The sequence below is a fragment of the Lathyrus oleraceus genome, chromosome 1 (assembly GCF_024323335.1).
Source record: "Lathyrus oleraceus cultivar Zhongwan6 chromosome 1, CAAS_Psat_ZW6_1.0, whole genome shotgun sequence".
NCBI classification, from domain to species: domain Eukaryota; kingdom Viridiplantae; phylum Streptophyta; class Magnoliopsida; order Fabales; family Fabaceae; genus Lathyrus; species Lathyrus oleraceus.
In genome coordinates, this window is record NC_066579.1 from 100,072,605 (window position 1) to 100,144,693 (window position 72,089).

General features: G+C 36.5%; 1 non-coding gene across 1 annotated transcript; it reads left to right on the forward strand.

Annotated features, from left to right (window-relative positions):
• The first annotated feature begins 42,774 nt into the window (after nucleotides 1-42,774).
• On the forward strand, nucleotides 42,775-42,881 carry LOC127116226 (small nucleolar RNA R71). The gene has a single exon (XR_007801197.1). It is a non-coding gene; the product is annotated as a small nucleolar RNA R71 (small nucleolar RNA).
• Nucleotides 42,882-72,089: the final 29,208 nt, after the last annotated feature.

Genomic DNA, 72,089 nt, shown 5'->3' on the forward strand with positions numbered 1-72,089 from the left:
AGTTTATAGTGGTAATTCGAAGGAGGCAATATTAAGGTTGCGTTCGACAAAGATGTTTGAATTTGAATAAAAGAAGGATAACTCTATTTTATCCTTATCCAGTTTCAAGAAAAGACGTGTGGAACATTATGATGGATTGAAGACATGCCGAGCGCGACGTATCATCGTCTGGGAGAAAAGCCGTTGGTAGCGGTTATTTCAACTTAGTATATATAAGGGTCTTAATGTTAGGATTTATGTGTGTTCAATTGTTATACAAATACTCAAAATTACTCAAAGTATCTAGTGTATTGAGAAAATAATGTCATTGAGAATGTACGTTTGATAACACCAGTTTTTTACATTTCAATTAAAGTTTATTTATACTTTTCCAGAATTTATCTTCCATTGCAAGTTATTTTCAAGCGTCTTTATTGTACTTTCCTTTACATTATACAATTTATCTCTTTAAAAACATTTTAAATGAACAATTTTCAAACATGAATGTTGTCGAAGTGTTCATCATTTTCCAAATATAATTTCAACAATAACGCATGTCCTAGGATCAATTTGGTCGATCCTGTGAGTAACCAAAGTATCTTTGATTTGGAAGACCAGCGGCTGTTTATCAATTTTCACGGTAAACACAAGGTTATCTTATAACGTTTGTAATTCAGTTCAACAGGTTTATTCTATCATAATTTAAAAATTATTTTAAAAATCAGATAAAATTGTCACATGTATAAGGTTGAGATTTATGTAAGAGATGGAGATGAAAATTATCGTTTTATGTTCTGGGATAATGATTGTGAGAATATCATAGGCAAAACAGCTGATGATATGCGCAAAGCAATGTTGGAGGTATAAATATTTTTATGTTTCAATTAAAATTACTAAATGATTTTCTATTCACGATTAATAAGAGTAATTATTCGACATCAATTGTCGTAGGAAGGAGAAGACGGTCCTATGGTGTATCCTAATGAGCTTGATTCGCTATTAAACAAGAAAATGGACTTTAGAGTTAAGGTTCAACCAAACTTTAGTCAAACTTTGATTCACAAGCTTGATACCAATGAATCAATTGTTAATCAGATAGTAAATGACTACGTCAACTATGAGGTATATCATGAAATTGTTTATTTTAGCTTTCACGAATTCATATATATTATCAGTTTGAATAAAAATTTATATTATTTCTTCATCTCTGTTCAGAATCAGTCTAAACCCCAAAGTCTAAAGGTTCTTGCATGTGAAGCAAATCCCCAATTAAATTCTGTTGTAGGTTACATCATCTTCCGTACTAAATAAAATAATGTTGTTGTTGTAAATATATTTTATATTTTCATATTTCTTTATATTTAGTCTAAATCGCATAATGCAAATGTTGTAAGCAATGAAGAGAATGTTTATTTATCTGCTATAAGTAAAAAACATTGGCATTTTCATATGGGTTGTTTCCATTTTTTTACATTTATCACCATTTATATTCTTGATTATCTGTTTATATTTTATGTAGCATTCAATGTCCGCATGTGGAGAGAATGAACTTGATTTTAACAATGATGTGACTCCAATTAAAGTGAATTCATCTGTTTCAAGGGATATCGATGTTAACTATGACATTGTTGGATATATACAATACTTGGGGACCAAACCACCAAAGAAAGTAAAGGTAGAACCAAACTATTGAAATACTGCCCTTCAGTTCAAAATTCTATTTTAAGTCTTTGTTGTTACAATTTCCAAAATTCAGAAAGCTTTGTATTAGATGTTTACAATTATTAGGCATGGTATTGTAGTTTTAAAATGTAGATTTTAGAGAATTCGTATAAAGGATTTTAACTTTGTGCTGTTTGTTTTGTAATTCTAAACAACTATTTCTGAATTATTAACTCAAATTGATTTCAACTTTTTGTTTTATTGCTGATAACAACAAAATTGTTTATTAATATTAGATTTAGATTGTTGAGAAGGTCGTCAGCTGCCTTGATATGGAGGAATATAGATGGTAACATATTAAACACAAGGTAATAAATTTGTTGAATATTCCCAAGTTGCGTTCAAGGAAGTATAATATTGACGGTTTATTTTACTAGGTAAACAATTATTACGTCATACATTTAATACCATATCCATTTTATGACATTAACTACACTCTAATTGATTTTGCATAACTAAATTTATCTCTTAACGAGGAGGCTTTTGAGTATATATTAAATATTGGAGTATAGGGGAATGGTCTTCATTATTACAAAAATGACAATTATGAAGATATCAATAATGATTTTGTAGTTCAAAAGATTATGTTGATTATTTATAATCAACCATATTCCATTTTGACAAAATATTACAGACAAACATGAAATAAACAAAATATATACATCCATATATTTTATCTTAATATATCAAATGCTAACAAATTTGCACAATACATTCAACATCTTCTTCCTCTTCAAACATGTTAGAAACCAAACATATTGTTCTTCAAATACTTTTTTTTCTCCAACAAACAATATTCTGCAAGACATTTTTTTTCTTAACCAATTTAAACATGCAGTGTTTCGTTCTATACGATGGAGGAAGAGATGGAAATAATAGGGGGTATGGAGATGCAACTCGACCATGAACAATCTCAAAACTGTGCTGAGCCATATCTTTTTCTCCCTGAAATAAATTCCAATTAGGAAAATGTAGAAGATATTACGGTACATTAGGAGAATGATAATTATGGAAATGCACATCATTCGCATCCCAAACATACAATATTATAATGCAAAGTTGTTTTGGGAGAAATAAATTACAAGAGGATCAAAGGGAAGAAAAATATCATGGTGATAATTCATATAAAATATTGAATTGCATTTACATGTTTATCTTTTTAATATATTTTGTTTGCATACATTTTGATTATTTATAAACTGACTGAACATTCAATTTTTTTAGCATTTTCAAACTAGGATTGTTAGGAACGGGCTACATGCGGACCACAATGTTCTAACCTTGATAAACCTTTATGAAATTGCGTATTATGACTGTGAGATTCTTAAAGGAAAAATACCAAATGCAGAGATGTATCTTGGAAATGGTTGATATAAGTATGCAAAATCCAAAAATTTTAAGGTTGGTGATGTCTTGATTTTTCATTACCGATTTGCTTCAGAGATGTTGTGCGTTAAATTGGTCAAAAAGCAAAGAAGGAGGATTGGTGGAAGTAATGTATGAAGGTCTATGATACTTTGTCTATGTCATTTAGGTGTTTAAATATTTGTTTTAAGATAAATTATGTTATTATTCTATTAGTAGTTTCAAATTTGATGTTGAAATTAATATTTATATTTTTCTAATCATGTAATCTAAGTAATATGAGTAATAAGTAATTTCAAAAGTTTCATAATAGAAAAATAGAATGATATACTTTTTTTAAAATTACAAATTCAAATATAAAAAATAAATAATCTAACATCTTCAAAAAAAAAAAATGAAACATAACGTGACTAATATATCATAATTATAATACTAACTTGGTGTTCAAATATGATGCTTACCCATACTATATGTCTTTTTCTTTTTATACACACCTAAAAACAAATTAGATTTTTGACAAAAACATTCCTCGTAATTTAACTCTAAAAACATATTTCCCCCATTTTTTGGGCTTTCTTAAATCCAAATAAAATGTCATAACATATCATTCAATCATCATCCTAAGTTTTTTACTTACCTTGACTAATCCCTACCTTCTAGAATTCGTTCAATTTCATTTTCAATTTTAAATATCACAAGTACATATTCGTACTATTTAACAAAACTAAGATAATAATTCCAAATTCAAAATAAATCAATCAATCCTTTTCAAACCTAGACAAAATAAATAAATCCAAAAACACATCGAATCAATGACAATGTCATTACACTATACCCATTCGACACGTATTAATATTATTGGTGACAAATACGACAACCTGTTAACTACAAAAGATGTTATGTGGTAGGGACTAAAACCCTCTATTTAAGGGTTGTATGCCTTAATTACTCTAATCTCTAATTAGTTATGTTCACATGGTTGTGAACTACTCTAATAGGTCCCCATTAAAACTAGTATTTTTAGCCACTAATCACATGTTATCTTATGCTTTAACTTTAAACATTAGAAAGTAAACTATAACATTTCTATGTAAAGAAGCTTAGTTAATGGTCTCGACTATTTAGGGTTGCTTTGCTGGACTTTGATTATTGGTGCTATCAATGGATAAAGAATCAGAATCTATATATTAAAAAGTTTAAATAAGTACTTCTTGTTAGATCTAACGCTATGTATGGACCTATAGAAAAGCAAATCCTTTTAAGAATTTTTGTAGTTAGTAAGAATTGGTAACAAACTTGATTTAATGGATAATGCATTCAATGATTCTAATGCAGTATATAGTAACATAGTATATTTTACTTTATCGTAAGAATCCACATATATAAAAAGTTCTTTTCTTTACTATGCTTTTGTGTATTGATAAATAATATTAAGCTATTAAAGAGTTATCCATTGTTTTTTAAAAGTATATATATATATATATATATATATTATATATATATATATATATATATATATATATATATATATATATATATATAATATATATATATATATAATATATATATATATATATATATATATATAATATATATATATATATATATATATATATATATATATATATATATATATATTATATATATATATATATATATATATATATATATATATATATATTGTAATCAGAAATTGGAATTGATAGAAATTAATTATTGAGTGAATTTTTTTTATTTGTTATTTGTATAAAATATTGTGTTTATTATTGATTTTTTTACTTGAATTAAAGGTTGTAATTATTATTCAATAATAAACCTATCAAAAAGACTTTTTAAAATTTGTATTTTTCAAATTCTAATATTTAATAACTAATGTGAATCGATATTTAAATTTATAATTAAAAATCAAAGTATAACATAATATCTTCAAGTGTGTAACAAAGGAAAAATATAATATATAAAAATGTACTAATTAAAATAAATAATATTATATATTTGTAAAATACTATTAATTATTTAATTTTAATTATACCTCAAATAAATATTGTATAAATCACTAGTAAATTAAGAATTTTTTGTAAAGTTGTTACATTTGTTTTTTATTTAAATTCTTTTGTTAATATAATTTCTCTCTATGCTCATCTATTGGTGATCTTCATCATATTCATTTCTATCAATGCCCTTTGTCTCACTTGGTTGTATTATAAAATATTGTCATATAATTGATAATATTACTATATTTAAATATTATATACTTACCAATACAATGTTACATATATGTGTGAAAATATTTAATAATGACAGTTCATTCATAAGTTAATGATGCAATGGACAGATAAGCTCCCACAATATGAAAGTGGAGTAGGTTGAAGAATCATGTCAAGGGGTGCACATCACTCAACACATCAAAACCCATAACATGGATTTCCAAAAGTAGTAATGCTTTTATGTAACTTTATTTAGTGTCTCAACTGAAATTTGCTTAGTTTATAGGTAAGAAAATTAAGGAAGAAGAGACATTTATTTGATAAATTATGAGTGGCTAACACTTAGTTGAAGTTAGGAATTGGTCTCTTTAACTAATTGAATGATGTGTTATCTAGTATAGACTCATTAAAGTGATATCTTTTCTCTTATTTAGGGCCACGTCTAATGTTTTTGTACTTTTATTTGTTCATTACGAATTATTGATTATTCTATATTGTGACAACTTTTTATTAATTGCTTATCAATATTCTAGTTGACTTTGAGGCTTACTTCCTTCCACACTTCTTAATTGCTTCAATTTAAGTTGTTGTACTAAGATGTTTGGCGGGTCGAATGAAGATATCATCTACTTACGACGGTTTTCATATTTGAGGAGGTGGGTTATGAACACTATTTCATTATTCATATGACACAAGATATAGGATTCTTTGAGGGAGGCCATTCACTTTCAATCATAAGATGATTTTAATCAATTTGATAAAAAATGTTTATTTGTATTATGTAAAATGTGATTTGAATCACTTAGATTGTTGGTGGTTCGAGATGTCAAATAGAATGAAGTGATATATGTCACCTTGAAATATGATTCAATGGGATAAGTAATTTTAAGTTCTAGATGCAAGTAAAAAAAATAATGATTTTATTTTGAAATTGAAGATGAAACACACAAGAAAATATGATATAATGTATAAGACAAAACAATACTAATTAGGGCAAACAAAACATAATAGCAAGGATAAGATAAAGAAACAACACATACAAATTATTTTTTCAGGTGAATTCAAAATGATCTACTACGGAGGAGAAAATAGATCTTTGATCTACTATTAATCAAGAGTCTTAAATTAAGAGATTAATAAAGAGTCATGAAAATAGTTCAAATTTATAAGAACGTATATTTTTTTACCCAATTCATAACTCAATCTCTCATCCTTGATATACATGAACCAGTGCTTATAAATCCTAACTCTTAGACAACCTCTAAAGATTACAAACTCTTAGTATAATAAACCCTAAAAAATTCTCTCTTTGTCTCTCTAAACTTCTCTTATAAGAAAATTCAATTTCTCTAAAAAAAATGGTTTAAAAAAACCTAAACCATCCCACAGGTTTCGAGACAATACGACTCACTTTTCTTCTAGATACCTTGTGGTTGAGGCATAACCAAAATTCTTCAGAAAAACAAGTTCTCAGTGTTTTAAGTATTGAGTGCATCTAGAGGGAAAGAAGGTGAATTAGATATTTTAAAAAATTATGGATTTTTGAGTGAGTGTATCTTTATTTACTGGATTGTTGTTCGGCTATGAAAGCAGTAAAGTTCAGAAAAATAAAGAACACCTGAAATTTATACTAATTCCCCTTACAATCTGAGAGTACGTCTAATCCCATTAGCACTGTAAGATATTTTACAATGGTTAGAACTTTGTACAAGCTTATACCTAACTTATATGCACAAGCTTCTAACTAAATCACCAAGACAAACCACCTTGTGACTTTGTGACTTTACAATATAGAAAAAGAAACACACTTTCTTTTTCCAACCTTCTTATTTCCAACAATCATGGACAACAAGATACATACACAAATATTGAGTTTTTGATACAGGTAAGTTTTTGTGCAGTAGAATAGAATAAATCCTAACTTGTAGAATTTCTTCCCTTTCAAAAATATCGTATACCACAATATATATTTAAGTGCTCAAGAAATTTCATATTATTTGAATATAAAAATAATGTACAAGTTCTTGAAGATTGAAAGTGAGAGATGCATTGAAATACTCAGGAAATAATTTTTTGAAAGATGTGAGTTTGATCAGATAAAATACTTTTTATTTATATGGTCACTTAAACCTTTTGAATCAATACATAGCTCTTGATAAATTTATGATAATGTGTTATTTTGATTTGAAAAGATATAATGAAGGTGCCATAAAAAGATGCTATGCACAAAAGTATTTTTTCAAAAATCAGCAGTGTCAATCGATTGAGAAGAATGATCAATCGATTGCTTCTTTAATACGTTTGAAATTTTTTGAATTTGGAACTAGTGTCAATCAATTGCTCATCCCATGCAATCGATTGATGACCTTAAAAAATTTACAAATTTGAGTGATGACAATCGATTAATGCATCCATGCAATCAATTATTTGGCTTAGAAAATGGTTTTTTCAATTTAAAAACTATGCAAAAAAAGTCTAAGTATAAAATGCAAAGACATGAATTATGAGAGATGTCATGGATTGATTTCAGATAGTTTGAGAACTTAAGGTTATATGTAACTATGAAACACCATAGTTACCATTTTATTCAATCATCCATGCTATAGTCATTTAAGTAACTTCTTCCACACTTTAGCATTTGATCATGTCTTCACACTATGGATTGTCTTCATCAAAACATATTCATTGAAGATTTGACTTTACATTATCGGAACTCCTCACGTTTGAGGAAGAATGAAAAAGTTAAAATATTAAGTTTTCTTAAGGGGCTTGTAACACCCCGATAAAAATAAGATAATTATTTAATTTAAGTTAATATTATATTTATTAATTTAATTAAAATAATTGGAATTATTGGATTATTATTATTATTATTATTGGAATAATAATTATTGGAAAATATATAAGTTGGAAATAAGGAAAAAGAGTTCCATTTTTTTTGGTAAAGAGGGTTTTACGTGAAAAGCAGAGAAGCGGCTGAAAAGAGGAAAAGGGCAAAGAGCAGAGCAAGAGGAAGAAGGTTGGAGAAGAGAAAAGCTTGAAGCTTAAAGATTCGCCGGATTAATTCAGGTAAGGGGGGTTTATCGTCGTTTAATGGGTATTATAGATTAACATGTAATGGGTAGTGATAAACCGTTGAATTGACCCTAATTGGGATGATGAGTGCTGAAAATTTGTGATGAATAAACTGTGTTTAAGCTGTGATTGAATCGGTAATTGTGTGAGTCGTGATTCCCCGAGCGTATCGCTTTTTACGAAATTGGAATCGGAGGTCCGGAAGTCCTCCAACAGCGGAAAATACGGAGAATTCTGCATTCTGCTTCGTGTTAGCGCAGGAACAACTTTCTGTCTTGCGTTAACCGGTTAACCCAGGGCGTTAACCGGTTAACACTGTTGTGAGTTGTGGAAATATTGCTGTTCTGTCTGCGTTAACCGGTTAATCCAGGGCGTTAACCGGTTAACACTGTTGAGTTTTGCCAGAAAGCATGTTCTGTCTGCGTTAACCGGTTAACCCAGGGCGTTAACCGGTTAACACTGTGGGAAAAGAGAAAAAAATTGATAATTGAATCTTGTGTACGTTTTGGAATGGAATTATATAGTACTTAGTTTATGTCAAAGTTGATTATAAGTTGATTATGTTGAAAACATTGTTGTGTTGCTATTATTATCCTGTTGTCGGAATTTAAGTCGTGTATGTCAAAGTTGATTATAAGTTGATTATGTTGAAGACATTGTTGTGTTGCTATTGTTATCATGTTGTCGGAATTCATATGCATTAAGTCGGAGCTTTGCTCACACCACGTTGGCCTGGATTGGCAAAAGTTGAAAGTTGAAGGCTTAAGCCTTGATGCCTCGTTAAATTGGCAAATTTTAAGTTGAGAGTTTTACTCCAAATGGTACCACATGCATGACGAGTCGAGTCTCATTAGAGTTGCATTTTGTTGGTTTGTTGTATGAGTATTAATTTAATTAAGCAGTGGTGCTTGTGTTGATATTGGGTATGACGTTTGAGTTGAGGTGCCGTTACTGAATGTGTGATGTGATTAGGGTGATTAATGTGTCAAATTACTTAACATGACATGATATTTTATAATGCTTTTTATATCGATTGAGGAACTCACCCTTACAACTATTTTTCAGGTAACGAGCAGTGATTGAGTAGAAGCTAGTGCTTGGAGTCTAGTGTAGTCTCCTTAGTGGGTCATGCTCTGATAGATGTAACATCGGGACGGGATGTTTTACCTTGTTGAATAATTTTACATGTAATGTGTTACATGTTTTGCATGATTGATTTGATTTCTATTCCGCTGCGTATTGTGCAAATGCTTTATGTTTTGAATTAATGATAGAGCATGACAGTTATTATGGTGAATGGTGTGAAATAATTGTGTGACACCCTTAATTGCATAATTACTCTGATTGATATATTGTTATTCTAATTAAATATTTGGGGTATTTTAGAAGGGTGTTACATTAGTGGTATCAGAGCAGGTTGGTCTGTCCGGCCAGTTGTCGTGTCGTTACTGTCTAACAATTGTGTATTGTTACTAATCTAACTTTTAAGTTGTGTTGTGGTGATAAGTTGAAATGGCTGGAAGGAATGACGCTGCAATGGCTGCCGCAATGCAAGCGATGGCACAAGCTGTGCAGAACTTGCCAAATGCTGGTGGAGATGCTGGATCACGTAGCTTGGCGACTTTTCAAAGAGAGAATCCGCCGGTGTTTAAAGGGAAGCATGATCCAGATGCAGCCTTGGGATGGTTGAAAGAGATCGAGAGAATCTTCCGTGTTATGGATTGCACTCCAGCTCAGAAGGTTCGGTATGGTACTCACATGCTAGCAGTCGAAGCTGATGACTGGTGGCTAGAGACTCACGAGAGGTTGACCGTGGCAGGTGAAGTCATTACTTGGGATGTATTCCGTAGGGAATTCATGAGAAAGTATTATCCGGAGGATGTCCGTGGTAAGAAAGAAATTGAGTTCCTTGAGCTGAAGCAAGGAAACTTGTCTGTCACTGATTATGCTGCAAAATTTGTGGAGTTGTCCAAATTCTATCCTCATTACACTGGTGCTGGTGCTGAATTTTCAAAGTGCATCAAGTTTGAGAACGGACTGCGCTCTGAAATTAAGAAGGTTGTTGGGTATCAGAAGATACGCATTTTTACTGAATTGGTGGATAGCTGCAGGATATTTGAAGAAGACAATAATGCTCATTACAAGATTGTCAGTGACCGCAGGGGCAAGCAACATCAGAATCGTGGCAAGCCGTATGATGCTCCAGTGGGAAAAGGGAAACAAGGAGCTGCTCCGGCTCAGAGGACTAGTAGGGGAGGTGCTCCTGCTGGTATAGTTTGCTTCAAATGTGGTCAGGCTGGTCATAAGAGTAATGTATGCACTGCTGAAGTAAAGAGGTGTTTTCGCTATGGTAAGACTGGCCATGCAATAGCTGATTGCAAGCACAAGGAAATGATTTGTTTTAATTGTGGCGAAGAAGGGCATATTGGAAGTCAGTGTCAGAAGCCAAAGAAATCTCAAACTGGAAAGGTGTTCGCATTGACCGGAACTCAAACCTCCAGTGAGGACAGACTTATCCGAGGTACATGTTTCATAAATGGTACTCCTTTAATTACTATTATTGATACCGGTGCTACACACTGTTTTATTTCTGCTAACTGTGCTCGAAGACTGGGTTTAAAATTGTCCGCTTTGGATGGTGAATTGATTGTTGAGACCCCAGCTAAGGGATCAACAACTACTTCCTTGGTGTGTTTAAATTGTCCTTTGTCGATCTTCGATAAAGATTTCTATGTTGATTTAGTATGTTTGCCGTTGGGTGGGATGGATGTAATTCTTGGTATGAACTGGTTGGAGTATAATTATGTTCATATAAATTGTCATCATAAGTCGGTGAGGTTTTCCACTCCTGAAGAGGAAGGAGTTGACTTATTACCTTTCAGAGAATTGCGAAAATTAATGAAAGAGGGAGCTCAGATGTTTTCTTTGATGGCGACGTTGTCGGTTGAGAGTAAAGCTAAGATAGAGGAACTGTTAGTGGTGAAAGAATTCCCTGAAGTTTTTCCTGATAAAATTCCTAGTGTGCCGCCAGAGAGGGAAGTTAAATTTACTATTGATCTGGTGCCTGGTACTAGGCCTGTTTCGATGGCACCGTATAGAATGTCGGCATCTGAATTGTGTGAATTAAAGAAGCAATTGGAAGACTTACTTGAGAAGAAGTTTATAAGACCAAGTGTGTCACCGTGGGGAGCTCCAGTGTTGCTAGTAAAGAAGAAAGATGGTAGTATGAGGCTTTGTATCGATTATAGACAATTGAATAAAGTAACGATCAAGAATAAGTATCCACTACCGAGAATAGATGATTTGATGGATCAATTAGTGGGTGCTTGTGTGTTCAGTAAAATTGATTTGAGATCGGGCTATCATCAGATCAAAGTGAAAGATGAAGACATCCAGAAGACAGCGTTCAGAACTCGGTATGGACATTATGAGTATTCTGTGATGCCTTTCGGTGTGACTAATGCGCCGGGAGTATTTATGGAATACATGAATCGTATTTTCCATACTTATCTGGATCATTTTGTGGTAGTATTTATTGATGATATTTTGATTTACTCTAAGTCCGAAGAAGAGCACAAGGAACATTTGAGATTAGTGTTGGATGTTTTGAAAGATAAGGAATTGTATGCGAAGCTGTCCAAGTGTGAATTTTGGTTAAGAGAAGTCAGTTTTCTCGGCCATGTAATTTCAGGAAAAGGTATTGCTGTAGATCCTTCCAAGGTAGAAGTTGTATTGCAATGGGAGACTCCTAAGTCGGTTACCGAGATTAGAAGCTTTTTGGGGTTAGCTGGATATTATAGAAGGTTTATTGAAGGATTTTCTAAGTTAGCACTCCCGTTGACTAAATTAACTTGTAAGGGTAAAGCTTTCGTGTGGGATGTTCAGTGCGAAGAGGGTTTTAATGAATTAAAAAGGAGATTGACGTCGGCGCCGGTTTTGACTTTGCCAAATCCGGAGGAACCGTTTATAATCTACTGTGATGCTTCATTGATGGGCTTGGGAGGTGTGCTCATGCAAAATAATAAAGTAATTGCTTATGCGTCGCGACAGTTAAGAATTCATGAAAAGAACTATCCTACGCATGATCTTGAACTTGCTGCTGTGGTGTTTGTGCTAAAAATCTGGAGGCATTACCTTTATGGTTCCAGATTTGAAGTTTTCAGCGATCATAAAAGTTTAAAGTATCTTTTTGATCAGAAAGAGCTGAACATGAGACAACGTAGGTGGCTAGAATTGCTTAAGGATTATGATTTCGGGTTGAATTATCATCCAGGAAAAGCAAATGTTGTGGCCGATGCTTTAAGTAGAAAGACCTTGCATGTGTCAGCAATGATGATTAAGGAGTTGGAATTAATTGAGCAATTTCGTGATATGAGTTTGGTTTGCGAAGTAACACCGCAGAGTGTGATGCTAGGAATGCTAAAGATTAATAATGATTTTATGGATAGTATCCGAGAGGCACAGAAATTGGATGTGAAATTAGTAGATATCCTTAATCGTTGTGGTCAATCAGAGAAGAGTGACTTTAAGATTGATGCGAGAGGTGTGCTAAAATTAGGGGAAAGAATTTGTATTCCTGATGACGCGATTTTGAAAAGAAGCATTCTAGAAGAGGGTCATAGAAGCAGTTTGAGTATTCATCCAGGAGCTACTAAAATGTATCAGGATTTGAAGAAAATATTTTGGTGGCCCGGAATGAAAGGAGATGTGGCTCGTTTTGTGTATGCGTGCTTAACTTGTCAGAAGTCGAAGATTGAGCATCAGAAGCCTGCTGGGTTGATGCAACCGTTGGAAGTTCCAGAGTGGAAATGGGATAGCATTTCTATGGACTTTGTAACGGGGTTGCCTGCTACTTTAAGAGGGCATGATTCGATTTGGGTGATCGTTGATAGGCTCACGAAGTCGGCTCACTTCATACCTATTAACATCACTTACCCAATTGCGAAGTTGGCAGAGATTTACATCCGAGTAATTGTAAAGTTGCATGGTGTTCCTCTGTGTATTGTGTCGGACAGAGATCCGAGGTTTACATCGGGATTTTGGAAAAGTCTGCAAGATTCGTTGGGCTCTAAGTTGAGGTTGAGTTCGGCATATCATCCTCAAACTGATGGCCAAACTGAGAGAACTATTCAGTCATTGGAGGACTTACTGAGAGCTTGTGTTCTTGAACAAGGAGGTTCGTGGGACACTTATCTTCCATTGATCGAGTTCACATATAATAATAGTTACCATTCTAGTATCGGAATGGCGCCTTTTGAAGCATTGTATGGTCGTAGATGTAGAACTCCGTTGTGTTGGCACGAATCTGGTGAGGGTGTAGTACTTGGACCAGAGTTAGTTCGAGAAACTACCGAGAAAGTGAAGTTTATCCGAGAGAAGATGAAAGCTTCTCAGAGTAGGCAGAAGAGTTACCATGACAAGCGGAAGAAGGAATTAGAATTTCAAGCTGGTGACCATGTGTTTTTGAGAGTCACGCCTGTGACCGGTGTTGGGAGGGCTTTGAAGTCTAAAAAGCTCACTCCTCGCTTCATTGGTCCGTATCAAATCTTAGAACGGGTTGGAAAAGTTGCTTATCGGATGGCATTACCACCTAATCTTTCGAATTTGCATGATGTATTCCATGTGTCGCAGCTTCGGAAGTATGTCTCAGATCCGTCTCATGTGGTTAGTATGGATGATGTGCAAGTGAGGGATAATTTAACAATGGAGACAAAGCCTGTACGAATTGAAGATCGTGACACAAAGACTCTTCGAGGAAAAGAGATTGTGTTGGTTAAAGTCGTTTGGTCGGGAGCTGCGGGCGAAAGCATGACATGGGAACTTGAGAGTCAGATGAAGGAGTCTTATCCGGAGCTATTCGCTTGAGGTATGTTTTCGAGGACGAAAACTCTTTTAGTGGGGGAGAGTTGTAACACCCCGATAAAAATAAGATAATTATTTAATTTAAGTTAATATTATATTTATTAATTTAATTAAAATAATTGGAATTATTGGATTATTATTATTATTATTATTGGAATAATAATTATTGGAAAATATATAAGTTGGAAATAAGGAAAAAGAGTTCCATTTTTTTTGGTAAAGAGGGTTTTACGTGAAAAGCAGAGAAGCGGCTGAAAAGAGGAAAAGGGCAAAGAGCAGAGCAAGAGGAAGAAGGTTGGAGAAGAGAAAAGCTTGAAGCTTAAAGATTCGCCGGATTAATTCAGGTAAGGGGGGTTTATCGTCGTTTAATGGGTATTATACATTAACATGTAATGGGTAGTGATAAACCGTTGAATTGACCCTAATTGGGATGATGAGTGCTGAAAATTTGTGATGAATAAACTGTGTTTAAGCTGTGATTGAATCGGTAATTGTGTGAGTCGTGATTCCCCGAGCGTATCGCTTTTTACGGAATTGGAATCGGAGGTCCGGAAGTCCTCCAACGGCGGAAAATGCGGAGAATTCTGCATTCTGCTTCGTGTTAGCGCAGGAACAACTTTCTGTCTTGCGTTAACCGGTTAACCCAGGGCGTTAACCGGTTAACACTGTTGTGAGTTGTGGAAATATTGCTGTTCTGTCTGCGTTAACCGGTTAACCCAGGGCGTTAACCGGTTAACACTGTTGAGTTTTGCCAGAAAGCGTGTTTTGTCTGCGTTAACCGGTTAACCCAGGGCGTTAACCGGTTAACACTGTGGGAAAAGAGAAAAAAATTGATAATTGAATCTTGTGTACGTTTTGGAATGGAATTATATAGTACTTAGTTTATGTCAAAGTTGATTATAAGTTGATTATGTTGAAAACATTGTTGTGTTGCTATTATTATCCTGTTGTCGGAATTTAAGTCGTGTATGTCAAAGTTGATTATAAGTTGATTATGTTGAAGACATTGTTGTGTTGCTATTGTTATCATGTTGTCGGAATTCATATGCATTAAGTCGGAGCTTTGCTCACACCACGTTGGCCTGGATTGGCAAAAGTTGAAAGTTGAAGGCTTAAGCCTTGATGCCTCGTTAAATTGGCAAATTTTAAGTTGGGAGTTTTACTCCAAATGGTACCACATGCATGACGAGTCGAGTCTCATTAGAGTTGCATTTTGTTGGTTTGTTGTATGAGTATTTAATTTAATTGAGCAGTGGTGCTTGTGTTGATATTGGGTATGACGTTTGAGTTGAGGTGCCGTTACTGAATGTGTGATGTGATTAGGGTGATTAATGTGTCAAATTACTTAACATGACATGATATTTTATAATGCTTTTTATATCGATTGAGGAACTCACCCTTACAACTATTTTTCAGGTAACGAGCAGTGATTGAGTAGAAGCTAGTGCTTGGAGTCTAGTGTAGTCTCCTTAGTGGGTCATGCTCTGATAGATGTAACATCGGGACGGGATGTTTTACCTTGTTGAATAATTTTACATGTAATGTGTTACATGTTTTGCATGATTGATTTGATTTCTATTCCGCTGCGTATTGTGCAAATGCTTTATGTTTTGAATTAATGATAGAGCATGACAGTTATTATGGTGAATGGTGTGAAATGATTGTGTGACACCCTTAATTGCATAATTACTCTGATTGATATATTGTTATTCTAATTAAATATTTGGGGTATTTTAGAAGGGTGTTACAGGGCTCTCCATAAATCTTCATCATGACTTAAAAAAATGGTGATGCGACTTTATCTATCAACCATTTTGCTTATCTTTAAGCATGAATCGCTCTTTGGCAAAATTGATCAATTATGAAAAATACTTGAACCTTGGCCTAGGTAATGACTTGGTGGACGCATTTGTTGTATTGTCTTCCCATACAATCTTCTCAACTACAATAATCTCCTTTGACTAAATGATATCTCTAATGAAGTGAAAAAGTATGTAAGTGTGCTTTATCCTCTCATGATGCACTTGATGATTAGACAAATTAATTAAATTTTGATTATAACATGTATCATAACCCATTCTTGATTGATTTCGAAGCCCCCAATCATATCTCTTATTTGAAGGGAAATCACGATATAAAACTTAGCGGATTTTCTCTCTCTCTTAGCAAATCCTTATGAATGAACATGATCAGTGATATATTGGTTACCTCTTGTGATGATTAATTGTTGATACATAATCAGAAGAACAATCACAAGCACCCAACAACAACACCTTTACTCAGTTTACACAAACATAATGCCTTCAATCTCAGTGCTGGATGTTAGGAATTGAGAGACACACACACACACAGATAAATTACAGCAAGGGTTTCACAAACTGAATTCATCAAGTGAGAAAACTTTAACACAAGGGTTCTAAGCAAGCCCACTTAAGTGCATTGTACCTTACAGTGTATAATATTCCACTTAATTGCATCGTACCTTACAGGGTTCTGTATTCCACTTAAGTGTATTGTACCTTACACAATATTCCATATTCCACTTAAGCTCATTGAATCTTACGGTGTTCTATTATTCACTTAAGTACATTGTACCTTAAGTTGTACCATGTTTCTCTAATTAATGCTAGTTCTTTACAAGACCACATAATCGAATAGGCTTCACTTATTCATTTTATGTCTAATTAATTTGTGCTTATTTTCATACCCCAAAATTTTCCCTACCCTTTCATTCAATTCATCCGACTTATGACCTTGTTCATTTGCATACATATGCCTATTGATCATGCATTTAAGATTCATTCATATCATTCAAACATCACTCGAAAGGATCATGATTTCAACTAGATTGTTTCAACATCTTAGGATATTAGTGATTTGATCAGATGACCATGATTGGTGTTCTTATTGTTATTTATGGAATAAGATGTTGTAAAATTCAAGTGTATGCTATTGGTCTCATGGACTAGGGTTTTATTGTGCTTACTTATGGATTAAGTCATTTTGGATTATTTCTTGGAAAAGAAGAAAGAGTGTGCTTCAATTAATTTTTGGTCAAAGTCGACTATGAAGCTTGACTTTTGTTGACTTATTTATTGGAAATTTATTATTCAAGTTGGATTATGACAAATTTTGGATGCAGTTTTGGAAAAGGAAGAGATTGAAGACATTCATGCAAGAGTTGGCCTTTGGTCAACAAAGTTAATCATGGAAGGTTGAATTTTGTTGACAAGTCATGTTGATTTTTTCATTGACAGTTGATCATTACATTTCGGTTCTTACATGGTTAAAGCATTGAAAGAGGATTCAAAATTAAAATTGTAAAAATGCAGGGAAGTCTTATCCATTACTTGAAAAAAAATTATCATTACAAATTAATGCCAATACAATATAATACAAGTCCAAATTCAAAGTCAAATACAAGTACAAGTACAAACAAAATGGACATTACATGAAAAAAATATAAGTTTGACCTACAATTGACTTTTGCTCAACTGTTAACTTTTGGTCAATTGTTGACTTTTGGTCAAACAGTTGACCAAGTTTGAACTTAACCCTAAGTTAATCCTAGGCCTATTTCCAAGTCATCTGCAAACATATCCATTTATCTTCAAGCTAATTCATCATGCCTTGGCCTTTATGAGTTCAAAATCTCCATGTATGGCTTGGATCTTGGCACGATAAACCACTAATATGATAAGCTCTCTAGAAAAGCCTTGAACCTTTTATTTCGATAAGACTTTATATATATTCAAGTTAGTCACCATCATGAAGAAGTAAGAATTTGGAAGATATCCCCATGACTATATTACAATGTTATTGTCATCAAAACATCAAAATAATTGTCAACATTAGGATCATCAGATTTATACCTCCAAGCACATAGATCTATAAGGTCTAGCATGGTATCTTCTATTTGTTTGGAACTAACATAGAGTTTTCAGATTATGTCTATGTTTACGTGATCTATAGAGTGAACTAAAACACTCTGACCTCTAGCATTGATTTCCTGAACAATGCTCGAATAGTCATCAGGATCTTCTAGCTCCGATATCCATTCATGAACCATTTTGTGGCCCTCAAAGTCAACATAGAATTATTCATAATGATGATTTCTAAACCAATGTTCATAAAATGGTTTAGTAGAGGATCTTATGTTAATAGCTTGCATTTTTCTTTCAATAGTGGATTTTGTTGAAGCCATCTACAATAGTCAACAATAACATATAAGCCTTGCAAAATTGTTTGGATAAAACGATTAAATGTACATAATTGCAACTTTCCCATTTCACGTGTTATTTTGACACAAATGATGGAAATTTAGGCCTTTCATGTTCTTAACTAGGTAATGAATGTATTCATTCCACTTTATAGTCAGTTTTTTTGCAGAGACATTGTATTAAGCATACTAGAAGTTCAAAGTATACAAAATACATATTGCTCAGTTTAATGTAATAGTTCAAAGCCACTTGCATGTTCTCATTTTAAATAGTAGAATTACATAGTGAATCAATTTAGATTATCCCTAATTCACTACTATGTCATCATTTAAATCATAATGTAGAAAGTGAAGTGACATGCATGGGCAATTTTGAACCGGATTAAAGAGTTTGATTTTGTGTTTTTTTCTTCCTTTGAGCATTTTCTTATCGTTTCTAGGTTTTTTCGCATGTGTGTGTAATGGAGAAAGTGTGGGAAAGTGTTTGATATGTTGATTTTAAGTTAAAACATGTTTTCCAAGTTTTTAAAGCGAATCTCTCGCTAAGTGAGTTATAGTTGGCTAAGCGAGTATTTGTGACTTTTTGAATTCTAGAGTTTTGATTCTTTGCTAGTTGAGAGAGTCATGGTTAAGCGAAGGATGTCCAAGTTTTACAACTTGGGGGCGCTAAGTGATAAATGGCATGTGCCATGGTTCACTTAGCGAGTTACCCTTTATTTTGTTTTCGCATTTTTCTTATTCCATTGTGATATTTGATAGAGTTTGAAAAACTAATTAGAAAAATTGTAAAATGGAATGGGTTTACAAGCACTTTTTTAACGTTAATAGCTTGTCTACTGTGAGTATTACGTGATACCAATGACCTTAAATCATACCTCATGGTTTCTGATTTTGACCTTTACTTGACATGTGTCCACTTCCACCAACATTCTTCTTGTTTTCATGAATGGTCTTGCCAGAATCAGAGGTATTTTAGGGCATGCCTCGATATCTAGTATAATAGAATCTGCATGAAATGAAAACTTGTCAATCTTGATCAGAACATCATTGATCGTTCCCATGGGTTTCCTGCATGTTTTGTCCACCATCAGCAAAGTGGTTATAATTGGCTATATTTTGAGGTCACCGATTTTCTTTACCACTAACAATGGTATTATGTTTACACTTGCACCCAAGTCAATGAGTGTATTTTCAACTTCCATGTCACTAATGGATACATGAAATATGACGACACCTGGATTTACTTCTTTCTGGGGTAGATTTTGTTGAGTAATCTCGCAGCTTTCCTTTTGCGATTTTTTTCTTCAATACTTTTTGTTTCATCTTCCTTGACTATAAAAACAATGATTTTATCATCAATAACAACACTACAATTATATTTTGGATTCGTCTATGTATTATCATTGAATGTTCCTTTTTGTTGGTCAGTCAAATTTTTTTCTAACTGGAGGAATTGTGTCTCAAGGTTTCTTATCAAGGCTTTTACCTTCTTGTGACTAGCAAGAGACACCTGCATAAATTGATTGGGCATTTCCTCCAAGTTTATTACTTTGTCTTGTTGTGGGGGTTCTTTTGTATAATGTTGATAATATTATCTATTTGATGGACCAACTTCAAATCTACATCCTTGATTAAAGTTGTTATTCATTAGGAAGTTGTCGTTTGAATATTGTCCAAGCCTTTATTGGTTGCCTACATAGTTAACTTCTGCACCAGTTAGGAAAAAAATCCAGTTCGATGATCACCACTTCATAATTTGAAAAATGCAATTTTCCTTTGCTATGGTGATTCATGCATTTCCTTCAATTGTTGTGGTAGATTAAATAACTCATTTTCCATCTCATCCATTATTTGTGTCAATAACTTTTTTCGTTCCAGAATAACATCATTGGTATTAAATTCCATGATACCACTCTTTCTTTGAGAGTGGTTTCTATTATGTTTTCCTTGATAATCAATGAGCACCATTCTTTCAATAGTTTCAATTGCATATTTGGGCTTTTTGACATAAGAGAACCTTCATCAATATCATATAGCAACAACTTTGGTTGTTGTTTAATCCATTTCTAAAGATATGGATCTGTGTAAGATCCTCGAAACTATTGTTTGGACATCTTCTCAGCATATAATTGTACCTCTTCCATACTTCATAAAGATTTTCAATTGCACCTTGGGAGAACATCGTTATTATTGTCTTTACTTCCATGAATATGTTATGAGGGAAGAATCTATTCAAGAACTTTACCTCGAATGCATCCCAATTTGTCATTTTCGATTTTGTTTGGTCTATATACCACTCTTTTGCTTTTCCAATCAATGAATGTGGAAACAATCTCCGAAATACTTCTTCCTCTTTAGTTTCTAGAGCTCCTAGTGAACTAGAATTTTTGTAGAACTTCAAGAGGTGTGTATATGGGTCCTCATGGTGTAATCTTGCAAAAGGTTTAGCATAAAGAATTTTTAACAATCCCATTTTCAATTCCATTTGACAGACATTCCTTTATAGTCTAGCTATGTGTACCAGACGTATAAGACTGTTATGACATGACATGCCATCAACAATGTTTCCATTGTTATCATTGTTGTTTTCATGATTGGTGTTGTTGTTGTTGTCTATATCATACATGGTTTCTTGCTTTGAAACAAATAACTCTTATATATCTTGGAACATGGCTTGCAACTTTTTCTTTCTTTTCTTACTGTTGTTTCTACATGCAGTTCTTTTGTTTTGGGGATTAAACAAAAGTTGTTCTACTAGATCCTTACCTTGTATAAACAAGTAATAGATTTAGCTAACACGATTAGTGGGTTAGTGACTATAAACAAAAATATGCTCAAATATTAAGAGATATAAATATAAAACTTAAAATGAAAAAAAAACTTTCGCAATGTTTTTTATGCAATGCAGATAAAAACTGCATTTTTATCGTCTCTATAAGGGTAGGTTGTGTTTCAAAGACCATTCTACTACTTTAAGTTTGGTTTATCAGAAGACTGATTGTTGGGGGAATACTTGAAAAGTTAAATAACTGAAAATAAACGTTTGGTGTTTCAATAGTGAGAAAACATTGTTGGGGTTAGACTTCATTGGCATGTTCTTATTTAGCATTTGTGACCAATAATATGAAATTCTAATAAGTTATTAATATTTCAGCTTGTTGCTTTCATTGCAACTAAAGTTTGAGTCAACTAGATGAGATCAATCATATTACCTAATAGAAGATTTCTCATCCTACTAACTAATATGTCAACATTAAGTTTCAACACTGATTGTAAATATTAATGTTTCACCAATATCTTTATTCGTAGGATATCAAACTTAAATCTATGTCTAGACTTTAGCATCCTATAGATGATAGACTTTGATCTAGTAATGACCAGTACCATTCGAATATCAAGTCATACCATGAAAACATGTTTTAGGTAGCTAATCTAAAACAAGCATTAAGAATGAAGAATCCATTAATATTAAAACTTAAGAAGAATTACATGCAACACCATGCTCAGGATCAAAACACAAGTAACATGACAACTACATCTAACCCAACAAAAGAGAAAATTAGCCATGTTTACTCATCGTAGCTTTACAATTAAGCCTTTGAAGAATGAAGTTGAAAAGAATTTGTTGATGATTTCTCAGACAACGTTTCTTCCCTTGATCTTCCTATCATATTCTCTCCTCTTGTAATTTGTGTTGAGAATCTAGCTTCGCTAAGGAACCTGCTTGAATTCCACAAAATATGATCCAATATTTTTGAATTGAACTTAATTGAAATTTTCAAATGAAGGTCTGACGCCCCTATTTATAGACTTGAGAAAGATAGGTTCGCTAAGAGTACTTCCCAGGCTCTCTTAGCACGCCTACTTTCTTCTAGGTTAAGTAATTCTAGCTACCATATGCTTAAATTTTTATCGCCTACGCTAACTAAGCGAACCACCCAAACTCCATGAGCCACCAAAGCCTAGCTTCACCTTGAAGTAACTTAACCCTGAACTTTTGAACCGCCATTTCTCGTTAAGTGCGACCGTGTTTCATGGCTTAGCAAATATGCACATATTCTCTCTAAGCACGCTTGTATTCTTGGCTTAGCGAGCGTTGATTTGTCGGGAAAAGTCCTTGGTTTGGTCTCTTGTGTTGTTTTTGTTGATTTCTTGATCCTTTTGTCTATATTTCATAAATGCATAGTTAAAATGTTCAGAGAAGAGTTTAATCATTTTTCAATTATAAATAAGGGGGTTTCATTAGATTTGTTATAAAAACAAATTAATAAGTTCCTATGTATCTAACATAAATTTTGAACTTATAAATCTTTCATATTAAAATTAAGGACAAAATGACTGAAGCTCTCCAACAATGATTACAAGATCAAATCACTCACACGCTCTTTCTCAAGGGGAAACCACAACCTTTCAAGGTTATCCACATAACCAATCATCTTGAGTACATGGGGATCTACAGGGGTTCCTTTAACTAGCTTACCCTGAAAAGGGCTTTGGAAACTTAAATTCTATCACATTCATAGCCTTCTCTTGATAGAACATCTTTAGGTTTTTCATCATATCAAACTTTGCAATGTTCTCTTGTTATTTTTGCAATTTAGAGTTCATGGTAGCCAACATAAGGAAGGTAGTTTCTAAGGCGTTATCAACATGATTCTTATAAGCATTTGTATCTTCCTTAGAAGAAGAACTTTGAGGTTTCTCTTCTGGAACACGTGTCTTTAAGACATATAACTTTTTTCTCATGTTTGAGGACATCCTCAATTTTCTATGTCAATCTAGAAAATTTTTCCTTGTCAATGATTTATCGCAAAATGTTATTTATGTGTTTGTTGACATGTTAATCTAAATTTAAAAACAATGAATATATAAGCATCATTAAAACAAATTCAATTAGGCCTTTAACTAACTATGCTCCCACTATTTTACTCAAAGCAAATGACCCTCAACATTTGATTCGAAAAATCCCGTTGGAAGATTTTCAAGTGGATTGAGATCCATATTTCACTTTGTTTTAAGTTAGTGGTATGCTAATTACACAAAACTAAATTATTTAGGTAGGAACTCCTTTCAATTTTATCTAATACAACTCTCGAATATTATTATTTGGGCGAATAACTCCTTATTTTAATCCATCATATGAATTGTTTCCAACTTTTGCTTCTTAACATATATAATCTTATTATAATAAGTTTAGTTAAGTTAAACCTAAAGTTTTAGACATTTAATTTTACATTTATCACATCATATCTTCTAATATAGAACATGTACCTTGTAGTGGGCGAAACCTACATTATTCGATACTAGTCATGATGAGTTCTAAATTTTGGAAAGTTTAAACTGAATATTTATTTTAAAGGAGTTTGCAATTAAATTGATTTCACCTTCTTATTTATCATATAAATTATCTCGCACATGCATCAGGATGCATATGATAAAATGATATGGTTATGGGTGTAACATAATTATTTCCTCGAGCCAATTAGAGAATCTAAGCTAAATCCAAGAACAAATTATACTTCTCAAAATCAGACCTCCATGATTTTTCTCCTTTGATCTTGTTTATTCTATTTATCAATTAAATTAAACAAAAGAATAATTGTTTTACATACGAGGGAATGAGAAGATAAAATAAGTTGCATATAGAGATTAGAGAAAAAAGTACGACACTCATGTCATATTTAAAATTTCAAAACAAAATAAGAGAAAACTAAGGTCATAATTCCTCTCACAAGAGAATAATAATAAACTTGGTTAATTAAATAAATTAAATTAAACTTTGGCAATTGATCACACTTTTACTAAACATTTCACTTCGAATCAACATCGTTTTTCACATTGACACTTGATATTTTTTGTAAACCCTAAAGACACAACTCTTACATCGTCATAAACCTTAATTATATAACTCTTTAACACAAAACTCTTGCACCATCATAAACCCTAATGCAACTACTTCATACCATAAAAACATAACGATCGATTATTCAATATGATTATTCAAAATGTCATTGTTTCACCGTAGTAGGATTATGAAAAAGAAGAAACATTGATCAATCAAAGGAATGACAATTATTACACTAATCTAATGGAATAAAAAAAAGTATATCAAATACACTTACGTTGCACAAGAATTATTTATATCATATATAAATTGATCAATCATATTTGTATCATTTATGGGTGATCGAAATATCGTTGTTTGACCAAACAAATGTTGGATTCTGAGGCATAGTCAACATCAAACATCCATATTATACAAAACATGATGTAAATATTTTATTTATTTATTATTATTATTGTTTAAATAATTATGTTTTTTAATAGAATAAAGAAAAAATTACAAAAATAAACAATTATCCTATACATGATTTTGTTAGTGACTTTGATACAACTGAAGAGGAATCACAATATAAAATGAAGCAAATTTCCCCTTAGTTGATCCTTAAAAATGGAAATAATTAATAAATTGGTTACTTCTTATGGTGATTAATGATTTATGTAGAATTAGAAGCGCGATCACGAGCACTGAAAAACAATGTCTCTACTCAGTATACACGAACAAAATGCCATCGATCTCAGTGCAAACGTCTATGAACGAAGACTTTGAGAGAGAGAGAGAGAGAGAGAGAGAGATTACAACTAAGGTCTCACAAATTGAATTTAATCAAGTGAGAAAACTTCATCATAATGGTTATATTTATGGTACCCCTTGTATGGATTGCAAGCTAAACAAACTTAATTAAGTGCATCATACCTTGCATTGTATTGTATTTCACTTAAGTGTATTGTATCTTACCGTGTTTCTTATTCCATATAAGTGCATCGTACCTTACGATGTTTTGTATTCCTCTTAAGCTCATTGTACCTTACGTTGTTTCGTAATTCACTTAAATACATCTTACTTTATGGTGTATAGGGGTGTACATGGGTAGGATTAACCTCTAGCCAAACTCACCCAGAAAAATACAAAAAAATGGGTTGGGTTGGGTTGTTTAGGCAATTAGGTGGATATGGATTTAAAAACTAAAAAATCCATTAAAAATGAGTTCTAGATAAAACCGGACCCACGCCTAAAAAACCTCATTGACCCACTAATCAAACATTTTTTTGTTACAATTTTAATGATTTTTGACTTAGTTGTTACAATTTTAGTCTCCTGAACACTTAATATTTAAATGAGTTATGACTTTAACTAATTTTGAATGTTTAACTTTTTTGTTACTTTGATGCTAATATGATTTTACATCATGCAACTTTAGTTTGTTTCAAGTATTTATTATGATTTATATTATTTGATAATATCATTTATTATTTTATTATGTTTTTTTATAAATTAAAATGTTGAGTTATTTTTATGAAAAAAAAAATAACTCATCATTTAGTCATGAAATACTTAAAAATAAAAAAGTTATTTGGGTAACCCACTACTAAACTCAATCAAATCCATAAATTAGTGGGTTTGTCCAAACCAGACAAATGGTGTAATAAGTGGTTATTTTACATCCTCCAAACTAGAGTAGCCTGTGTGATTTGAGTATTGGGTTTGGCCAAATCTATTCCAAACTGGTTGACGTACACCTCTAACGGTGTATCATATTTCTCCAATTAATGTTAGCGCTTCGCAATACTGCACAATTGAATAAACTTCACTTATTCATTTTATCTCTCTTTAATTTATCCTTATGTGTGTGACTATAGGTTCTCATGATGTTAACAATTATATCAAATCACACATTTAATATAATAAGTAGTGATTTGTATCTAGCAACACATCATTGCTACCCAAGTCAACGAAATTTCATATGATATTATAAAAAATTTCAATGATAATGTTTATATGTTCAATTACTCATAATCCTCATGTCTATATTGAACACAAGGCATAAACTGTGTCACCTTTTTTTTGTTTAATATTGAGCCCTTAGACATATATCTTATTACATAGGATGAACAAATTCTCTTTAGGTCACTCATATCCCTCAATATGATTTGTAGAGTACTCATCAACCATCTTTATGGTCATTCTATTACATACAATATTTTATTGACAATAAAGTATTTGATTCCACATGTAAGGTCCGTAGTAGTTTCAGGTGGAATGGTGATATACACCATTATAACCTTGAGAATAACTTATAACACTTACATAACATTATATGTAGTATTCTCATGACGGGTCAATCCAGTATAAATGTTACACCTAATATTCATACATATGTGAAGACTTGATATATTTTTATCCATGATCCACGAAATGTTATCACCATTCTATCAATCTAATAGTCCCAATACTTTAACGTTATCTCACTTCACAATAAAGCTCGACTACATATATTTTAAGAATTATATCATTATGTTTAATGAGATCTCATGATTAAGTCACACTTAATGTTGTGTAAAAAAAGTCACACTTAATGTTTCGTTAAACATACTAGTTATTCTAAGGGCTTTATTATTTTTGAAAAACAAACATAACAAGTACCAAGTTCTAATAAAACTATTGGCCTCGAGAAAAATACTTAGTTCTATTCGTGTTCGAGGCATAACCAAAATCCTTCATAAAGCCATCTCCCGAACTCCAATGTTTTTCTAGAACACCTCACGTTTGAGTTTTCTTGAGGAACTATCCAAAAATCTTCATTTTACTTAAAAAACAATTTTGATGTAACTTTACCCACCAAACTATCTTACCTATCTCTCCAAGATTGAATCACTCTTTGACAAAATTAATCAAGTCTCAGCAATGCTTAAACCTTGACCTAGGTAATGAATTGGAGAACACATCATCCATATTGTCTTCCTATGAAATCTTATGAATTAAAATAATCTTCTTTCACTTAATCATATCTCTAATGAAGTGAAAAAGGATTTCAAATGAATAAATTGTGATTATAACATGTATCGTCACACATTATTGAGTGATTCTTATCTCCCTTATCATACCTCTTAACCATGTGGCTTCCTTAACCCCGTCAACTAAGGAAATGTACTCCGCTTGATTTGTAGAAAATTCTTAAAGGGATTGTTGATTTTCCTTCCAACTGACAGCATACCAAATAAAGTAAACACAAAAATAAAAAAAGTATTTTCTAGTGTCCACATTTATGCACCTAAAAAGTGTCTTTCCTCGAAGTGCATTTGTTTACTTAAAACAACCCTTCAATGAATCATTCAGAGACATCAACACCCATTTCAAAGCTTCTTAATGATTTTAGATTGAGTTCTCCATAAACTGGCTTACTATTCTAATGGCATATGGTAACTTTGGTGTACTGCAAACTATCCCATACATGATGCTCCCAACATCTCTTTCATATGAACTACTCACCATAATCTTCTTATCTTATTTGGTGCCATAACATTACATAATTGAATGTTTGGTGGGATGACCTAAAAGAATCTTGAAGGTTTTAGCATCAAGTATTCTAAACCTTTCCACCCCTTTCTTTGAGTTACTAGATTAAGATATGAAAATTTTACTTCTTTCACGGTTTCTTATGATATTTATCCATAGGATCCACTTAGCGTCACTAAGGTCTTTCATTTTAAAGTCTTCATTTAAAGTCTCCTTAAGCTTACCAGTCTTTTCCTTGTTAGATCTTTCAATCAAGATATCATAAATATATTTAAAAACAATAGAGAATAACTTTCTCAATAACTATAATAACCATTACTCAAAAAACATAATTTTGAAGAAATTCATCACATTGAAGATACCATTTCCCTAGGATTCTCTTCGACCAATACAAAGATGTATTAATCTCTAGTCTCATTAATATGTACCGCCATATAAATTTGTGCCTTATCCAACTTTAATTTTAAAATTTTCTCCTTCGGGTCTTTTTTACTTCATCTGCATACGAGTCTCATCAAAAGATACAATCCTTTCTTATGATAATATTTGACCCTCCAGGTTCCATATTTCACAACTTGTATCCCTTCAAATTTTTATGATAACCAATGAAGATACACGTAACAGACCTATTATCAAGTTTGTTTTGCTTGATTTGAAAAAATGCTAAAACTCCAGAAACCTTTAAATTAGAATAGTTTACCGGTTTTCTACTCCAAGACTCTATAGGCGTCTGGAAGTCTATTCATGTGAATAGACATTTGTTGATTTAGTAAGATGCAGTAGAACAACTTCATCCCCAATTTTTTATGGGTAAGTCATTAAAATGCTCTGAAACAAATCCTAGATATTGTCTATTTTTTAAAACTTTCAATTTAGTTCCCAATTGATTTCCTATAAGAGTACAAAATTCATTAAACTTTTCAAAGGTGTCACTTTTATGTTTCAAAATATGAACTCACACTCTTTTAGAAAAATCATCAATCATAATGTTAAAATATAAACCACCTAGTGTGTTGCCACTCTTGTCGAATTCCAAAGACCCAAGTGAACATACTCAAACGGTCTCCTAGGAATATAAATACCAATCCCAAACTCCAGTCTATGTTGTTTTCCTTGTCTAAAATGATCATAAAATTCTAGTTTGTTTAATTTCTCACTACCTAGAAAATCTTACTTAGATGTTTCAACCAAACCTCTTTTAGTAACATGCCCTAATTTTAAATGCTATACTTTGGTTTTATCATAAAATAATTTACTAGCTAATGGTGCATTACCAGTAACAATGAAACCATCCAAAACATACAAACTACACATTGTAGACCCTTTAGTAATTATCAATGTATCATACCAAATTTTCAACATTCCATGTTCGATTCAAGTGAAATAGCCTAAATCATTAAACATGCTTATAGACAACAAGTCTCAATTGAGTTTAAGAATACACCTCACATTGAATAAAAGTAACTCATGGATTTCAAACATCTTGAGAACCATCCTAATGCCATGAACTTTGAAAGTGTTATTATTACCGAGTCGAATGAATCCACTTTTTTTTAGCTTAAAAGTCTCAAAGTATTTCCTCCTTGGACACATGTGATAATAACATTCTGGATCCTTGATCCACCTTCTTATGTTAGGCTTACATGTATCAATACCTCACCTTTCAATTCTTCTACATACTCTTCTTGAATCAAAATTGCTTGCATCTTTTTTTCCATAATCCAAATTTTTTGAATCCATATTTTTTATATCCCATTTAGAACACATAGTCATAAATTGTAAACTTAGATTGTTCCCTTTAGTGGGATAATAAACACATCAAGAAATATGACGTGTGGGATAAAAAACAAAATCTAACACATTAAATTGTCTAAAGACAAATTAATCTACCAACTAGTGAAAACAAAATTGTTGTTTAAAAACGTGTGATGTCACATGCAAGTAGACATGTATGTTTTAAGTATAAAGTGATAAAGTATTAGGGATGTCGAACCCACAGGGAGTGGAAAGTAACATATAATTATTTTGTAAAAATCTATCTTTTGTAAAAAAATCCTGAGCGAGAATAAAACAATTTATGGTTGTCATAGGTTCAGTTTAGTAGCAAACGATAGTGAAATACTGTTAATACATTAAGTGAGTTAAATAATAGAGAGCATTTTAGGCAATGATCCATTAATATAATTTGGTCATTTATGTTTGCATGATGTGTTGTTTCATGCCAAGAAAGGTCGAAAAGTGATCTAAGGGTGCATCTCTACATCATCAAAATCATATACTTTACGGCAAGGGGACAAATCTATAAGCCTCACTTGTAACCCAAAAACATGTATGGTTTTATTCTTAAAGTCCTTTATGGTTGTATCCACTTATCTCTAATAAGCTAATCTCGTTAATATCTTTATCCTACTATTTTCAACCATTTTTATCATGAAATTCGCTTGCTGTTGGATATCTCACAGCATCAAAATTTTATCTTTTTCCAAGTTGATCAGTCAAGGAAGCAAATATATATATATAATAATTTAACACATGATAAAACAAATCACTAACAACACATCATTTAATATAAAAAATACATTACATTAACTTCTCATTGCTCAAAATAAAAGGTTTAGCTTATAGTGAGCTTAGTACATACAACCATATTGGTTCTTAAGCTAATCATTCTCAAACACATGATGAAAAAGAAATAACAATCTAAGAGAAACATCTTCGTCTTTTTGAAATGGTTAATCACCAAGAGACAACTTTTGTTGCGCCAAATATCAGTATCAGTTACTTGAAGGGATGAGAGTAAGAATATATATTCATGTTCAACTCACTTCTTCATTGGTTTCTTCTAAGTGTTTTTCTCTAGAAAATGTTGAACTCCTCTTCCTTCTTTGAAAGTTGCTTTTATAGTTGCTTCAACTAGGGTTTTTAAAATTGTTTTGGATCATGGGCTTGAGAATAAATCAAATTAGGCCCAAAATATAATCATAAAAGTTCCGCCCATTTCTTTTCATTCATACAACTTTGGAGTCAGGTACAAACAATAGTGAGAGACAAAGTGTAGAATGGCAGTTTACTGGTGTAGAGGAGTAGGAAACACTATCCTTTTTTTTGTGGTGCATTACATGCTTAGTGGTTGTACTACTCACTTAAATTTTGTATTCTATCTCTTTGTTCTTATCCTTTCAAATTATCTCTCCTACCAATGTAGATTGCTGCCACATTTGCCTTAGGAATGTAATTGGTGTTTCTTCTTTTCTCTTGCTGCTTATAGCCTGCTTCTTTCCTCTAGGTACCAGTTGCTATCCCAGGTTGTCATGCCTGACCACATCAAAACTAACCTTTCAAAAGCAACAAACACATGAAAACTACAAAAGAGGGCACATGTTATGCCCTTTCTAAACTACTCTAAAAATAGCAAAATTCAATGAAAATCAACTATTGAATGGTAAAACAAATGGAAATATCCAAGTATTAGGGCTTGTAATAACTCCCAAAATGTGGGTTATCACACCCCCAAACTTGAATCATTACTTGCCCTCAGGTGATGCGACATGTAACAACAGAAAAACAAATTGTTGCCCTTCTACTAATACTCTAACAACTCAACTCCAAATCAACTCAGAGGTCATCTCAGGGGATTATTTAAGAAAATTAGAACAACCCAGTCTTATTTCTATTCATCTTGTATGTGTGCGCGTGCGTGCGTGCATGTGTGTGTGTGTGTGTGTATGTGTGTTTGTATGTGTTTGTATGTGTGTGTGTGTGTGTGTGTGTGTGCTGGAAAACACTCTTCAATTAAGGTAGTTGATGCATTGGAAAACTTGATGTTCGCAAGTATACGAACGCGTCAGAGTAATATAAAAGATTATCGTATCCACAGAGACCAAGTGTCAATCTATCGTTATCTGTCGTTATGGTGTTTATCAAAGGCGGTCAAAATAAATGTTTTGTAGTGTGCAATAAAAAGTAAAGTATTGAAATAGAATATAATTAATAAAGACAGGGTCGAATGTAATTCACGTAATCAATTGATAATCCAAGTGCTTGCTAATAGAACTACTTATGGGCAATGTTTCCTACTTTGAAAAGAACTAATTTAACAGGAACTGTCGCTTTCGCGTATTCAGAACTGAGTTGTACTCCCTAATCAAACCCTCTTATTGTCACTTATAAAAAGGTGCGCATTGCGTTAGAGTAGTAGACCTATTTTTAAGAAATATAGTATCTTGACTAAGTTGAAAAGTATTATAACCTGGATTTCTTAACCAAAAGAGGTTCTCACGAACCAGACTCTAAACTTATAAACGCGTCCGAAAATAGTTTTAAAATCTCTTTTCTTCTTGATGTTAAAAACTCCTAATGAACTAAACAAAGCGCTTTCGCTATTTTTGAAATAGTTAAAAACAATTAAGTTTATAAAGACGTTGGACGGTTTTCGATCTTACCCAACGGAATTGAAGTGCGGGAAAACTTAAGTTGAAAGTTAAAATAGCCCTTTAAGTGTTTCTACGAACAATTGTACGGATTACTGGTTTAATCAGGATCCTTACATTCTAGCCTTATAAATTTAGCTAGACATGGTAAAGTAAAAGTGCATTAAAATAAATAAAAGTAGTGCGAGTGCGGAAAGTAAATAAAAGTAGTTCGAGTGCGGAAAGTAAATAATTTAAAGCGAGTGCGAGGAAATAAATAAAGTAAAAGCGAGTGCGAGGAAATAAATAAAGTAAAGCGAGTGTGGGAAATAAATAAATTAAAGCGAGTGCGGGAAATAAATAAAGTAAAGGCGAGTGCGGGAAATAAATAAAGTAAAAGCGAGTGCGGGAAATAAATAAAGTAAAGGCGAGTAATAAAAACCTGCTTCAATCGGAGGGCTGAGTAAATTGCAATGCGGAAAAGAAAATGGCGGCAGGATTAACTTCCTTCCAAAGTGCTCCAAACTCGATTACAGACTCTATCACAGACTTGATGACACAATTGTAGTAACACTCCAATGCGAAGTGATTACCACTATAAAATACTGAATATATGCCTAAGTGAAACAAAGTTGCTTCTGAGTTTGCCTCTGCTCTAAGTTTGGGTGATTGTAAAATTGAATTCGCGTTTCTATTTATAAGCAAATAAAAAAAGTGGAATTGACTTGGATGCCCTTCAACTTGAAAATAGAGGAAACCGTTTCCTTCTTGTGGCGCCCGCCACAAGGCTATGGCGCCCGCCACAAGCACAAAGTGGGGCGCCTTAGTGGATGAAGTGGGGAAACATGGGAGTTGAGGAAGTTGGACTTGGACACGTCATGGCTTGGTCTGTGGCGCCCGCCATGGGGTAGGCCATAAGCACAAAATGCTGAATTTTAGGGTTTTTAGCCCTTTTTCACTCCTTTTCTCGATCGGGGCTCCGATTAAAGTAAAAACCTGTAAACAAAGAAAAACATACCAATAACGCAATAAAATGATAATAAAACAACTAGAATGCATGTGAAATCGGAGTCAAAAATACGTAAATTTTAGTGTGATCAAACTCTCCCACACTTAAACCTTTGCTTGTCCTCAAGCAAAACATTGAAAAGCTCATAAAATAAAATTTGTGTAAACGAGTGCTTCAGGTAGAAATTCTAAGTTCAAGTCGGGATGCAGTGATAGGTACTAACTGAGTGAACTAAGGGTATCATGATGACACTAATCTGCAAATACGGACATAAACTTCATTCCTATATTAACCAACCCATATTATCCCACAATACCTAGGCCTGCCTCTTCATCTCTTTTTGTGTCCTTTTCATTCAGGCGCAATCACATTAAGCCCGTTATCCGTACATGCTTCATAGTAGAATGGCCTGTTAGTGATTATGATCAGAGCTTGGGATTTCTAGCACATAAATATGTGTAAACCCTTCTATTGGACCCAACTGTAGTTGTGGGGGATCGGATCGTAATCCGCCCTACCGAGTTCAGTGCCAGATACCTCTGAACCAACTAGCAGTGAGTACTGTTTTTCTTTTTCTTTTTCTTTTTTGTAGCAATTTTTTTTTACAATTCTTTGGTTTAAATGACTTTGTGAGGGTCACCTATACCGGAGTTGCCTTTTTGCTTTTTTTTTCTTTTTCTGGATCATTCACTTATTTGCATCGGTCCCCTACGTAGAGGATGCGTAGGCTGGAGCTGACTGCTGAGATAAACTACTAAGGACTTATACGGAAATGATGATTAAGGCCATGGTATATGGGGTTTCGGGAATGATTCCTATATTTACGAAGCTTATGGTGCTAAAACAGATACTGATGTTTCGCAAAGTTCTCCCAAGTCACCGCATCCTTACTCAAAACATGTCCTTAAAACCTGAAAACTTTCGAAATAACACTATTTTCTTTTGCAAAAAACTTTTGGTGGGGCTAAAGGTATGGGGAGGTAGGATTATACTAAGGATCTACTATATTTGGTGACTTGTCAGACTCATGCATTATACTAAAAAGCAAAATAAACAACTAAAAGGGAAATTAAACAACTAAAAGGAAATAAACAGTCTAAAAAAACAGCAAATAAAACTGAAAATAAAAGGAAAATGATAAATGCTCCTCCCACACTTAAATCGAACATTGTCCCCAATGTTTCAAAATAAGATAAGGGAAGAGTTACCTGGCAACCTATTGCTGACCACTAGTGCCCTCGCCATCCTGAAGTGGACGACAGGATCGGGTACGACGACGGTCTCTCTGATCCATCCTCGCCTGCAGGGCATCCTGAGCGGTCCTCACCTCTCGAAGGTTACCAATAATGGAACCTTGGGTGGCTTCAATTAGTGCCATGTGTCTCTGGTTGTATTATTGTTGACGGGCTTGCGTATCGGTGATCACTTGCAGGGACTGTAGGACAGTGTCGTAGGACCTGTCTGTCCTCCGCTGTGATTGTTGCATGAAGTTCATATTATCCGTCATTTGTTGCTGGATGGTAGAGAGTAGGTCATCTCGCCTCTGCTCTCTAACCATGTGGTCTCGCCACATCTCCTCTGTAATATAGAAGCCAGGAGTGGTACCTGCAGAAGAGGAAGATGGTGTGGTGTGTGGTGGTGAAGGATGATGGGGGGATACATGTGGTATGGGAGATCTCTCTCTCTGATCATATTCATCATCAGTGTCTGGTCCCGCCTCATCAGGAATGTTAGGAGGAAGAGGACCCAAAACAGGTGGAGCATCTAAATCGTAGGTCCAATTCCTCTCATCACGTATATCTGTACGTCTAGTGCAAGGTAGAATAACAGATGGGATGGCTACACCATGAACCATAAGTGTATAACCTCCTTCTCTCCTTGAGCGACACAATTTCATGTCTCTCAGAAATTTTAAGTTAATTGTGCAAGGAGGTAAGGGGTCTAGGGTAGCCATCTCATTGTTCAGGTTAAGTGCCCGAGCAATAGACGTAATCAATCCACCAAAAGAAATCGGTCCCGCCTTCTTCAGAGTTAAAATCATATGGGCGAGCATAAACGGAACCGAATTAATTTTCCTATTTGTGAGGCTTCCTTGCAAATACAGAAGCTCTCTAGCGTTAACCTTATTTGGATTCTCCCGGCCAAAAATAGTGCATGCCAACAGGTATCTAAAAACTCTGATGGTCGGGTTATGGATAGTTGAGGCAAGAACTCCTTCAAAAGAGTTAATGGAAGTGTTTGATAAACACTCCCAGAAGGAAAATACCTCAACAGACCATTCGGAATCCAAAGGGGCCTCACAAATAGCACCTTCCCCATGAGGGATCCCTAACAGACTGGCTAGTTCATCGGTACTAAATTGGTAGTCAACAGCAAACATTCTAAATTGGACAGTACCGACTGTGCTAGCAATGTTAGGGTTGACAATATAAATTAAGGAACTTAAAAATTCGATTGTCAGCCGCTCATAGGTGGGTTCTTTGTTGATAAAGAAATTATGCAAACCTAAGATGTCTAATAAATGAAAAACGCTATGGTAGATACCTAAAGTATAGAGACAATTTTCGTCAACATACCTTGTCGGGAGAATTTCCCGATTTAGCAACCGTTCAATGATATTTCTTTGTCTCTCCCCTGGTTTCCCCCCTCGAAGAATGAATCCGTTGAACTCCATTTGAATGCTCTTGAAATGTGGATGAAGAAGATGAAGTGGTTGGTGAAAAGGTTGGATTTTTACAAAATCCGGCGGATGAAATCGAAAATGGAAAGTGGATTAATGATTTGTGTGGTACGATGGTTAGGAAAGTATGAGCTTTTTGTGGGTTCAAGGGCTTTTTTCCAAGGTGAAAAAATGGGTTTTGGAGGTTGTAAGTTGCAAAAATGGTGAAGGGAAGTGGTCTGCCCCGACCATTTACAGACGTTGTGGCGGGCGCCACAGGTCCTATGGCGGGCGCCACAGGTCCTATGGCGGGCGCCACAAGGCAAAATCTGGCTGGGCCAGATTTTGGTCCTTTGGTTTGGGCTTCGCTTGTCTTTTGGCTTTGAGGGGTCTGGATAGCATTTGTCTTGTGATTCTCCTAGTTTCTTTGACTTGCATAATTTTATAAAAGTAAAAACGAAAAATAAAAAGTGAAACTGAAACAAAAAACAAAAACAGAAATTAAATATAAATAAATAAATAATTAAAATGCAAATAAAATATAAAACATATATAGATAAAAATAGAAATACTAATGTATAGTAGTAGTTTATATAATATCCAAATGCGATAATGTAAAATGAGTAATGCAAATATGATAAATATATGAAAGAGAAATAAAGTGAAATGAAATGGTGAAATCAGGTATTAGGGGTGTTGTCTGCCTGAGTGGATCCACGGAGCACGACTATCTCCTGCCTGAGCTCTGCGATCTCCTGATATAGACAATCGGCTTCAGTAGCATGGGTGAGATCAGACACTCATATCTGTAAAGTCAGGTCCGCCACTTCCTGTCTAAGCTCTGCAATCTCTCTACGGCACTCAACAATCTGGGTGCGTATGTCGGGTGTCTGCAATGAATGATTATTAGAGAGAACAGTGATTCTAGGAGATGGTGGTGCAGGTGTGTATTCAGCAACTGGGGGCGATCTCGGCTCCGCAACGGTCTCTCCCTGGCCCTCTAGAGCATAACTCCAATTCGCTGGATCATGCACACTGGTCATCATAGGGTCTGGCAATGTGAAGTAATGGATGGCCTCGTTGTCGACTAGCAGTCGGAACTGACATGGGTGGAAAGAGGCTCTCCTCATCAATCCTCTGGTCAAACAGAAATCGATGTCCATGGTAGTATATCCACAGTAGGTCCGAAGATGCAACAGCTTACGAGACAGACCCAAAGCGACTGCAATCTGTGTGATGATTCCACCAACATGGATGACTCCTTCGGTGGATCTAGAGATACCGCTGAGATTATTCAATAAAAAGTTCCCACATGCTACTGGGCGAGACTGGGATGCGCAAAATAATAGGAAGATCTCCTCTTCACTTAGTAGTGTCTCTGCATCCTGTCTTCCCAAGAAGGAATGTGCTAATATCATCTGAAAATATCTGAAGGTTGGGTTATGTATGACATAAGATAACAGTGTAGATGGATCCTGGCTTCCGCCACCTGATATATCATTCCAAAACTTCTCCACTTCCTTACCCAGGAAATATCCCAAAGGTGTCTCCGGGATAGCATCAGGAGTAGTTTGGAAACGTAATAAGTCGCCAAACTCTTTCTGGCTGAAGGAGTACTCAACTCCAAAGAGCCTGAAAGCAGCATACCCATCTGGTCCAGAATATGGGTCGTAGTCGAATGAACTCAGGAACTCCAAATTCAGGTTCCTATATGTGTTACTCAAGTCATCAGCAAATTCGTCCCAGTGGAGCTGGTGGCTAAGGAATCGGATACTAGGCTCGATACCCAGTGCCTCCATACAATGCTGATCAGGGTAACGTGTGGGTGCCATAGGGCGCTGGTATAAAGCAATGTAGCGCTCCCTCTGAGCATTGTCTCTATAGGCAACATGCATGTCATCAAAACCCTGCATCCTGTAAAAGTTAGGAAAGTGATCCTGAAAATACAAACCATTCAAACTTTAGTCTCAATGCAAAATAAGATCAAATAAAATAAAAATAAAAATAGATGCAAATAAATGCGAAAAAAGTAAAATGAAAAGAAAAACCATGGGTTGCCTCCCACGCAGCGCTTGTTTAACGTCATTAGCTTGACGGTTAGAATTTATACACTTGTAGTAGTATGAATCGGTGGATCAATCAGGGTGTGGCTCGAGTAGTATGCTGGAATGTCTCCTCCTTCATAGAGCTTCAGTCTTTGTCCATTTACAATGAATGGACTACAGGTATCGTTCTTGATTTCTACGGCTCCGAATCTCAGAATCTTGGATACTTCGAAAGGACCAGTCCATCTTGAACGTAGCTTTCCAGGGAAGAGTCGTAACCTAGTGTTGAAAAGGAGAACATAATCGCCTACATTGAAGTTTTTCTTTACTATTCTTTTGTCATGATAGGCTTTTGTCCTCTCTTTATATATTTTTGCATTCTCGTAGGCAGATTGCCTAAGTTCTTCTAATTTATGAATGTCCAGGGTACGCTTTTCTCCAGCGGCTAGGTAGTCTAAATTCAAAGTTTTAATGGCCCAATAGGCTTTATGCTCTAATTCGAATGGTAAGTGACATGATTTTCCATAAACTAGTTGGTAAGGGGTAGTTCCTATAGGGGTTTTGAAAGCGGTTCTATAGGCCCATAATGCTTCTTGAAGCTTCTGAGACCAGTCTCTCCTAGAAATAGAAACAGTTTTCTCTAGGATTTGTTTTATCTCCCTATTAGATACTTCTACTTGGCCACTAGTTTGTGGGTGGTACGGTGTTGCTACTCTATGCCTAACTCCATATTTTCTTAAAAGTTTGTCAAATATTCTCGATATAAAGTGTGATCCTCCATCGCTTATGACTAAACGTGGTGTTCCAAATCTAGGGAATATATAGTTTTTAAATAGTTTGATTACTACCCTAGTGTCGTTTGTGGGTGCAGCTATAACTTCAATCCACTTAGACACATAGTCTACAGCTACTAAGATATAGCTATTTCCTAAGGATGGTGGAAAAGGTCCCATGAAATCTATACCCCATACGTCAAAGAGTTCTACTTCCTGAATGTTTCTTAGAGGCATTTCATCACGTCTTGAAATGTTTCCAGTGCGTTGGCATCTATCACACTTGACAATGAAAGCATAGACATCATGCCACATGGTAGGCCATAATAGGCCAGCTTGAAGAATCTTGGCGTATGTCTTAGAGGTGCTCGCATGTCCACCATAAGGTGCAGAATGACAATGCTTGATAATATTATTTACCTCTTCCTCTGGAACGCAACGGCGAAAAATGCCATCTTTACCCCTTTTGAAAAGGAGTGGTTCGTCCCAATAGAAGTTTCTCACATCGTGGAAGAATTTCTTCTTGCGGTGGTAGTCAAGATCAGGGGGTACTATATCAGCAGCTAGGTAATTAACGAAATCTGCATACCAGGGTACATTATTTATTGCTAAGGAATTTTGGGGGTGCTCATAAGGATCTAGGTTATTGTCTTCAATAGTTTCTACTTTAGCGATCAGTCTATCATAGGCGAAATCATCATTTATGGGTACTAGTTCAGGTTTTAGATGTTCTAGCCTAGAAAGGTGATCGGCTACTACATTTTCAGTGCCTTTTTCATCTCTTATATCTAAATCAAACTCTTGTAGTAATAGAATCCATCGGAGTAACCTGGGCTTGGCATCTTTTTTACTTAATAGGTAACGAATGGCAGCATGATCGGTGTAAACAATAATTTTTGCTCCTACTAGATAAGATCTAAATTTGTCTATAGCGAAAACTACAGTGAGTAATTCTTTTTCGGTTGTTGCGTAATTAAGTTGGGCAGCATCTAGGGTTCTACTGGCATAATAAATGGCATGTAATTTTTTATCTTTCCTTTGTCCTAGAACGGCTCCAACTGCATAATCACTAGCATCACACATTATCTCAAAAGGTTCTGACCAATCGGGCGGTTTCATAATGGGTGCAGAGATTAATGCTTGCTTTAAGAGATTAAATGCGTCATTACATTTTTCATCGAAAATGAATTCATCATCTTTCATTAAAAGTCCGGTTAACGGTTTAGTTATTTTGGAGAAGTCCTTAATAAAACACCGATAGAATCCAGCGTGTCCAAGAAAGCTTCGGACTTCTCTGATGGTTTTTGGGGGTTTTAGGTTTTCTATAACTTCTATTTTAGCTTTATCTACCTCTATACCTTTTTCGGAAACTATATGTCCTAAAACTATTCCTTCGGTCACCATGAAATGACATTTTTCCCAATTTAGCACGAGGTTCACCTCCACGCATCTCTCCAGGATTTTCTCAAGGTTAGCAAGACAATTGTGAAAATTGAATCCGCAAACCGAGAAATCGTCCATAAACACTTCCATGATACCATCTAGGTAATCTGCGAAGATTGACATCATGCAGCGTTGGAAAGTAGCTGGGGCGTTACAGAGGCCGAAAGGCATTCGTATGTAGGCAAAGGTTCCATAGGGGCATGTAAAGGTAGTTTTTTCTTGATCTTCGGGGTGAATAGGTATTTGGAAGAATCCAGAGTATCCATCTAAATAGCAGAAGTAAGAGTGTCTGGCTAGACGCTCCAACATCTGGTCTATGAATGGTAAAGGGAAATGATCCTTCCTAGTTGTTTTATTTAATTTTCTATAATCTATACACATCCGCTATCCTCCTTCTAAACGTTTTTCTACATGTTCGCCTTTATCGTTTTGCACGACCGTGATGCCTCCCTTTTTAGGTACTACATGCACAGGGCTCACCCACTTACTATCCGAGATCTGATAGATTATACCTGCCTCAAGTAACTTAAGAACTTCCTTCTTAACAACATCACTCATTATAGGGTTTATTCTTCTCTGATGCTCCCTAGAGGGTTTTGAATCTTCTTCGAGCGAAATCTGATGCATGCATACGGATGGGCTTATACCTTTCAGGTCAGAGATATTATATCCTAAGGCTGAGGGATATCTTCGTAAAACGTCTAAAAGTTGGTTCGTTTCCTCTTGGCTCAACGTAGCTCTGACTATAACTGGGCGGTTCATCTTTTCATCGAGGAACTCGTATCTCAGGTTCTTAGGCAGTTCCTTAAGTTCTAAGGTTGGTTTCTTAGGGCATTGCATAGGATCTGGGGTAAGGGATAAACATTCGTAAAGGTTATCATTGATGTAAGGTTCTTTAAAGTCATCATCTTCCTTTATGGGGGTTGATGGTAACTTGATTGTTTTTATAATTTCTTTTTGTTCTAATTCTCTAACACATTCATCAATGATATCTAAGGCATAACACGAGTTTCCCATCACAGGTGCCATAAGAAATTTCGAAAGTATAAATTCTATTTTCTCGTTACCTACCTCAAATGTCAACTTTCCTTTCTTGACATCTATTATGGCTCCTGCAGTCGATAAGAATGGTCTACCTAGAAGGATTGGTATATCATTGTCCTCTTTGATGTCCATGACGACAAAATCAGTAGGGATAAATAACTGACCTATCCTAACAGGAACATCTTCCAAAATGCCTATCGGATATTTGACAGATCTATCGGCTAACTGAAGTGACATCTTAGTGGGTTGTAATTCTCCTAAGTTTAACCTCTCACAAACTGCTAAAGGCATTAAACTAACACTAGCTCCTAAGTCTAGAAAAGCTTTTTCGATGACATGATTACCCAAAAGGCAAGGAATGGAGAAATTTCCAGGATCTTTATCTTTCTTTGCTAATTTGTCCTCGGAAATAGCATTACATTCCAAAGGCTTTGGATCGTCAAGTCTACGTTTGTTGGTAAGGATGTCTTTGAGAAACTTTGCATAAGAAGGTATTTGGGTGATGGCTTCTGCGAAAGGGATTTCTACATGAAGTTTTTCTATAACTTTAATAAATTTTTGGTACTGTTTATTGATCTGGGTTTGTTTGAGTCTTTGGGGATATGGTATAGGTGGTTTATATGGCGGGGTGGTACGTAAATTTTATCTTTAGGTTCTTCTCCTTTATCTCGACCTTCCGGGTTTTCAGATTCCTCTGGTTCCTTTACTTCGTCCGGGGGTTTGGTACATTCCTTAGAAGTTTCGGGTTCACTTAATCTTGGGTTTGGTGGCTCATCATAAGCGTTCCCACTTCTTAGGGTAATGGCATTGGCTTGTCCTCTCGGATTTTGTTGAGGTTGTCCAGGGAATTGTCCTCCAGGTGTAGTCTGAGGGGCTTCGTTTAAAGCTACCTGAGAGATCTGGGTTTCAAGCATCTTGGTATGAGTAACTATTTGGTCAACCTTGGTTCCTAATTGAGTAATCAATTCGTTAACATGAATGTTTTGGTTCATGAACTCCTTGTTTTGTTGGGTTTGAGCGGTGATAAGATTTTCCATAATTTTCTCAAGGCTCGGCTTTGGTGGTACAGGTTGCATAGGTTGATTTGATCTAGGGGCTTGATAACTAGGTATCGAAGGTGCATTATTTTGGATAGGATTATTGTTTTTATAGGAGAAGTCCGGGTGATTCCTCCATCCAGGGTTATAGGTATTCGAATATGGGTTCCCTTGGGTGTAGTTCACTTGCTCGGAGTGGGTTTCGTTCAATAGACTGCATTCTGCGGATTGGTGTCCTTGGGTTCCACATATCTCACAATCCGACGAAACTGCGGCTACAATATTCGGGTTCGTGCACATATGCTCGACCTTAAGGGCTAATGCGTCCATTTTAGCCTGCATCATGTCTATAGAGCTTAGTTCATGCACTCCTCCTTGGGCTTCCTTTTTCTCAACTATCGCTCGTTCGACTCCCCATGATTGATGGTTTTGAGCCATGTCTTCGATGAGGGCACTAGCTTCAGGATAAGGTTTGTTCATCAGAGCACCGCCTGCGGCAGCGTCGATGGTCATCTTTGTGTTATAATGAAGTCCATTATAGAAGGTTTGAATGATTAACCAGTTTTCTAAACCATGATGTGGGCATGCTCGTAACAACTCTTTATATCTCTCCTAAACTTCGAACAACGATTCTCCATGGTTTTGGGTAAATCTAGTTATATGGTTTCGAAGAACGGCGGTCTTACTCGGGGGAAAATATCTAGCAAGAAAAACTCTTCTAAGGTTATCCCAAGTCGTAATGGAATTGGGTGGAAGGGAATCTAACCATGATAGGGCTTTATCTCTGAGGGAAAAAGGAAATAATCTTAAACGTATTGCCTTAGGAGAAGCTCCATTGGTTTTAAAAGTATCTGCTAATTGAAGAAATATTTTTAAATGTTGGTTAGCGTTCTCGGTAGCGAGACCCGCAAATTGTCTCTGTTGCACTAGTTGCAACAGGGATGGTTTAAGTTCAAAATTATTAGCTGGGATGATTGGGTTTACTATACTAGAACTAGGTTCTTCGTTAGATGGTTGAACGAAGTCCTTAAGAGGTCTTTGGTTTTGATCTTCGGCCATAGCTCTCTTAATTCTATGAAAGAATAAACGTGCGCGAGCGTAACGTTCAGGTCCGCCAGAGGGTATACTAAGCTTAAACTTCCGGTGCTGCGAGTTTTTCGCATCGACCGGCGGGAAATAACCTAAGTCTAAACGATATAACAACAGGAAAATAAAATTTGACGAAATTGGTCCCCGGCAACGGCGCCAAAAACTTGATGCGTTGGAAAACTTGATGTTTGCAAGTATACGAACGCGTCAGAGTAATATAAAAGATTATCGTATCCACAGAGATCAAGTGTCAATCTATCGTTATCTATCGTTATGGTGTTTCTCAAAGGCGCGCATTGCGTTAGAGTAGTAGACTTATTTTTAAGAAATATAGTATCTTGACTAAGTTGAAAAGTATTATAACCTGGATTTCTTAACCAAAAGAGGTTCTCACGAACCAGACTCTAAACTTATAAACGCGTCCGAAAATATTTTTAAAATCTCTTTTCTTCTTGATGTTAAAAACTCCTAATGAACTAAACAAAGCGCTTTCGCTATTTTTGAAATAGTTAAAAACAATTCAGTTTATAAAGACGTTGGACGGCTTTCGATCTTACCTAACGGAATTGAAGTGCGGGAAAACTTAAGTTGAAAGTTAAAATAGCCCTTTAAGTGTTTCTACGAACAATTGTACGGATTACTGGTTTAATCACGATCCTTACATTCTAGCCTTATAAATTTAGCTAGACATGGTAAAGTAAAAGTGCATTAAAATAAATAAAAGTAGTGCGAGTGCGGAAAGTAAATAAAAGTAGTGCGAGTGCGGAAAATAAATAATTTAAAGCGAGTGCGAGGAAATAAATAAAGTAAAAGCGAGTGCGAGGAAATAAATAAAGTAAAGCGAGTGCGGGAAATAAATAAAGTAAGGCGAGTGCGGGAAATAAATAAAGTAAAAGCGAGTGCGGGAAATAAATAAAGTAAAGCGAGTGCGGGAAATAAATAAAGTATAGGCGAGTAATAAAAATCTGCTCCAATCGGAGGGCTGAGTAAATTGCAATGCGGAAAAGAAAATGGCGGCAGGATTAACTTCCTTCCAAAGTGCTCCAAACTCGATTACAGACTCTATCACAGACTTGATTACACAATTGTAGTAACACTCCAATCCGAAGTGATTACCACTATAAAATACTGAATATATGCCTAAGTGAAACAAAGTTGCTTCTGAGTTTGCCTCTGCTCTGAGTTTGGATGATTCTAAAACTGAATTCGCGTTTCTATTTATAAGTAAATAAAAAAAGTGGAATTGACTTGGATTCCCTTCAACTTGAAAATAGAGGAAACCGTTTCCTTCTTGTGGCGCCCGCCACAAGGCTATGGTGCCCGCCACAAGCACAAAGTGGGGCGCCTTAGTGGATGAAGTGGGGAAACGTGGGAGTTGAGGAAGTTGGACTTGGACACGTCTGTTAGATGCCCAAAAGTGCTTACTTGAGCTATCATATGTGGGCATCTTTCACTCTTTTTCCTTGCTAAAACTGTCAAAACCACATTTGTTTTACATGGAATGCATTACATTGATAAACAAGCTTGGTGCCTTTGATTTGTGTGTTATTGTGCAGGAAAGACATGAACTAATTGAAAAGAAAGACACAAGAAACTTGGCAAAGGAACCAAAGAATACAAGCATTTCATCAGCCTGCTCGCTAGGCGAGGCTGTGGTTCGCTAGGCGAGTTCCAGGCGAACAGCTCCAGTAAATTGTCAAATTAATTCGCTAGGCGAGCTGAAGGCGAAGGTGGTAGCGAGTTCATTCTGTTTTGGTGAAAAACGCAGCTAGCACTCACTCGCTAGGCGAAGCTCTAGCGAGTCCCCAGCGAGCATTCCAGTAGCAAAACCTCTCAACCTCGCTGGGGCGAAGGTTGAAGCGTGTCCTTCGCTAGGCGAAGGTATGTTCATTTCTCTTCATCTTAGAACCATCTTCTACAAAAAGAAGGTGGATTCCCATCCAACTTCGATTATCCGACTTGGATGTTGATCAACCTTCTTTCCTTACTTGCCGACCAAGTTACCATGAAAATGAGTAGCTAAGTCATCCATTTGTCAAGGTTAGATGTAGGTGATTACTAGCTTTGTGTGTAAATGTAAGGATCCTCATATGTAAACTCTTTAACGGTAAATATATGATGAAAACTTTGTTTCTATTTAAAACTCTTTGTGTTGGTTTATGATCGAGAGATGTTTACCGACTCTTGACCTAGGTTTTCATCCAAACTTGTTTGTTAGCTAGAGATAGTAACGAATGATTTTGTTCACCATAAGGTTGAACCAAAAAGTTGTCATTTTGATAGATTGTGTTCGAGAGAAACAATGGATCAAAATGGCAAAACTCACAATGTGTGTTCGAGAGAAACATATTTAGAGGACTTTGTGAAATGATTTATCATCTAAAGGAGTTTATAAGATTGTTGACCGAGCAAATACCTGCAAAGTGATCATTGAAACCTAACTTTGACAATATTGCTCATTTAATCAAACCATAACTTTTACCGCAACTTATTACTTTTTATGCAAGATAACTTGATTAAAACCAAAACCCTATTGTTACATTGAGCTAAGATTAAATACAACCATCAAACGACGGTGATATCTTACAATCCCTGTGGATACGATAACAAAAACCCGACACGAAATATACATTTCAACAAAATGGCGCCGTTGCCGGGGATTGTAAATTGATATTGCGAGCATCGCAATGGTTGTTTAAGTTTTAGCTTGTGAATTTTTGACTTGTGCTTGTAATTTGTTTGGTTTAGTGTGCAGCTTACGTTTTATGCGAGGGCAAATCCCTGTGGACGAACTTCTTTTTGATCCTGAGATCGAGAGAACCGCAAGGAGGCTCAATAGCAAAACGAGACGTAGGAGGCAACAGGCTAGACAACGCCAAGAGCAAGGAGAAAGTTCTTCAACCACAAATCCACACCCATTCATACCAAACATGGAGCCACAACCACCACCACCTATTTCTACTCCATGTATCAATAGTCCAAGGAACACCGCTCAGTTTGCCAACCAAACAGGAAGGCAAGCTGAGATGAAGACGGGAACTCTGAATTTATTATATGGGAGTCCATTCACCGGAATGGACCATGAAGACCCATTTGCTTTTCTCACAAAATTTTATGAGATAGCATTGGCTACCGGAGTGGATCAGGCTCAGGAGCTTCCGTTGTTCAGACGATTATTTCCCCACGCTTTGCTCGGTAAAGCAAAGGATTGGTATCTCGATCAAACACCTGCCGTAATGACAGACTGGAACGTGTTAGAAGAGAAATTCATTGAAAGATTTTTCTCCCATAACCGATTCATGGAATCAAAGACGGCCATCTCGGTGTTTTCTCAAGGAACCAGTGAATCTTTGAATGAAGCGTGGGAGAGATTCAAGTCCATGCTTAGGAAATGTAAAGGGCATGGATTTGATGAATTAACTCAAATCCATATCTTCAGAAATGGACTTCAACCAAACTGCAAAACGTTGTTGGATGCCACCTCGGGTGGCTCGTTGATGTCAAAAAGTGCCGAAGAAGCCACCAACATTATCAATCGAATGGCTTTGAATGATCTTCAGAGTCAAAGTCGTGGAAATTCTTTGAAGAAGGCGGGAGTGCTTGAGTTAGGGACGAATGATGCCATCCTTGCCCAAAACAAGCTCATCTCACAACAAGTGGAACTCTTAACGCAACAAATCAAAGAGTTAAGGGAACCGTCAAAAGCTAAACAAATAGCTTGTTGTGAACTGTGTAAAGGTGAACATGACACCGGATTTTGTCCACCTCCCGGTTTTGACGAAGTAAACTACATGGCCAATCAACGGGACTATCAACCGAGACAACAACAACCTTATCAACCGCACCCTCAACAACAACAACAACAACAATTCCAAGGGAACCAAGGGTTCCAACCCAGAAGCAACTATTATCATAACCAAGGTTATGGGGGTGGTTCTTCTAGCCGTCAAAACCCTCCCCAAAATCCGTATCAATCTCAACAACTGCCGGTCGTCAATTCTAAATTAGAAGAGACATTGACGCAATTCATGCAAATGTCAATGGCCAATCAAAAGAGTAATGACGCGGCCATAAAAAATCTTGAAACTCAAGTTGGGCAACTTGCCAAGCAACTCGCTGAACAACAAACCGGTCCTTCTTTTTCGGCTAATACGCAAACAAATCCTAAGGAGCATTGTAAGGCGATTATGACGAGAAGTGGGAGGGAGTTGGGTAGTGAGAATGAAAAAAGAGTTGAGAGTGAACAAAGAGAGAAAGAGAAAGAAATTGAGGAGGAAATAGTGGAGGAAAATGTTGATGGTGAAATAGGAGTGTGGAGTGATGAGGAAGTAGTTGAAAAGAATAAAAATAATGGTGAAGTTGAAAAAGAAAAAGGTGTGGAGATTGAGGAAAATAAAAGTGATGAGGTAATAAGGGAGGTAGTGAAGAAGCCTAGATGGAAAAGTGCTAGAATTGCAAAGGGAAAGGAGGTAGTGAGCGCTACTCCTATCCAAAACCTTCCTTATCCTCATGCTCCTTCCAAAAGGGAGAATGAACGGCATTACGCCCGGTTCATGGATATTTTTAAACAGTTGCAAATCAACATTCCGTTTGCTGAAGCCTTGGAACAAATGCCAAAGTATGCCAAATTCATGAAGGACATACTAACCAAAAAGCGGAGGTATACGGAATCGGAGACCATCGTCCTTGATGCGAGCTGTAGTGCCATAATTCAAAGGACGCTTCCTAAGAAAGAGGTTGATCCGGGAAGAGTTACATTGCCGGTTAAAATTGGTGACGTGTATGTCGGAAAGGGACTTATTGACTTGGGGTCGAGTATTAATCTTATACCTTTGTCAATTATCAAGAGGCTTGGCAACATCGAGATTAAGTCCATCCGAATGACATTGCAATTGGCGGATAAGTCGACGACCCATCCTCATGGCGTAGCCCAAGATGTGTTGGTGAAAGTCGACAAATTCTTTTTCCCGGTGGATTTTATTGTAATTGATATGGAGGAAGATGATGATGCTCCGCTCATTTTGGGCCGACCATTCATGAAGACCGCAAGAATGATGATAGATGTTGATGACGGTTTAATGAAGGTGCGTGTTCAAAATGAGGAAGTCACATTTGATCTATTCGAGGCGATGAAGCATTCCAAGGATAGAAATGATAGCTTTCACATCGATGTGATCGAAGACGCTATTATAGAGGTTTCAAAGCATATTCATGAGATATCTCCTATGGAGTTAGCTCTTGACGACTCATTGGAGGTTTTCACTGTTGAAGAGGAGCTAGCTCTTGAGGAATGCTTAAAGGAACTTGATAGTTTGGAAGACCTACAACCGTGGGAAGTAGAGGAAGAAAACTTGAAGAAGGAGGTCATTGACGAGAAAACGCCAATTGAATTAAAAGAGTTACCTTCGACTTTGAAATATGTGTTTCTAGATGAGACCGAGGCAAAGTCGGTCATCATAAGCAACCTCTTGACAAAAGAAGAAGAAGCCCGTCTAATCATTGTGCTAAAAACCAATCAAGAAGCCATGGGTTGGACTCTTTCCGATCTAAAAGGAATTAGTCCATCCTATTGTATGCACAAGATTTTGATGGAGGAGGATTTTAAGCCGGTGGCTCAACCACAACGCCGCTTAAATCCTATGATGAAGGAGGTTGTAAGAAAGGAAGTGGTGAAGCTATTGGATGCGGGAATGATTTACCCGATCTCGGATAGTCCGTGGGTTAGTCCCGTGCACGTGGTTCCGAAGAAGGGTAGAATGACCGTAATCCGAAATGACAAAGACGAATTGATCCCGACTAAAGTTGCCACGGGGTGGAGAATGTGTATAGATTATAGACGGTTGAATACCGCGACTCGTAAGGACCATTTCCCACTCCCATTTATGGATCAAATGCTTGAAAGACTATCGGGCCAACAATACTATTGTTTTTTGGATGGCTACTCCGGGTACAACCAAATTGCGGTTGACCCGGTTGATCATGAGAAGACGGCTTTCACGTGTCCGTTTGGAGTGTTCGCATACAGAAAAATGCCCTTCGGGCTGTGCAATGCACCGGCGACCTTCCAACGATGTGTCCAAGCCATTTTTGCCGATCTGATAGAGAAAACAATGGAAGTCTTCATGGATGACTTCTCGGTATTTGGTGGGACGTTTAGTCTATGCTTGGCAAATTTGAAGACGGTGTTGGAAAGGTGTGTGAAGACCAATTTGGTGCTAAATTGGGAAAAGTGTCACTTCATGGTGACCGAGGGGATCGTGCTAGGCCACAAAGTCTCTAAAAGGGGGCTTGAAGTGGATAGAGCTAAGGTTGAAGTAATTGAAAAATTACCCCCTCCGGTGAATGTGAAGGGCATCCGTAGCTTTTTGGGGCACGCGGGGTTCTACCGGCGCTTCATCAAGGACTTCTCAAAGGTGGCTAAACCTTTGAGCAATTTGCTCGCCAAAGACCAGGTATTTCTCTTCACCGAAGATTGTTTGCAAGCTTTTGAGGTTTTAAAAGAAAAATTGGTTACCGCTCCAATAATAGTCGCTCCCGATTGGAATGAAAATTTTGAACTAATGTGTGACGCGAGTGACTATGCTGTTGGAGCGGTACTTGGCCAAAGAAAAGACAAAACTTTTCATGCGATACATTATGCGAGTAAGGTTCTTAACGAGGCTCAAATAAATTATGCCACAACGGAAAAAGAACTACTCGCAATAGTGTATGCGCTAGAAAAGTTTAGGTCTTATCTTATAGAGTCTAAAGTCGTTGTGTATACCGACCACGCGGCAATTAAGTATCTGCTAACCAAGCCGGATTCGAAGCAAAGGCTCATCCGTTGGATCCTCTTGTTACAAGAATTCGATGTCGAAATCAAAGACAAGAAGGGATCGGAAAACTTGGTAGCGGATCATTTATCCCGCTTAGTGAATGTCGAGGTTACCGCATCTGAAAAGGAAATCCGGGAAGAATTTCCTGATGAAAAACTGTTTAAGGTTCAAGTTAGGCTGTGGTTTGCAGACTTTGCAAACCACAAGGCTAGTGGTTTTGTGCCTGCCGACCTAACTTCGAACCAAAAGAGGAAGTTCCTTTCGGATGCGAAGTATTATGTTTGGGATGACCCATACTTGTTTAAGTTGGGTAGCGATAACCTGTTAAGGAGATGCGTAACTGGTGATGAAGCCCAGAGCATCCTTTGGCATTGTCACAACTCGCCTTATGACGGACATTATAATGGGGTTAGAACGGCCACTAAAATTCTTCAATCGGGATTTTATTGGCCAACTATTTTCAAAGACGCACATATCCATGCGCAAAGTTGTGACAGCTGCCAAAGAAGTGGTGGGATAGGTAAGAGAGATGAGATGCCTCTCCAAAATATCCAAGAAGTGGAAGTGTTCGATTGTTGGGGCATAGATTTCGTAGGACCTTTCCCACCCTCTTATGGGAATGAGTACATGCTTGTTGCTGTTGATTATGTCTCAAAGTGGGTTGAGGCGATTGCCTCACCTCGGGCGGATGCCAAAACGGTGATAAATTTTTTAAAGAAAAACATATTTTCCCGTTTTGGAACCCCCCGAGTGTTGATAAGTGACGGAGGGTCACACTTTTGCAATGCACCTTTGGAAACAATTCTAAAACATTATGGTGTATCGCATAGGGTGACAACTCCGTATCACCCTCAGGCTAACGGGCAAGCGGAGGTCTCTAATCGAGAGATTAAGAGAATCCTAGAAAAAACCGTGTCTAATTCTAAAAAAGAGTGGTCCCAAAAATTGGACGAAGCATTATGGGCCTACCGTACGGCCTTTAAAGCTCCAATTGGCCTAACTCCCTTTCAATTGGTATTTGGTAAAACTTGCCATTTGCCGGTTGAATTGGAGCACAAGGCCTTGTGGGCCCTAAAGTTTTTAAATTTCGAAAATGAGTCGGCCGGTGAAAAAAGGAAAGTACAACTACTTGAGTTGGAGGAGATGCGCAATGCCGCATACCACTCAAGTTGGTTGTACAAGGAAAAAGCAAAGAAGTATCACGACAAGAAGATCCGTAACAAAGAATTTGTGCCCGGACAATTGGTCCTATTGTTCAACTCCCGGTTGAAGTTGTTTCCCGGGAAGTTGAAATCAAAATGGTCCGGGCCATTTCGGGTGAAAGAAGTAAAAGAGTACGGGGCCATTGTCATTGAAGACATGGACGAGAAAGATAGTTGGACCGTGAATGGCCAACGATTGAAAGTGTATCTCGGCGGTCATGTGGATCGCGAGAGTTGTGCTCAGCCGCTCGATGCTCCTTTGTGAGCATCGCACCGTCGAGCTTAGCCGACGTTAAACAAGCGCTTGTTGGGAGGCACCCCAACATTGTAAGTATTTATTGTTTTATGCTTTATGTTGTATTGAGTACACTGTGCTAAACCCATGCAGGATGACTTGCAAGTGCTGCATTTGCCAATGCACTTGCTGTCATGCTCGCTTGCAGCTCGCTAGGCGAGGCAGCAGCAAGCGCTGCAGTACTGTTTACTATTTAAATCTCAGCAGGGCCATTTTGCCCCAAACCTTCAAAAAAATTTCTGAACGGCTCTGCTGAGGATTTTGTGCTAGGCTTCTCAAACTCTCTCATTTGCATCTTTATGACCAACACTTGTTCGTTTCGGTCGATTGCAAACTCTTCTCACTTCACATTTCCGAATCCGTGTAACTAAGGTTTGCCCTACTACATTTGTCTTTTTGTTTTAACTCTTAATTTCCAAATGTGAATGGCAAATAGGATGAGTGTGGTATGGTAACATTTAGGTTGCATATGGTATTTTGGAGTTTGCAAATTTTTGGATATTTAGGTTTTCAAATTGGGGATTTAGTGTTACTTTAGGTTTTGCATGCAATTAGGCAATCCCCAATAGCATAGAACGATTAATTTTCATGAGAAATCATTAGGTTCTGATGTGGGAACCATTAGAGTATGGGTATTGGGGGAAAAAAAACTTTGAAAATGCAGAAAACCCCAAAACCCGTAAGGTTCGCTAGCACTCGCTAGGCGAACCTGGGGCGAGCGTTCGCTGCCACTTCGCTAGGCGAAGCAGCAGCGAGCAAGGCAGTATTTTAAAATTATGCTTTGTTGGCTAATCTGTTATTTGGTGTGTGTTGTTTCTTTGTATATTTTGCAGATGGAGTCAAGGTCTGGAGCTGGTAAGAAAAGAAAGGGAGCAACTACTTCCCGGACCGTGCCTATTCAATTCGATACCGACAAGTTTGTCGGTCCAAAACAGGCTGCACGGTACATCGCTCTGGAGAAGCGGAAGATACTCCCAGAGAAGCGCTTTCTGATCAACCCACAGGGCACTTACAGAACTTTCGCCGGGTTGATAGACGCAAAGAAGTGGGATAGGTTGATAAGTCCCATAGAGCATTACGACATTGCAACAATGCGGGAGTTTTATGCTAACGCACTGCCCGACGACGACGAGCCCTTTACTTGGGTTTCTAGAGTTGCCGGGCGTGCAATTCCATTTGACCGGGATGCTATCAACCGAATCCTTGGGGAACCGCTCCAGCTGGGAGCTGACCAGAGAGACCAATACCACACCGACCTCAGGCTTCACCGAGATGTCCCTGCCATTACCGCCGACCTGCTTTTACCTGGGAAATCGGTTGAGCCGAACCCATCTGGGGTTCCAGTGAGGTATCACCGGGAGGACATGACTCCCATGGCTCAGCTGATACTGCTCTTGGTTTTGACCAACATCCAGCCTAAATCACATACCTCTACTGTGCCGATCCCAGTGGCACATTTGGTCCATTCCATCCTCACAAATGTTGAGATAGATGTGGCGAGGATAATCGCCAATGAGCTGAAGACGGTGGTCGAGAGCGGGCTTAAGTCGGGGGCTCGTGTTAATTGTCCCCTGGCCTTCCCGTGTTTGATTATGAGCTTATGTGTTCAGGCAAGGGTGAGACTTCCGTCTCGTGGGCAGGTTAGGATCCCGGCACCTATCGATGATCGGTATGTGGCTAAATATTGTAGACCAAAGACTACAGGTGGCAGTGCAGCCTCAGGAAGTACTCGGGCTGCTGATGGTCCTAGTGCTTCTACTCCCGGGCTTGATCCCTACCTACGAGCGGTGTGTGACTACAGTTTTGAGTGGATGGCGGCATCCCAGAGAGCTATGATCGATATGCACAACAGTATGCAGAGGTTGGAACTGCAAGGTAATGACCCCTCCGGTGCTCGAGCATTGTTGGCGCGTGAGCAGTTTATGCTTAACGCTAATTGGCCTGTGAACAGGCCAGTCTATGGTGAGGGGGTGAGCGCTGATGCTGATGATGATGATGAGGCTATCGGTTCTGAGGCCGGTAGCGAAGAGGAGTCCTGAGCCCTTAGTGGGTTAAGTTTTTGTATTTTTTTTTCTTCTCTTCAGTTTTTATGTTATTTCTATTTGTATCTTCGGATTTTGTATTTTGACCATGGTGTTGTACTATTGGGGTGTTTTGTCCCCCATGAACAAATTTATATTTTATGTTAATGTTATTTATTTATGTTTTTAATTTTGTGTGTTTAATAAATTTTTGGTTGATTGAGTGGCAAACCCTTCTAGATTGGTTGCTCCTCAAGAAGTACCCAATGAAGGTGCATCCGAGCTTGGATGGCAATGATAAGAATAAACAAGTGAATGAAGCTAAGGTACATGGTTACCTTCGGCTAGAATTTTAGAATGCATTAGGAACTTTACTCTTTTTGGTAAATTGAATATTGTCTTTTTGCAACATAATTGAATGAATGTTTCATCTAGAACTTAAAACCACAAATTGTGAGGAAACCTCCATTGTACACTTAAATGCTGGATTCTAATAAGTTTTGTTGATTCATGTGATTCATTATTTGTCTTTTATTATTGTGAAATTGTGGAAGCAATTAGAAATGATCAAGGCACTTGTTTTCTTTCGAGCACAACTACATCCAAAAACAACTTACCTGTGAGCAGAGAGAGTATTTGTTAACCCCTTTGAGCCTAAACAGTTGAATCTCGGCTTGAAATAAAGCGAGATCTCAAAAATCTTTTTTTTTTACAACCCGGAAAATCTTGATTATTGTTCTTTTGCCGTAAAAAGTTAAGAGCATTCACTTAGGGTGTGGAAGAAATAAGTTGGGGAGAACGAAAAAGAATTGGTAAGTACCACAACTCTTGAAAAAGAAAAGAAAAACCGAGCAAGCATAGAAAAATATATGTATAGAAAATATAGAAAAGAAACATCTGTTTTGTATATTTGATGTGAAAGAAAAGAACAAAAATAGAAAAAAATGAAAATGAATGCTTGCTTGGAAGAAAAATAGTGAAAAATAAAAATTGAGTTGTGGAATATGTGTTGTGAAGGTTTCAAATAAGAAACAAATGAAACAAAGTCGAGTAGTGTGAATAATACTGTGAATGTCTCTTTTGCATCGGCACTTTCGTTTCAATGGCCTTAGAAATGACCCTTGTTTGTTAACCTAACCAAGCTTCAACCGAAAAGCCCTTAGTGATCTTTATGCTTCCACAGTACCATTTTTAATTGTTAGACATTGTATGAATCTATTTGATTTCTTCATTATTTGTTAGAGAGTGAGATTAGCCCCGCGGTTGCAAACGCGCGAAATCTTCATTCCTTATTCGAAGAGGAGAGATAGGATGATTCATTCAGAATAGTATTGTTGTAGATAGATAAATATTTTGCATTGCTATTTAAGTTTTAGTTCTTATGTATTATTTTATTCGAACCGTTGGGAACTTGTATTTGCTGATTTCGCTTGTGTTTGAGCCGTTTATCCAACTTCGGAGAAACCAGTTTCTTAAAGCAAATCCTCTTGTCCTTCAAGAGGCATACTTTGCTTGAGGACAAGCAAGAATCTAGTTGGGGAGAGTTGTTAGATGCCCAAAAGTGCTTACTTGAGCTATCATATGTGGGCATCTTTCACTCTTTTTCCTTGCTAAAACTGTCAAAACCACATTTGTTTTACATGGAATGCATTACATTGATAAACAAGCTTGGTGCCTTTGATTTGTGTGTTATTGTGCAGGAAAGACATGAACTAATTGAAAAGAAAGACACAAGAAACTTGGCAAAGGAACCAAAGAATACAAGCATTTCATCAGCCTGCTCGCTAGGCGAGGCTGTGGCGAAGCTGTGGTTCGCTAGGCAAGTTCCAGGCGAACAGCTCCAGTAAATTGTCAAATTAATTCGCTAGGCGAGCTGAAGGCGAAGGTGGTAGCGAGTTCATTCTGTTTTGGTGAAAAACGCAGCTAGCACTCACTCGCTAGGCGAAGCTCTAGCGAGTCCCCAGCGAGCATTCCAGTAGCAAAACCTCTCAACCTCGCTGGGGCGAAGGTTGAAGCGTGTCTTTCGCTAGGCGAAGGTATGTTCGCTAGGCGAACATCACAGTTCAGCAGGCCCTGTTTTCTCTGGGCGCAGGGGCCTTTTGTGCCCATTTTAGACCCTCGCTAGGCGAGCCATTCTGCTCGCCTAGCGAACATGACAGCCCAACAGTGGTCTATAAGTAGCAGGTGCCACTTTTGAGCATCATACCTCATTTTTACCAACTTTTTCCACTTTTGTACTTTCTTCTAGATATTTTTGCAGCATTGTTCTTGGGATCTTTATGCCCTAGTTTTCATTTTCTCTTCATCTTAGAACCATCTTCTACAAAAAGAAGGTGGATTCCCATCCAACTTCGATTATCCGACTTGGATGTTGATCAACCTTCTTTCCTTACTTGCCGACCAAGCTACCATGAAAATGAGTAGCTAAGTCATCCATTTGTCAAGGTTAGATGTAGGTGATTACTAGCTTTGTGTGTAAATGTAAGGATCCTCATATGTAAACTCTTTAACGGTAAATATATGATGAAAACTTTGTTTCTATTTAAAACTCTTTGTGTTGGTTTATGATCGAGAGATGTTTACCGACTCTTGACCTAGGTTTTCATCCAAACTTGTTTGTTAGCTAGAGATAGTAACGAATGATTTTGTTCACCATAAGGTTGAACCAAAAAGTTGTCATTTTGATAGATTGTGTTCGAGAGAAACAATGGATCAAAATGGCAAAACTCACAATGTGTGTTCGAGAGAAACATATTTAGAGGACTTTGTGAAATGATTTATCATCTAAAGGAGTTTATAAGATTGTTGACCGAGCAAATACCTGCAAAGTGATCATTGAAACCTAACTTTGACAATATTGCTCATTTAATCAAACCATAACTTTTACCGCAACTTATTACTTTTTATGCAAGATAACTTGATTAAAACCAAAACCCTATTGTTACATTGAGCTAAGATTAAATACAACCATCGAACGGCGGTGATATCTTACAATCCCTGTGGATACGATAACAAAAACCCGACACGAAATATACATTTCAACAACGTCATGGCTTGGTCTATGGCGCCCGCCATGGGGTAGGCCATAAGCACAAAATGCTGAATTTTAGGGTTTTTAGCCCTTTTTCACTCCTTCTCTCGATCGGGGCTCCGATTAAAGTAAAAACCTGTAAACAAAGAAAAACATAGCAATAACACAATAAAATGATAATAAAACAACTAGAATGCATGTGAAATCGGAGTCAAAAATACGTAAATTTTAGTGTGATCAGTAGTCATCATAAATGTTGGTTTGGTTATTTTATCATATGTCTGCAGAATTCATTCTTTCAGTTTCAGAATGAGGAATTAACTGTTATGCTCAAACTTTTGGTTAATTTTGAACTTGAGGCTTACACATGAATTTTTTAGATAAGTTTTGCTAGAGGCTCCACCTTTTCACATGGAGGGATCTCACTTGTAATGAGTCCAACCTATTACTAATGGTGAAGACATCTATTGTTCCTCCTGTTTTGGGCACATGAAATGTTCCCCTAGTGTCGAGTACAAGAACTTATTTGTCATGCACATTGGCATTTTTCATTTTTTTTACACACTTTTGTATGATTATTTATACATGCAATGTATCCTTTGTGTTATCTCAAACAACAATATTATCTTCCCCTAAACTAAATCCTACAATGAATCCTCATTCTATATATTAAAACAATTCAAAAAATTTAAGAGGCTAACTACTTTCCTGACTACTAGAGGCATGATAGGGGGATATCAGAAATCATAATAAGGTGCATCGATTAGCTATCAAAACCTTGTCTTCATCACCTCCTTGGGGTTTTGCTTTTTCTTTTCCTGCCTTTAGTGCCTGACTAACAACTTTTGTCCTGACAACTGCAGTTGACTCTTTTTATTTCTCAAGGCTCTTTTTCATAGGGGTCTTAGCTTTTAATGGGATCTTCTTCTTGGTGGGTGTCTTCTTTGGGACATGGATATTGGGTTTCTAAAGTGTCATTACCTTTATTGGGGTGATGACTGGTGGCACATCAAAGCTTTTCTCCTTTACTTCACCAAATTCTTATGTAGACTCAGATTCTTATGGGTCATCAACATTCTCATTCTCCTCAGTTTCGAAAGAAACTTCTTCCCTTCCCTCAGTTTTATCCTCTTCCACCATTTTGTTTTGGTCCTCTTGCACATTCTCAACTTCCTTCTCAAGGTCATTCTGTTCATTGTCTTCCTCATTCACTTGCTCATCTTCATCATTCTGATTATCCTCTTCATCATCCTTCTCTTTGATAATTACCTTTTTCTTCAACTCGACATTATCTTTGTCAACCTTATTGAGTAAGTCGTTCAAGTTCTTCTCACCTGAATCCTCTTCTTCAGTTGGTTGATTCATGTCAAACTCCCTAGTTGGACTGTCTGGTACTGGCTGCATATTGGTCTTAAGTTTATTTGACTTTTTATCCTTCTTAGGCATCTTCTTGGGTTTTTAGCACTGTCTTTTTCTGGCATGCCAGAATTGGACTCTGGATGGAACCTAAAGGCTACATTTTTCTTGCTCTTTTTTAGCCTCTCTTCTTTCTCTTCAGATCCTTTTATTATCCTTCATAGTTTCTTCCTTATCAACTTGGTCTTCTTCATGAAGCTGTTCTCCCAAAATGTGCTACAGGAAGATAGGTGGATTCTCCAAGGTCTCATTGTGGTTCAAGGAATACATCATATCCTTCCATTCTTTTTGAACTCTTGCAAACCTGCAAAACTCCCCTGGTCCTTCTGCATTTGAAGTATAACTCCCCATAAGACTATATTAGTTTCAAAAGAGGTTTCTCCATATGTTGCCTCTTGTCTTGCCTCCGGTTTCCTTTTTCTTCCATTTGGCTTCATGAGTGTCTACATTGTAGATTTGTCAAATCCTGCTTGAGGATGGAAAATTTCATCAATTGAGCGCTCAGGGACAACTTGTTTTCTACACAGGGCTATGACCATCCAAGGAAATAGATCATTCCCTCCTTCCTTTTGGAACAAGCCTTAATTTCTTGCAAGATGATCTTGGCAACATTCGTTGAACTAAAGGAAGTAATGTAATGAAGAAGCATCAGCCTGACCTTGTTCACAATCTCATTGTTGACAGTGGGACAAATAGAATGCTTGATGAATTGATACCATACTTTTGAGTTAGGGTGGAGATCCATCCTTCTGACTGTCTTTTCTAAGCCTGAATCAATCCATCTTGTGCCTGGGTTGCACAAGGAATCCTTGAAAGTATCATAATCACTTTCATCAGAGGTCTCGAGTAAACGTTGGTAAGTGTCACCAACATTGCTTTAGCCCAACACCATGCCATAAAACTCTTTCATCAGTTGGATGTTGTACGGGTTGGGGTGCTTCATTATCGTACACAAATCCCCTCTCTGATGGACACTCATTCCAGCAAAATAATTAGTGAACCGCTGATGAGCGTCATTGTTGGTAAAAGCTTTGATCTATGAATTGTCCGAGTCTGAGTAGTCAATCACTAGTTTGGCATTCTTTCATGCACATATTTTGAATTGCTTTCATAGATTTATTTTCCATTGGGATTTTAGGGTTTGAGAGGTGAGGTGAAGGGATTATCAAATGTTGAAGGGATGATGAAATAAATTTGTGGAAAGTTAAGCGGGAGCAAGCAGTTTGGAGAAAAGAGAAAGGTTTTAGCTTTAATGGAAAATATGAGTAGTGATGAGAAGTTGGTAGGGGTTTTGTGTTTAATAGAGAGAAGTGGAAAATAAAATTCAAAAACTAAACTACCAAGAGAGAGAGAGAGAGAGAGAGAACTAATTGTTTAGAGTTACTATGGTTACTTGGTTACTTGTTGGAGTTGGAAAAATCATGAGGCGTGACAGACAACCAACTAAATGACTCTGTCTAAAAAGTGATGTCATGCATAATGCTCAAGGGTTGTCTCCATGCATGGCTTTTTCTCTCTCTCCCAACTTTCCATTTTCCATTAAATTCAATAATTTCTTTTTCAGTACATTCATTCCCTTTTCTCTTCCTTTCTTTCTCAAGCAATAAATACTTCCCGTTGTTCCTACTTCATCTCTGACAAGACACCACTCGAGAATGACATCATAAACCACTCTCAATTACTCATAATCTCCTGAAAACAAAATAAACAAAACTAAAAGCTTATTAAGTTGGGATGCCTACCACTAGTGCCATTTTAAAGTCTTGTAGCACGACTTTTAATACAACATGATTAATCATTCAAGTTTAAGGTGACTCTTATGTTATGTGAGGGATCACCAAATATGTATTAACTCTTTAACCATTGACTTTATACTCCTCCCCTATTTTCTCATTTAAGAGGTCTACAATCCCATGTGGATAAATTTTCAACAACTTAAAAGAGGCGTGTCCATATAGACTTATGCTTTCCAAGAAATAGCTTTAGTCTTGAGTTAAACAAAAGAACTCTTTGACCTTCCACCACTTCTCTTTTATGGAACTTCCTTTTGTGTAACTTATTAATTTTATTTGTATACAACTCAACATTCTCATAGGCAAACAGCCTATGATCCTCTAGCTTATTGAGTTGAAGCATTCTAGCTTGACCAGTAGATGTCAAGTTAAAGTTAAAATGCTTAATATCCCAAAAGCCTTTGTGCTGCAACTAAATTGGAAAGCGACATGCCTTGCCATAAATAATTCTATAGGGAGACAAGCCTAAGGGAGTCTTGTAGGCAGTTATGTATACCCACAAAGCATCGTTAAGATGTTTGGATCAGTCCTTTCTTGAAGAACTAACCACCTTCTCCAAGATTCTTTTAATTTTCCTATTTGATAAATTAGTTTGCCCACTACTTTGGGGATGATATCCTATAACAACTTTGTGTTTAACCCCATATTTTCCATTATATTTTCAAACAACTTATTTAAAAAATGGGTTCCTTCATCATTGATGATATCTCTAGGTGTTCCATGTCTATAAAAGATATTTTTGATTAAAAACATGGTCACAAACTTAACATCGTTGGTGGGATTTGCTACTGCCTCAATCCACTTGGAAACATAGTCAACATTAACTAAAACATACAAATTTCCAAAATTCTATGCCCTACACATCAAAAAGCTCAATTTCAAGGATGTTTGTGAGTGGAATTTCTTGCCTCATGGAGATGTTCCTAACTCTTTGGCATCTATCACAAGCTTTGACTAATCCATAAGCATCTTTAAATAAGGAGGGCCATAAATAATCTAATTGTTGAACTTTTGTAACTGTTCTAATTCTTCCAAAATGTCCTTCTTAGGGTGCGTCATGACAGACTAACAAGATTTGTCGTGCCTCTGGTTGGTCCATGCACCTTGTTAGTAGTTTGTTATCACATCACTTGTAGAGAAAGGATTCACCTAAAAATAGATTTTAGACATGTGGAAGAACCTCTTCCTCTGTTAAGAGTTGAAATCTGGTGGGACATAGCCATTGACCAAGTAGTTGACAATGTCTGCATACTAAGGTGGCACGCCAGAGATTAGTAGTAATTATTCATCAGGAAAGCTCTCTTTGATACCTGCAGTGGCATGACTCTGAACTTCATATGGTAGTCTTAAAAGGTGATCAGCGACCAAATTCTATACACCCTCTTTTCTATGATTTCCAAGTCAAATTCTTGCAACAATAGAACCCATCTTATCAACCTTGACTTGGCATCTTTATTTACAATGAGGTACTTAATTACTGCATGATCTATGTACACTATTACTTTGGTACCCACTAAATAAGATATGAACTTGTCAAATGCAAAGACAACTGCCAACAATTCCTTTTCAGTGGTGGTGTAGTTGATTTGTGCTTCAATTAATGTCTTACTAGCGTAGTAGATGGTATGGAACATCTTGTTGTACTGATGGCCCAACACATTTCCAATAACAAAATCGTTAGCATCTCATATCAACTCAAATAGCTTAGTTCAATCATGAGTGTTCACTATGGGTGCATAGACTAAGAATTGCTTTAATAAATTGAATGTATTATCACACTCCTGGATGAAGACATATGGCACATCATGCTACAGTATTTGGCATAGGAGTTTTGTTATCTTGGATAAGTCATTTATGAATCTTCTATAAAATCCATCATGACCAAGGAAACTCCTTATTCCTTTGATGTTGACTGGTGGAGGCAGATTCTCTATCACTTCAACTTTTGTTTGGTCTACCTTCAATCCTTTTTTTGAAATTTTATGCCCCAAAATAATTCCTTCTTTTACCATGAAATGCCACTTCTCCCTATTCAGCATAAGATTTCTTTCTTCACATCTAGTAATTATCCAAGTTGTCCAAGCATTTTTGGAATGAATTAAAAAATGTAAAATCATCCATGAAAGCCTCCATGGAACTTTCTATCAATTATGAGAATATTGCCATCATGTAATGTTGAAAAGTAGTTGGAGCATTACATAGTCCCAATGGCATCCTTCTGAAAGCAAAGGTTCCATAAGGACACGGAAAAATTGTCTTCTCTTGATCTTCAGGTGCAATGGAAATTTAAAAATAGAACTTTTTACTAGCTAGTGTATCCAACATTTGAACAATGAAAGGCAAAGGGAAATGATTCTTGCGTTTGGCCTTGTTCAACTTCCTATAATCCATGCATATCCTCCATCCAGTGACAGTTCTTGTAGAAATAAGATCATTTTTCTCATTCACGACAATGTCGTGCCACCCTTCTTCAGAACACATTGGATAAGACTTACCCACACACTATCAAAGATAAGGTAGATAATTCCAATATCCAGCCACTTTATAAGCTCATTCTTGACAACTTCTTTCATGATGGGTTTAACCTTCTTTGCCTCTCAATAATATTCTTGGTGTTGTCTTCTAACAGTATCCTATACATGCATACAGTAGGACTGATGCCTTTGATATCAGATATTTACCAAGAAATAGCCTTTTTGTGTCTCTTCAAAAGTTTCAGGACCCGAAACCTATGTTCTTTAGATAAATAAGTAGCAATGATAACTGCGACTTATGTCCTACCTCCAAGTAGGCATACTGTAAATGAGCAGGAAATTAATAGAGTTTCAGTTCAGGAGGAACCTCCACTAATATAGTGTTATTTTTCTTCAATTCAGATGTAAGCTCCAAAATTTCCATGGGTTCCTCTTTCTCATTTTACTTGACTCGCGATCCATTTATTATTACTTCCTTCTCTTCATCTTTTTTGTTCAAATTTCCCGACTCTTTCTCTAAGATGTTGTTGCTTTTGAGAATGTTTTTATGAATAATGTTTTCCCAACATGAGATCATTGAACAATCAACCACTTCTTCTTCTGAATATTTAAATGCATTGAACACATTAAACACAACGTCCTGTCCATTGACTCTCATGGTTAATTCTCCTCTTCCTACATCTATCAAGGTTATTCCATTAGTAAGAAATGGTATACCCAACAAGATGGGAGTTTCTTCATCATCAGTGAATTCCATGATAATGAAGTCCACATGGGACACAAACTTGTCAACTCGTACTAACATATCATCAATCTTCCTCTTTGTAAGAACAACCTTCATGAGTTTTAAGTAGTTAGGCATTTGTTGAATGACGTCAATCAATGGTATATTGATGCGAAGCTGCTTCATAATCTCCATGAACTTTCCAAATTGTTGTTCTTCCTTGGCCTTTTTTATTCTCTATGGGAAAGGGGGTGGGGGTCTCTCTTGAACAAATTTGGGTAGCCTGTTAACCTCGGGCATGACCATTTGTTACTTTTATGGATTAGATGTCATGCCAAGAGTCGTAAGTGTGCCTTTTTTCTTGTGTTATTAATTCATCAATAGGCTCCACTACATGTGTTTCTTCAGTGGATTCAGATACTTTTTTTTCTTCTGAAGTGTCAATAGTAGTCAGATTCTCTTTTGGTGATGCTTCCTTAGTAGATGTTGATCATTCACATTCTTTTCCACTTCTAATCTAGATGACCTTGCAAGTTTATATACTCTTGGCTCCAAATGTAGTTTCTGGAGTTTCAGTGTAGCCAGTAAGTGATCCCACATTCCTTGAACTAAGTGCAACAACTATCTGCTCCACTTGATTATCCAAGTTCTTGATGCTCACTCCTTGAGTTTGGAATTGATTTTTGGTCTCTTGAATGAAGGATTTAAGTGTGTTTTACAACCGGTTGTTCCCTTGATCATCCATTATACACTTAGGTGTAGAAAAACTAGGTGGAACTTGTGGTGTTTGTGTTGCTTGGGGTTTAAGTTGGATGATTACACCAATCAGGGTTATAGGTATTATTACAGAGGAATCTTCATACAAGTGAGCACCTCTATAATAAACACATGCAACCTCTGATGCATCATTCACTACCTTGATAGGTTCAACTGCAGGCATGTCTGGGCTTGTCATTAAGTTTTTCACCATTTAGTGAATTTGAGCCACCTAAGTAGCTAAAGTTGTAGTTTCAGAGACCCCGTGGACTCTAGATAGTTTCTTTTGAGTAAATGCATTAACAACTCTTGTTACAGACTATTGGTACATGTTAGCAGTGATAATTTCAATCAACTTATAACCATCTTCATATGACTTTTACCATAATGCTCCACCACTAAATGCATCGAGCATGTTTCTAGATGGGGGCACCAACCCATTGTAGAATATTTCTAGTTGTATGCAAATTGGTATTCCATGATAGAGGGATTGTCTAAGCACCTCTTTGAACCGCTTACAAGCGTCAAATAAGGTTCCATCGTCTCCTTGTCTAAACAAAGTTATCTCATCCCCCATCTTGGCATTCTTGAATGAAGGAAAGTATTTAGCCAATAATTTTTCATCTAAAACATTCCATGTAGCTATGGAATTTGGTTCAAGAGATTTCAACCAACTCCCTGACACGATTTCTCAACGAGTAGGGGAACAACCTCAATATGAAGGTGTAATCTGATATCCAGGAATATTGAAGTTACTTACCACTTCTAGGAATTTTCTTAAATGCAAATGGGGGTTTTCATTTGCAGCACCTGAGTGCTGACTAATGGCTTACAACATCTGAAATATCATTCGTTTAAATTTGAATTTGGCAACAATAGTCTCAGGTTTAATTGTGACAATATTCATAACGATTGTATCAAATACACCATAGTCCCTGATGTTACGTGCCATGTCATTGGCAATTCCAATGATATCGTTATCTTCCATGACAATATTTTCCTCAGTTGGTTCCTCCTCTATGTATAAAACAAGAAAAGGAGGAGGTCTTCCTGGTAAATTTCCAGTAGCTTGGAATCCTCTCAACAATCTGAAGGTCCTTTCATGTCCAAGATCGCCTCTATAGACTGGGTTTAACAACCTACTCATGCAAGAGCTCACACATGTTATGTCACCAGAGTACATAGAACGTTAGAAGGTAAAATTATTATTTAAAAAAAATATAGGGATTAATACAAAATTAAAATGTTATCTTTGACACACTCCCTAACAACGGCACCAAAAATTTGTTGCTTAAAAATGTGTGATGTCACATGCAAGTATTCATATATTTTTTAAGTAGAAAATGATAAAGTATTAGGGATTTCGAACCCACGGGGAGTTGAAAGTAACTTAGAATTATTTTGTAAAAAACTACCTTTTGTAAATAAACATGAGAAAGAATAGAACAATTTATGGTTGTTACATGTTCAGTTTAGTAGCGAACAAGAGTGAAATAATGTTGATACAATAAATGAGTTCAATAGTAGATAACATGTTAGCAAATGGTCCATTAGTATAACTTGGCCATTTATGTGTACATGATGTGTTGTGTAGTTCAATGAAGGGTCAGAAGGCGATCTAAGGGTGTATCTCTACATCATCAAAAACATATACTTTAAGGCAACTGGACAACTCTTTAAGCCTCACTTGTAACCCTAAAGCATGTCTGGTTTTATTCTGAAAGTCTTTTATGGTTTTAGCCACTTATCTATAAGAATCTAATCTAGTGAATATCTCTATCCTACTATTTTCAACTATTTTTATCATGAAATTCGCTTGATATTGGATCTCTCGGAGTATCAAACTTTTATCTTTTTCCAAGTTGATCAATAAAGGAAGCAAATATATAACAGTTTAACACATGATAAAATAAAGCACTAACAACACATCATTTAACATATAAACTAAATTATATTAACTTCTCATTGCTCAACATAAAAGGTTTAGCTCATAATGAGCTTAGTACATACAACCATATTGGTTCTTCAGCTAATCATTCTCAAACACAATAAAAAAGTAAGAAATAAGTAAGAAGAAGTAATAAACAATAGAGATATTTTGTTATGATATAAGAATAAGAATAATAATAAGTAATAACATACAAATGTCGTAATATTATCGATTGTTCCTCGATGTTCATCACTCATAGTTAATAGAGACATAATGTTGCAGAGAGATTGACCTTGGCAGAGTGATTGAGAGTTGCAGAGGTTGAGTGTTGTAGAGGTTGAGTGTTGTAGGTATTGCGTGTTACAGATATTGAGTGTTGCAGATGTTAAGTGATGTGAGTTGCTGCAACATTTAAAGATGAGATAGGTTGGCAAGTTGCAATTGAAGGAGAATTGCGATCCAAAACGCAACGGAAATTAAAATTTTATCCTTTAGAGATCCTTACGAATGGTCATGATCAGTGATAGAATATTTACCTCTTGTGACAATTGAAACCTTTGGTGCAGATCTCTTGTGATGATCAAAACCTTTGATGCAGATCCACGGAGCGATCACGAACGTTGAACGATGAGAACGTCTCTACTCAGTCCACACAAACGGATTCCTTCAATCTCAGTGCTAGCTGGTACGAATGAAGGCTTTGAGTGAGAGAGAGAGAAAACGAAAATAATGCAACCGCTATGAATGCTTCTGCACAAGGGTTCTATTTATAGAACCACTTGTGTGGGCTTCAAGCTAAAAAGCCCACTTAAGTGTATTTTGGCCCATATCTTATAATATGCCCAAAATCACTTAAGCCCATGGTACCTTACCATATTTCGTATTCTACTCAAGTACACCGTACCTTACGATGTTCTATAATTCACTTAAGGGCACCGTACCTTACGGTATTCCTTAGTTACTCTATCTCTCATCAATTCGTCCTTTGTGTGTGACCCTGTAGGTTTTCGTGACGTTGGCAATTATATTAAATCACGCATTTAACATAATAAACAGTGAGCGGTATCTAGCAACACATCACTGCTACCCAAGATACGAAAATGTCATGTGATCTGACAATTCCTTCTGTGATAATACTTATGTGTATAATTACCCTTTTGCCCTTATGTCTATATTGAACACAAGGCATAGACCGTGCCATCCTTGTCCAGTTCAATATTGGGCCCATAGACATTTATCCTGTTATGCAGGATGGGCAAATTCCATGTAGGTCACTCATGTCCCTCAGCATGCTTCGTGGAGTACCCATCAACTGTCTTTATGGTAATCCAGTTACGGACAACGTTGGATCAGCAATAAAGCACTCGACTCTACATCTAGGATCCATAGTGGTTTCAGGTCGAAGAGTGGTATACACCATTATCACCATGAGAATAACTTATGACACTTTGCATAACTTTCTATATATTATTCTCATAGCGGGTCAATCCGGTATAAATATTACTCCTAATATTCATACTTATGTTTAAGACTTGATAACTCTTTATCCATGATCCATGAGATGTGATCATCAGTCTACAAACATAATACTCTTAATGTTTTAATGTTATCCCACTTCACACTAAAGCTCGACTACGGGTACTTTAAGAATAGTGTCCTTATGTTTAATGTGATCTCATGATTAAGTCATACTTGATACATTAAACAGACTAGCTATTCTAGGGACTTTATTAAACAAACGTAATAAAGAAAAAGCCTTTTATTATTAATAATTAATTCGATACAAGTACCAAAAGCATTGGCCTCTAGGGCTTACACCAACAATGTCCCACTAGTACTAGAGCCAATCAAGCATACCCCTAATGCCCATTGATCTAGTATGGCCATCATGCTTCTGCTGCGCAAGAGGCTTTGTCAGTGGGTCTGTAATATTGTCAAGTGTAGGTACTCTGCATATTTTCACATCTCCTCTATCTATTATCTCTCGAATGAGATGATAACGCCTAAGTATGTGTTTGGATCGTTGGTGAGATCTAGACTCCTTGGCTTGTGCGATAGCACCATTGTTATCACAGTAGAGACCAATGGGATCCACAATGCTAGGAACTATGCCAAGTTCACTAATGAACTTTTTGATCCAAACAGCTTCCTTTGCTGCACTTGAGGCAGCAATATACTCGGCCTCGGTTGTAGAATCAGCAACTGTATCTTGCTTTGAACTTTTCCAGCTCACAGCGCCGCCGTTTAAGCAAAATATATAACCAGATTGCATTCTGATTCCTAATATATAGGCTGCTTCACCTAAGTCCTTCATAGAAAAGCATTTCCCCAACCAAGAATTTACTTGTTGTAGGGTAGGGATATCGTTTCCAATGAGTAATATGTCATCTACATATAATACCAGGAAAACGATCATGCTCCCACTAACCTTCTTGTAGATACAAGGCTCATCTCCGTTCTTGATCCATGAGTAATACATCACCTTGATTAGTTATGAGATATCCATATCTTTCAGGTAGGTGACGTATCCTGCCTGACCTACGATGGTCTTGTTCTACTTGAGCAGGTTGCTCTTACACAACTACTTGTGTTTCCTGCTCTAATTCCTCCATAGGTGTATCAATGCTTTGTGATTCTTGAATTTCTTCAAACTCTACTTTCCTCCCACTGGTTCCTTTGGAAATAAAATCCCTTTCTAGGAAAACTCCAGTTCGAGCGACAAACACTTTGCCCTCAGAAGGATTGTAGAAGTAATACCCTCTTGTTTCTTTAGGATACCCCACAAATAAGCATTTTTCAGATTTGGGCTCAAGCTTAGTTGAAATATGTCGTTTCACCTAAACTTCGCAACCCCAAATCTTCATGTAAGACATATGTGGTTTCTTACCACTCCATATTTCATATGGTGTCTTCTCAACCTTTTGGATGGAACACGGTTAAGTGTGTAAACTGCTGTCATTAGTGCATGTCCCCAAAAGGAGTTTGGAAGATCGGCGTGACTCATCATGGATCGGACCATGTCCAACAGGGTTCGATTTCTTCTCTCAGATACACCATTCCTTTGGGGTGTTCCAGGAGGAGTAAGTTGGGATAGGATCCCACACTCTTTCAGATGGTCATCAAACTCTAGGCTTAAATATTCACCACCTCGATCTGATCGAAGAGTTTTAATATTCTTACCTAGTTGGTTTTAACTCGTTAGGTTTCACCCTTTTAGTATTAATGTTATTAAAAGGCATTTCGAGATCAAGGACATATAGTCCATTGCTCATTTGTGCAGTAGCATAGAATATATCATTCACATAAATTGAGCAACAATTGTTCTTTATTATAAATGAAAAACCAAACTTGTCCAAACAAGAAATGGAAATAATATTCCTGCTAATTGCAGGTACATAATAACAGTTCTCTAACTGAATTATAAAACCACTAGGTAAAGTCAATACATAAGATCCTACGGCTAAAGTAGCAACCTTTGCTCCATTGCCAACTCGTAGGTCAACTTCACCTTTTGCCAAATCTCTACTCCTTTTCAGCCCCTACACATTTGTACAAATGTGAGAACCGCATCCAGTATATAATACCCATGATGCAGAAGTAGATAAATTTATTTAATAACCAAAATACCTGAAGTTGAAGTCTCGACTCCATTCTTCGTATCTTCCAGGTACTTTGGGCAGTTTCTCTTCCAGTGATCGGTCTTACCGCAATGGAAGCAGGTGCCTGCCTTTGCTATGCCTCCACTAGGCTTCAAAGCAGCAACAGTGGGTCTGGGTTTGGCAACTTCCTTGCCTTTCCCTTTATCACCCTGCTTGGTGGGCCTTTTGTTCTATCTCTTTCCATTTCCGATCATCAGAATGGACTTCCCTTTTGTCTTCAGATTCTGCTCAACTGTTCTTAACATGGCGAGCAGTTCAGGAAGAGATTTGTCCATATCAATCATATTGAAATTTAGGACAAATTGACTGAAACTATCTGGCAACGATTGCAAGATCAAATCAGTCGCAAGTTCCTTTTCGACGGGAAAACCCAATCTCTCAAGGTTTTCCACATACCCAATCATCTTGAGTACATGGGGACCTACAGGGGCTCCCTCAGCTAACTTGCCTTGAAAAAGGGCTTTTGAAACTTCAAACCTCTCGTGCCTAGCTTGCTCTTGATAGAGCATCTTCAGGTGTTCGATCATATCGAACGCTGACATGTTCTCATGTTGCTTTTGCAATTCTGAGTTCATGGTAGCTAGCACGAGACAAGCAGTTTCATTGGCATCATCGACATGCTTCTTATAAGCATCTCTTTCTGCCTTAGGTGCAGAACTAGGAGGTTCCTCTTCAGGAACAGGTGTCTCCAAGACATACAGCTTTTTATCATGTTTGAGGACAATCCTCAGGTTTCGGTGCCAATCCAGAAAATTTGTCCCAGACAATTTTTCCTTATCAAGGATTGATCGCAAGATGTTGTTAGAGGTGTTTGCTGTCATGGTAATCTACATAAGGATTAATGAAAATATAAGTATCATTGACATATTTAATTAGGCCTTTAATTAAATATGCTCCCACTATTTTATTCAAAACAAATGACCCTCATCATTTGATTCGGAAAATCCCGTTGGAAGATTTTCTAGTGGGTCGAGATCCTTATTTCACTTCGTTCTAAGTCCGCGTAGGCGGATTACACAAAACTAGGTTATTTAGGTAGGAACTCCTTCCAATTGTATCTCATACAACTCTCGAAAATTTCAGTTGGGTGAATAACTCCTTATTCCAATCCATCATATGGATCATTCCCAACTCTTGCTTCTAAACATATATAATCTTATTATAATTTATTTAGTTAAGTTTGACCCATTGTTTTAGCAATTGGATATTACAATTATCCCATCGCACCTTACTAATATAGAACATGCACCTCGCGTAGGCGAAACCTACATTATCCGATACTAGTCTTGATGAGTGCTAAAACTTGGAAAGCATAAACTTAATATTTAATTTGAGGGAATTGTAATTGTTATGATCACACCGGCTTATTTATCATATAAATCGTCTCTCACATGCATCAACATATATTCACATGCATCAACATACATACACATGCATCAACATACATAATGAAACAGTTATGGCCCCTAGCGCAATTGTTCTCCCAAGCCAATGAGAGAACCTAAGCTAACTTAATAACGATCTAAGCTTCTCCAAGCAAGATCTTCAAGGTTGTCCTCCATTGATATTGAATTCTTCTCTTTCTTCATATCATTATTCTCCTCTGATATTGAATTCTTCTCTTTCTTCATATCATTATATTACAGAAGAAACTCGTTTTACATACGAGGGATTGAGATGAGAAAAGAAGTTACACTAAGAGTAAAAGGAGAGGCACGACACGCAGGTCGTATTTAAAAAACCCAAAACAAAATGAAGGAAGACTAAGGCCATAACTGATCACCATAAGGCAATAATGATAAACACATTATTATTATTATTAATTTTTAATTCCTTTAATTAATTAAAACCAAATTAAATTTCGGCGACCGATCATACTACGCAGAGTTAGCGGGGGGTTCCGCTGCCCTTGCGGGGTTGGAGGGGCAGCGCCCCTGTCCAAAAAATTTTAACGAACAATTCATTTGAAATGGACATTATTTTGAATCAACCCAACTCTTGCGCAGTCACAAAACAGAAACCCCGAGAATTCTGACTCTGTGAGTGTGACGACCGTCACAAGCATGTTACGACCGTCACAAGCATGTTACGACCGTCACAGGCCCATGACGAACGTCACGCGGCCAAAAACAGAAACGCCTAGAATTTTGGATCTGTGAATGTGACGACCGTCACAAAGCACGTGACGACCGTCACGTCCAGCTTGTTACGCTCGTCACAAGTCCATGACGATCGTCACGCGGTCAAAAACCAGCGCTTTGAAACAGTCAACAGACGTGATCCAACAAGCCCTAAATTCACAACTCCTTGACGTCACAACCCTTGCGCCGTCATTAACCCTAATGCACCAATTTCAGACCGTCAAACACACCTCGATTGTTGATTCAGTATGATTGATCAACAGGTCATTGCTTCACCATACTAATGTCGGATTCCGAAGCAACTGACCATTGATCGCTCAAAGGAAAACAACCATTTAGTGTTTGAATGAACGAAACAGAAATAGTATATCATATATACCGTACTTTGAATTAGGATTACTTATATCATATATAAGTTGATCGGTCTTAATTGTGTAACCTATGGACGATCGATGTATCGCTGCTTCACCATACTAATGTCGGTTCCGAAGCATAGTCAACATCAATCATCCAACCCGTACACTCATGATGCCAAAT